General features: G+C 39.5%; 1 protein-coding gene across 1 annotated transcript; it reads right to left on the reverse strand.

Annotated features, from left to right (window-relative positions):
* Positions 1-2,633: 2,633 nt before the first annotated feature.
* Positions 2,634-58,901, reverse strand: igsf9bb (immunoglobulin superfamily, member 9Bb). The gene is made up of 20 exons (XM_008332483.3): positions 58,495-58,901; positions 42,368-42,559; positions 37,581-37,727; positions 33,475-33,626; positions 31,795-31,912; positions 29,562-29,703; positions 26,613-26,758; positions 23,926-24,068; positions 23,630-23,770; positions 23,383-23,499; positions 22,909-23,059; positions 21,553-21,664; positions 19,761-19,936; positions 17,709-17,935; positions 16,136-16,220; positions 15,181-15,345; positions 14,928-14,973; positions 10,719-12,350; positions 4,608-4,735; positions 2,634-4,164 (listed from the first exon to the last, which is right to left on the reverse strand). The coding sequence occupies exons 1-20, from the start codon at positions 58,556-58,558 to the stop codon at positions 3,950-3,952; spliced, it is 4,299 nt and encodes a 1,432-aa protein (XP_008330705.1). The 5' UTR covers positions 58,559-58,901; the 3' UTR covers positions 2,634-3,949.
* Between the last annotated feature and the right edge of the window lie 13,188 nt (positions 58,902-72,089).

Here is a 72,089-nt window from a genome sequence, read left to right on the forward strand (position 1 = left end):
TCTTCTGTAATTTACTCAGGTTCTAGTGATCCCATATTGTGGCATTCAAATGTTCGTACCATGCAAGTAACATCTTTCAATATACATTACGTACAGTATGTACACGGACACATTATTCTGTGGCACATTTAGAGGTATACAGTACAGTTCATCTGAGCCCAAACTGCCCTCAGTTCACACAAGCCTCCGCTGCTCAGTCACGCAAAGCACCTAGTTTGACTCATCGCTGGTTTAAAGGCAGACGCACCGGGTTCTCAAGTCAAAGAAGAATCTCAACGATCCGACCAAGATTCATGACAAAAAAGTAAAGTGATTCCACTGACGCTTGTGTGTTTCATAAGAACTCAGTGACTAGGTTTTTTCATTCACAACGATTCAATGGCAGAGTGTAGTGAAAGTGTGTACTGAAGGAGATTTCACTCACAGTAACCTATATAATAAAACTATGTCCATGCTTAAGTCATTTTTAAATATATGTTTATGTATTTTATCTACTTAATACATTTATTATTTATAAAATATAGTATGCAGATTTAATAATATCTTTACATTTTAATAGAGAATATATTCCGTATTTTATATAATTTATTTATTGAAGTCTATTTTAGATATCTAATAAATTTAAAAAAATCTAATGTACAGCTGGGAAAGTGCATTAGTTGTGAATTTGCAAGTTAAATATAATTGTTTACATTTTATAATATCTTTTTACTCCTAGCTTTTCATTAAATAGTTACTTTCCCTTGGAGCTGAAACGTAAATCCATCACCACAGCTGGGAGAGTGACACCATTTTGTGGTTAATTGATCTGATTCTTAAAAGGAAAGTTGAATCACATGGTTGAGATTTTGGGCCTGATGAGAGCTTGGACCTAAACAATAAAGATCTTAAATCTAGTACAGCTGATTCCGTCTGTTGGCATTGACTTTAAAACACGTCTTCAACAATAACATAGCAGAAAACCATAGATTAATATGTGTATGTGTCACATCTAATCCGAAAATGGAAAAGCCATTAGCACCTTTGGCTGCATGAAGAGCCGGCTTCTAACACAGGTGAGTTCAACTTTCTAACTACATCAACACAGGTGTAAAACCATTCATGCCATTTTTATCATGAGCACTGGAAGTAGGGATTGTGGCTGCACTAAATTTAAAGTTAAAATTCACAATTCACAAGGTTTTACCTTGTAAAAACAGCACATTATGACAAAGAAGCATTAGCTAACACTCCAACCTACCAACAAACTACTCTTGCCACATGTAAAGGCACGACTTTCTACCTTTTCCCTCTGCAAGAAATATACATTTTCTGAGTTAAAATATTTTTTTTAGTGTGATATATTTATTCAGGATTTAGATTATTTTGTATGTAATGTAGATACAAAGAAGCTAATGAAAATGGTATATTTTATATGTCTTATTATTGGCATGTTTTAAAGCTGGGGTAGGTAGGATGTTGCTCATTATTTTACTGTAGGTATAAGTGATGAAGCACCGTCGCCACCTACTGTTCAGAGCTCTGATGAAATCTACACAACTGCCCATAACTTCATTTTTCCAGCATCATAACTGTATAAGTGAAAGGGAACTACTTATCATTGTGACACCACTGCACAAAGTTTCCTCGGCTACAGCTAACCAAGCACGACTCAGACGTTTCACACGTGTCCACATCCACAAAGCTACAATGATGAATAAAAGTTCACTTCATGAAGTGTGTTTGGTTGGTGGGTAACAACTTCTTTTTGCCCATACACTCACTCTGCAAACCAGAGTTGCAGCTTTGTCTGATTTTGCTCAAAACTACAAAACAAAAAACAAACAAACAAACAAAAAAAAACAACACAGGGAAAAATAAACAAATATCAACAAACGAATACATAAATCCTGTAATTCTCCAAGAGTAATACGACTTTAACAGACATAAAAGCTCATGGTTAGATTAGGGAGTCATGAGAGTAGCAGAAATATAACAAAACAAAACTTTGTACAACTCCTTCTTGTCCGTGGCAAGGATAACTTGTTATAGCCCAGTGCTGTAGGTCTGGCACTTCCATGAGTAATTTCTTTTTTTATAACACCAAGAACCTCAGGTACCAATTTAAATTATGCAAATGAATATGTAAAGGAATCACAAAAATATGTAAAAAAAACAAAACAAAACAAAACTAAATATTATTTTGTTATTATTTTACCACTGATTCAATTTAAAATGAAAGAAACCAAGGGACACCAGTGGAACACAGGACCAACCACAAACTTTCATTAAGGCCAAACTATTTTCATTTTGTTCAAAAATACTATGTAATAGTATATAATATGCTATGGCACAAAATCCTATCCTCCAGTCAAATTATTTCTTTTTATTTTGCTATTTATTTGGCATGAATATAATTCTGAATAGGATTTAGAGCCCTCTAATCAAAAACTAAAGGACAAACTATATCGCTAAAAGAAAAGTGACAAGATTTGCTCCAGTGCAAACTGATATAAAGAGCTATGGAGCAGACAAAAAGAAATGACATTAGTTTAAAGCTAACCATGCTATAGTCTTTAAAAATCAAAATCTAATTTTTTTTGTTAGTATGAAGAGCAACTTTAAAGAGAAAATACATTTAAAATCAGCTCACGGTTATATTTTTTTGTGTGTCTGCAGAGAAAATATTAATAAAGCACTATTTTTTTTTCTTTTGTGACAAAACTAGGTGCAAGACAGAGTAACTGTATGTGTGCACACCTAACCAACTAGAAAAAAGCACATAAACTTTGGATTGTAGAAAAAGTCTATAGAAAAAGAAAAGGATATGTGAAGGAGTGGAGAGAAGCTAGTGAGTTCTGCTGGCTGATCCTGGTGGTTGTGTGGTCTCGTGTCCTGTGCTCTGAGGTAAACTTGGTAGGAAGTGAGAATATCCATAGTTTGCGAGGCTAGTTTGTCGGCAGAGTAGAGACTTTGCTGGCGGAACGGATCCGATGTGAGGTTGCTGTAAACAGAGACCGGGGGGAGGGAACGGGAGAGGAGGGGGAGTTGGCTCAGCTCATTGTGACCCAAGACCCAAGCCTGGAGAAATTTTCAATTTTAAATAAAAATGTTGAACGATGGGAGTTAGTAATCAAGTATCACTAATATATTTATACATATATATATAGTTATCAAGTTTATAGTAATGCAGGTTTTTGCACTGGAGTAAAACTTTGAAATTTGTGGTGACACATTTTAATCTAATCTGCTGCTGAATGTTTTAAAGGGCTATATTTCTCAATTCTAACACACACAGAACTGTTATGTGTAGATGGGAATCCCAGTCAAAAAAAAAAGTTTCAAACCTTAGAGAGATAAAGGTTAGAACCATGATTTCCCTCGCAGCATTAAAGCTGGAGTAGGCAGGATAGTTTTGGCATTTTTATCAATGATTCATTAAGTCAAGTAATTAAATAAAGAGAAAGATGATGGTGGACTTTGTTCAGAAAGAAATAAATGATATTTTCTCCTCTAAAATGTCAACTATCCTTTCATTAAAAGTTGCTATTTTCAGCATTGGTAACGCCAAGGGTTTAGATGAACGATTGCCAGAGTGCCTGCTAGTGCTCATGGTGGGGGGAGAGATTTGTGTACAGAACCTCCAATGGCTCAGTATCATGGTAGTCATGTGACTTCAGATTTAAGAAACAAATTCTGCTACTACAGATTTAATCTGTACTTTGGGGACTAATTTTGGACTCTTGTTATTTGGAGTCCTCAGGCGTCCGTCAGTTTCTCAGAACGGTTACTAATACGATTTAAATGACCAAATGAGTTGGAAGAATAGAATGAACGGTCAAATTTAGTGATTCCCCGATACAGATGGTTAGAAAAGTTCTGATAGTTGTTTTTTGTTGATTCTTTTCTTCAAAATTGTTATGTTTAGAACCAGGGCCATATTGTGTTGTGACTTTGTCTTCAAGGACCTTCAGAGGAGAGTAGCATGGTCGAGGTCTATGTTGTCCATGCTCGCCAAAATAGCTTTCTGGTCCTCCCGAGGTTGGCGGCGATACAGCAGAGCAGAAAAGCGAGTGTATGGGTCATGGAGAATGGGCCGTTTCCTCTTCTTGCGGAGGTAGAGCGCTTCCTCTGGCTGAAGTACCTGAGAGGTGTAGGCCTGCTGGGTCTGAGAGGTGGAGACACCTGGAGGAAGGGAGGTGAATGTCACATCAAAACCTTAATAATTCAACAAATCATTATAATCACCCGAAAACAAATGCTTAAAACCTTAAAATCTACTGACACTTCTATCACACCACACAGCCTTTAGTAAATAGTTAATTATTATTATTCTCCAGGTTTCCACAGTGCCAAGGGGCAAGGCCGGCTACCATCTGGGTCTAATTGTCCACTCGTACCAGCTTCAAAGAAACAGGTTCTTGTAGGAAAATAAATGGCTGTGCAATCTATGTGAAATAGTAATATTGTACCAGAATCATTGAATACGTCTAGCACCACCTGCAGGCCAGGGAAGCTGAGCTACGTGTTGTATGTTAACAAACACAAAACTGTAAAGGTCCAACCTGGAGGCTGCATTCATTTTTTTTTAGTAATATTCATTAAGAATCACAAACCAGGGTTCACACCTGCTTTCTTCCTGGACTTGGAATTATTGTTGTTTACTGTCATCTTCTTGGTCTTTTTAATACGTTGGTACCTCAGTGCATCAATCCTCTCAGACCCTGATAGGGCACTCAGCGCACCTCGATGTTTTCTGGATGAAAAGAGAGAGGGGGAAACGGGTAACTCCAGGCCATCGAGACAGTCTACTGTACGGTTGCACTACGGAGGGCAAAAGAACCAGAGACCTGCACAACCTCAGACGAGCACCAGCGGTGCTTAGCCACAAAGTGCAGGACATTGCTGAAGGATCAATGTGAGACACCAAAAAGGACAGTTCTGCTACTGCCAAACATCTGCACATTTTAACCATCAAATACTAATCTTTTAGATAAATTATAACTTTGGTTCTTTTTAATCTTGCGAATATAATATCATGAATTAATAATTAGGAACAGTTAAGACATTTTTGCTCAAATTGATCCAAACAATTTTGACTCAAAGAAAATGAACTTTTATATGAAACCCATCAACTGTCATGGTGTGTATGAGAACACTAATACACTTGTTAGGAAGAAACAACATTTAAAAAAGACTTGCACTGTTGATTTCAGAGGACAAGAGAAAAAAATCCAACAGTATTTTCAATAAGAACAACATTTCAAATCATTGTTAAAGTTTTGTTGTTTTACTTCAAGTCTACACTCTGAAAATAACAGTTGCAAATGTTTCTTTGGTGTGGAAAGGTCACATCTGCCCCTGAATGCAACTTAAGACATCCCTCACTTCCTGCAGGTTCTCACATATTTATGCCACACACACACGCACACGCGCACACACAGCTCTTTCAAGGCACAGAAACAATTCACATTACAGAAAAGCCAACTTCCCACCGTGGCTGCAGAGAGAAACCGGAGTTCATTAGTAGAGGAGAAGAATCACAGCTGAGCAACAAAGCATCATCAATGTGTATTCATAGACATGGATACTGTCTACAATGGGCTTCACCATGCTGACAGGGGGAGAGATGGCGGGAGGGGAAAATGACTACTCGGGAACAGTCACATAATGAAAAATAAGCCAAAGGAAAGCGAAGCACTAGGACAACAAATGTAACAAGAATTTATCCATAGAATTGTTTTTTTTTTTCTTTTTTTTTCGAAACGGAAGAGCAATATTTAGCGATGGCATGCATGGCAGTTTGCACATGGAACACGACTTTAAAGGGGAATACATTGGATTGCAGCAGGTCATTAGTCACTTTACTCATAGATACGGGTGTTCTCACCCTCCACCACATTGCTCCCTCTTGTGTCGCCCCAGCAAGCCCTTGGCAAAACATTTGTTCCTTAGCATAAAAAGGAGAGCATTTGCTATGTTTTTTTTTTCAAGACACTTGCCTGATAGGGTAAGAACTGTTCTGCAGTCCAAACTTGCAAGTGACAGTGCTTAATGAAAGGATATGCTTCCTTCATGCTGCAGATGCTCATTACAATGCCATGTGTCCACAAGGAAGAGTTCTAAATTTTGGGTTAAACAGACGCTCGTGGGCAGAACTAGCCATAGCTTTTTCTTTTGCTTTTTTACCTTGAATGCATGTCTGGTAAAAGCAGATATGTGTAATCATCTTTTGTACGTTACGAACGATGCGTTTGCAACACATGCGTCATCACTGCCAGGAGCATGCAGCAGACTTTATGCTGAACTGTTGATACAAAATAAACAAATTCTAAACAATAGCTTCCAGTGGACACACAGCGACAGCGGAAGGATATTACTCTGATCACAGAAAATATTTCTCGCAGATTGGAGTCAAAAATATTTTCAATTGGTGTGATGTTAGGCATCTGTGAATAACAGCGTGTCACGCTTGAGGAGAATGCTAAGAGTTTTCCAATGGAGTATTCATCTTTTATATAGGCTATTAATCACTAGGAGGGCTGTGTTCATAAAAGACTGACTGCCACACCTTGCTAATTACCCCCAGAGGATTTCATTAGGACGACATGAAAATATATGTTGCTATGTTCTAAGAAAGCATTCTTTTGTTACCTCAATGAAACATTTCTACAATTTTGTGACTACAGGTGACGCCACCTGTTGGACGTCTGGTCAGGTTTCGATATAAAATGCAGGAAAACAGTACTTATGTTGAGCTGTGCAGTGAACATTTGGACATGTACCACTGGTTGAAACTAAATATTTTAATATATTTGATATATATTTTGTTGGCTAAATACAATTTATTTAAAGAAACTGGGAGTCAATCTGACCTGATCTGGTGGAGGATGAAGAAATATATTTATTACATACTCACACTGTGTGTGTAAATGAAACAATTACTACTTTTTTAAATTCCATGGCTGCACCACACTGATGAACTGTTACAAGAACAAGCAAAGTCGTAAAATTTTCTTTTTTAAACCTTTTTTGCAGTAAATGCTTTGAGTGTTTTTCAGTATAAATAAAATAATGAACTGTACAAAATTGTATAAAATTAACCTTTGCCCTAACTTCTTAAAATTAGTGACCACAGATAAAGGGAAGGCCTTCTTTACAGTACAATATCGCAGATACAAAAAGAAATAATAATACATTTTTTGGTGAATTCTATTTAGTCTGAATAGCTTCCAGGAAAGGTTACTAAGGCTTTTCTACGAACTATTGATGTATCACCGACTACATATTTCTAATTATGTCTATTATTATTAATTGGAGGTTTTCAGAAATCTAATCTTTAATATGAGTTTTAATGTAGCAGTAAAACAAAACACTTTTCTCTATCATTTAACTTTTTAGTTATTTTATGAGCCACATTAATTGGACAAAAAAACAGTTAGAGAGAACAGGAGTTATTATTAATACCAATACAGAATAATTTAGCAAATGATTAATTTTATACCAACATCATAAGAAAAATGTAACAGAGAGACTTAAAAGGATTTCTTCTTCTTCCTTCTCCTAATATCAGTCCCAAGCCTCGAGTCTATAGTGAGGGTTGCTTCAGGAAGAGCATCTGGCAAAGAATGTGTACCACAAAAAGACTGCCAGTTTCTGCTAGATCTGTTCCAGCCCATGTATACGATGACTGCCTCCAGTGTACAGAAGTGGAACTTCAGTAGCAAGTGAAAGGAAAAGGCAGAAGAGTAGCGTTACCTGCTAAGACCAAGACCAAGTCCAAGGAAAAGGAAAAAGGAAAAGGTAATGTAGTGTATGGTGACATAAGAAGAGAGTGAATTCAAGAAGTAATCTTCAAATAAATGAAGAATGTAATAATTTACCAGGGGAGAGCAAAGGAAGGAAGTCATTTTCAGATTTTAGTCTTCAATGGACTCAAAATGATTAAATGGTGTAAACCAAAGGAAGCTATGAAAGGTTTTATAAACAGACTCTGGTCAGGTATTTTACTAGATGACCTAGAAAGCTGAGAAAAAAAATGAGAAAAGAGAAGAAATGACTGTGTTGAAACAAGAAAGTATAGGAGCTAAGAAAAAGTGGAATAGACTTTACAAACTAAAAAGGTTTGTAAAGCAAGAAGTTTGGTCCAGTGACAAGGGTAAGAAACAGAGTGAACAGTAAAGAAGAAGAAGAAAAAGACTTGTATTTACTGTCCTGAAAAGAAGAACCAGCAGGAAAGAGATGTATTGGATTAGGCTGATGAGGCGTATTGATGAGAGAGCAGTAAGCAGTATGCTGTTAAAGTGGAAGCTGCAGAAGAGAGATGAAACAATGTAATAAATCAGGAAGTGCAGTGATAAGTAAAAAGATGATAACTGTGACCTTAAAGGAACAAACATGAATGGCTGCTGGTCCAAATGTGGAAGGCTGTCTATGAGACAAGGTGGGTAGAGAAAGCTTCAAGCTCAAGCTTTGATGTTTGTACTTGTGTACACTTAGAGTAACAGTGAAGACATTAAGTCAGTTTTCCACATGTTAAAGATGTTGGAGAGAGTTGTCGGAGCGAGACCTGTCAGTTCTCAAGTTCAGTTCACTTGAAGACCTGAAGTCTTGAAGTGAGTGACAGATGGTTTCAGAGCTGATCAGAGAGACAAGCTGGGCTTCACTTTTGTTTGCCATGCTACTAACATACGGACTGACATATGGGGACATGCAGTGGGCTGTGGGCAGGATAGGATGACGGTAAACACAAAAAAGGACTAGGGAAAATGTGCTATGCCTCATAGAGATGAAGTATGAAAGTCAGTAAATAAATGTGTGTGGATGAGACTACTGGGAGTGGCTATCCCCAACATCCTAGGATATAGGATGAGCAGGAGGAAAAGAAGGAAAGACCCAAGAAAGATTTGTTGACATAGTGAGGTGAGGAATAAGGTTCGATGGAGGCAGATGATTGACTGTGGTGACCATTGAACTTAGAGAAAAGAAGGCGACAGCAGAGGTAGAGTATAGGTTTCTGTTATTTGAGTCGTAGGACCGAGGATCAATAAATAATTTGTCTGTTTGACTTTCATAATCTTGGCAATGTTTATTTAACGACACAGTTGAATGGGATTTCAACAATTGTTTCAGCCTGAAAATATACCAGTCTGTGTACAACTTCTATATTATAGTAGGAGCTATTTTATACATCCAATATTCATCAGATAATGAGGCGATCTTTAGTATAGGAATCAATGTTATTTACATTTTAAACTGATGACTTAAGTCAATTCGATTTAAAACTGGACGGATGCTCATCCGAGATGAATTGTCTTTTCATTTATTTCAAGGCTGCATGTGAGTATGGTTAGTTAGCAAACCACTCAAGCATGAAATATTGTTGGTGATACGTCTCTGACCTAGTTTATTCACTGATAGATGGCATATGCATATCAATCAGAATGCATAGTGTGACGAAGACTGCAGAACTTAAAATGCTTCTGGCAATTTTGAGAAAACAATAAAAAAAAGTGAAACAACTGTCAACTTAAGAAAGGAACAAATTAAGCAAAGACTTAAATTTTGTATTCCCCTTTAAAGGACGAGGTGATCAAAAAAGTCCCACCTGCTAACCCCCCCCTTTCAGACATGGATCCAACCCTTACCTATTGCGGTGTAGAGGACCTGGTCACAACAACGCTGCCCAGATAGCTGAGATCAATCAAAAACAAAGCAGGTAAGACTCCAGGAGCCATCAAGAACCACCACACTGCCCCTAAGTTACAGTGATGGAAACATTGCAGTACATGAGAAGCGGACAGGCCCTGTGACACACTTTGCCCAACAATCTTTCCTTGGTAGTCAGACCTGGGAAAGTCCTGGGGACAATTAAGAGGGATTCAGGTGGAAGGGTTACAGAGAGGGAGGTAGGGTAAGGAAAGATCTGAAGGTGAAGGAAATTGGTCAAGCAGTCAGGTTACTAAGGCGAGGATGGGCCGCAGGGCCTGCCAAGATGAACTCTTCTTAAAGCATCCCTCTGCATGTGAAAAGGCATCTTCAAGGCTTGGAGCTAGACATAATAATGAGTATTTACTAGGGAACTGTTTGAATGGATGTTATGGACTTCCTCCTGTTAGGTGAAAGTGAGGACGGTGAGATAACACATGATACGTATGGCAAAACAGGGACCCAGTGGGGATATCTGCACATTTCCAGGCTTTGAGGGGCTTATGCCAAACAAATTACCGTATACAAGTTACACGGGGAAATCAATAATTGATAGCCAGATTCACTATAGCCCCAAAAGGTCTGAAAAGCCATCTGTGAAGCAAATAATTTGCTGTGTAATAACATCTGTTCAATACATCAGTGTTCACTTGAAAAGACTTTGGAACAATGCTTCACAGATGTAGTGGGTGAACACCTTTTATTGGATGTCTGACATGGAAAGCAGCACTGCCTTGACTGAAACTAAAAGTAAAATGTTTCAGAACCTATGAAACAATAATTATAAATGAAGAGTTTCCTTCAACTATTCATTTGTCATTTTATCTAGAAACAGTTTTTAAACAACTTAATGTAAACCAGTGCTTATAGGCTTAAAAAGAGAAACTTAGTTGCTACACGGATGAATTAAAGAACTGTTGCATTAGACAGTGCGCTAGGAACCAAATGCCAGAGCAAATCCACATATTAAAGCATTATGAGTTGGGGCATATGATATAAATGGTCCCCCTACGTATACCACAATCACCTACCCTGAAGCTGATAACTGGGGTGGAGAAGGCTCAGACGGAAGGATCTCCTCCTCAGTCCTCCTCTGAGATGACATCTGCCCAAATATGATGCTGCTGTCCATAGGAGGTGATGGAGACTGGGAAGCTGGGTAGCTGGTTGCAGATGTGGCAAAGGCCAAGTGGGAACGGTAGCTGGGGCTTGCTCTCCTACTACCCTGGCCTTGGGCAGGTGAGGAGGAAGGGGATGATCTCCTGGAGAAGCTGGCTGTGGAAGGAGGGAGGAGGGTAATCTCAGACATCTCTGGTGGTATAGGTGGTTGGACAATGCTGGGACGCGGCCTGGGGCGCACTACAATCTCTGGGGAGCCCTCGTGGGAACTAAAAGGGCTCTGTGTGAGTGGTGAAAGTCGAGAGGGCTGGAGAACCACCTGATGTATGCCAGAATCCATCCTACGAGCCTGTCTGGGACTAAAACGAGGAGTGGCCTCAAACCACCGCGTGTCCAGGCTACTGAATGTGCTAGGGACAATATGCGCCATTGGATCAGTGTAAGGCAAAACTGGCACACCCATACCGTGGCTTGTGTGTCTTAGCTGCCCTAAATGTGCCTCTTGCATAGTTAAATGCTTGGCTGGAGAGCCATGAGGCTTTGCCTTGCTGGGAGACTTGCTTGAGTAGCTCTTTGGGGCCTCCAGTGGCAGGACGGCTGGGTATGTAGGCATAGGGAGGGTGGAGGTCTGGAAAGCACTAAGGGGAAGAACATGAGGGGGAGGGTAAGGGGAATCATGACGGAGCTGCAAAGGGTGATGAGGTGGAAAAATGAATTGAGGTCCCTCCAAACTTGCAAAAGTGAAATCTACCCCTTGCCAAATTTCCGGGGAACGCGAGGAAGAGGTGAGTGTCAGAGGAAGCGGGAAACCAGAGACAGCATATTGTGGGAAATCACCCTCTCCTATTTCTTCAGGAATCACAGGGTGACCGTAAGGACCTTCAGTAAGGTATGGAGGGGAGGACATGACAGAGCTGAGAGGGCTGGTTTCAGGCATGTAAAAAGGAGGTGGTGCGTCATGATCCCCAGGGGGGCCTAGATAGCCATAGAAAGCCCTGTGGTGGAGTGAACCACGGATCTGCCCTGTGGCCTGGAGCCGACTGCTCTCCATGATGGTCATACCTTCGAAGGGCCTGTGGAAACGAGGGCTGTAGGCTGGAGGTTGAAGATATGATTCTTGACTGGAGATTGGGGAAATTTGATGTGTCCGAAGGGGGGCCATAACTGGTGGCAGAGGTCTTGGATCATCATTTTCTTCATCAGACTGCCGAAATTCTGGGTAGAGATCTGATTCTTCCACAAACGGGAAGCCTTCAATCCGCCGCGGCTTAACGGATATGTCAGCATCATTGGGATCAATGACGAAGCGTCCATCGGGGCCTCGGCTTATGAGTTCAATCGGTGTCGTTGCTTCAGCTTCGTGCTTTGTGCCGTACTTCTTACTTGTTATTGCTCTTTTTGTCTTCTTGTACAAAGATAATTCTTCCCTCTTCCCAGGACTTGGAGGAGGTTTCTTCCCACGATGGTCATAGCCATCCTCAGATGTTTCTGACTGGGATGCCTTGGAACGGATACTCTCAGGGCTCACCTTGCCTGAAGATGACCTACAAAAAAGAAGACATTGTTTTAAAAAAAGCTAAATGACAATTAGACAGGCAGGTTCAGTCCCATCTTAATACAGCTACACCTTACCATTAATTTAAAAGAATTGCTTTAGGCCAATATTTTTTCCCATTACATTCTTTTGCACTTTTTCTACAAAAAAAAAGTAATGAACAAGACATTTCATATTTACATTAACCGTATCTGTTGCAAGAAGTGAACAGACCACAGACTTTTTTAACAGGAGATGTTGTTTGGGCCCCAATTTAGTCGGTGATGGTGCAAAATAGTTTTAGTCAGTTCCCCAGCAAGACACGATCTCTGCTTAAAATAATAAGTGATAGCAACTGCTGGTAATGAAGTTAAGTTGAGGTAAAGGTGTTGATATATAGAAGTGAGGTTTTATTTCTCCCAGGAAAACATTATACAAGCAACTGATGCAACAGTAAATGTCAAAGGAAACACAAATGCAGGTAAGGGTGTAGGAATCATCGTGAGGACGCACACGTGAGACAACACACATTCAAAAAACACAAGGTGAGTATAAAGTGAGGATAGTCACCAAGTGTTGTCTCTTTTTGGTAACAGAGACAGACAATGCTGAAATTATTTTATTGCCAAAAAGACACAACAATAGATTCAACATCAAGGAGCCATGTTGCGTTCAAGAGCTGTAATTTCATATGGCTACAACCTAGTGTCCAAGCAACAAGGACACAAAAGACTTTTTAAAGACAAATTAAAACCCATGTTATCTCCCAGCATGTCCCACATAGACATGTTGACTTGGTTAGGCAAAGCTACGGAGTAGTAACAATTTTTCTAATTACCTTTCAACATTTTTTTAAATGACTAATTTACTGTATGAAATTAATGCTGACTTTGGGTGACTTTTTGTTGTGTTTACCACCTTACCTGATTTGAATGGACATTACAATTAACTCATATGGTCCATTGGCTTCAGACAAGGACTAGTAAGAGTACTAGTCTTAGATATATATACATATATACATATATACACACACACATATATATATATACATAAATATTTATATATATGTAAATATATATATATATATGTATATATGTATACATAGGACAATTATTAGTCCGCCTTTAACTATTATTTAATTTTACTCACTAATCTTTTACCTAAGGGATAAGGAACAGGGGCTCATACAAAGTGCAAAAAGTAGATTTATGCGTGCAAGGCCAGGGGGACAATAATTGGCACTCTCAGAGGGGATAAGGGAGGGGGGTTGGGGCCTGTACCTGCCAGCATCCTGCCCCTCCCAGTATGGCTCAAAGCTGGGAATGTAGCTAAGTGGAGTCCTGTAGAAGTAGGGAGAATATGGAGCAATCAGGAAGTCTGTTTATAAGATGTATATGTAAAAAAGCAAAGGCAACAGAAATAGGACAAAAAAAGCAAGAAGCAACAACAAGCGACAGGTTAAACTGGCTTTAAAAACACAGATATAACACAAAGATGTAATGAGCCTGAAAACAGATAATACGTCATGAAGGAACCAAGAAAATGTAAAGGCAAAGCATTGAAATATATCTTCCAGAAACTGCAAAGATATTTGTGATATTTTAGTAAGACTTTAAAGCTAATACAAAAAAAAAAAACACTAATTAGGAGGTTTTTTTTAGAATCATCTGTGGCAGTGGACAATTTCTGCTCCCTGGGGATCAGTTAGAAAGTCTGCTGTTTAAAAACGAAGTTTCAGTATGTCCAATGTCATTTTAATTAATTATTAAAAAATAGTTAACACATGTAATGGACCTATTTGTGTTTACCTTCAGAAAACGGTAACTTAATTAAACCAGCCGTTCTCTTCATTCCACTAGTGGAGATGGTTAATAGTTGGTCTGGGAAAAATGGTTTCTCACACTCCCAGGAAATTTGGTGAACTTCTCACCTGTGAGTCAATGTGTCACTGGAACCTCTTACATAAACCTTATCACAAAATGTTCTTATGTGACAACAGGATAAATGTAAAAATATGAACCCACTCAATGACCAATGGGGGAAGACTCAGCTAGTTTAAACTGAACGGAAATATTTTGATGATGAGTGTTACACTTACTTGATATATTTCTTTAGATTGACCTCTATATACTGTACTGTACTTTGCTTTGCTTTGAGGAATGCAATCCTATTCATATCAAATCATTGGAACTAACAATATAACCTAAACATTTCTGGCAACATGGTTACATTTTTGCACAATGTAAATATTATTCTCACATCTTGTATATATTTGTGTGTTGTGCTGACTGCTTCTGTAGTTTCTGCTTCTCCACTTGTTTTCATTTTAGGTTTTTTTTATTGTGTTTTAGCTGTATTCTAGTCTAGTCTATTTATTATTCTGGTATTTATTTATTACTATCTGGGTCCTTAAAATAATAATAATATTAATGGTTAGCATGTTTGGTTTGACAATAAAAATCCTCTTGAATTCCTGAAATGTAGCCGGCTTTAGAATAAAAAAAATCAAAAACTGTTTCCTGAAGCCACTTTCTTACGATGTAACTACAATCTAAGAAATGTTTTCAGTCCGATGGAGGCTACTTACGGAGTTTCCACACTTTTTCTGCAGTGAGTTATTGACAGAGGAGGGTCTGAAAGACAGAATGGGAATAAAAGATATATATAAAACAACTAAAGAAAGAGAAGCAATAGGAATATGTAACAGTGAATGCAGCGTTACATGCAGTAACAGTACAGATAGGTAAAATGCATTTAAACAAATGACAATAAAACAAATCAATAAAAACTAAGATCAATAAAAATAGTCCAAGAAAACTTGCTCTGGGATTTCCCCCCACCTTTTTTCCTCTTGAGTTTCCTGCGACGCTGTTTGTTGACAAAGCAGGCAGCCATGGTACTGAAGAGAACTGCTGCTGCTAGAAAACAGATGGTGGCCACAATACCTGCCACCACGGGCCGAGCCAGTCCACGCTCCTCCACCAGCTCTGGAGGAGGGAAGAAGTCTGCAATGACAGGAAGGCACAATCAATAAAAAACAAAACTTAAATGTTCTTTTTTTGGTTATTACAAAGAAACCTGATTATGTGGACATAATTATAAGTCATCTTACTATAAATATATTATTCCCTCATTACATATTAGATATATTATCTTAAAAATAAACATTTTACTCACAAAGTGGTTTTTGCACCGTAATCAATGACAAACTGCCAAAAAGGCAAAAACTTCAAATAAACACTGGTATCACGTAGCCATCCTAATCCCCACTGGGGGGCAGCATAGGCCTGCTGCTCGGCAGATCTCATTAAACGCTTCCAAATGCAGTTCTTACTCCAGGCTGCATACCCGATGACCTCTGCAGTGAGAGGAGCACGTTAGTCTGAAAATCTAATTCCAGATTTTTTTTAAATGGTGGTATAACCCTAGACAGCTTTAATTACCTAAACTTCAATTCTTTAATTACACAAATTATCCAGAGTAAGTGATGTGATGTGAGGAAGACCAGCAGAGGGATGATGTCATACTTCTCAGGAGGCTACAAAGGAGGTTGGAGGCCTAAATTTAATTGTGCTGACTAAGCAAAATGTAAAGTTGAAAATGCTTAGTGTGCAATAAGTCTGCATCGCCCACTTCACGCAGAAACATAAAGACAGCTGGAGTTACAGAGCCAGAGGTTGTCAGTTTGAATCCCAGAAGCTCCTGTATCCAAGCCAGCAACATGGGTTAACAACCCCTGGTGCTTTTTCACACATTCAGGTTTTAACTATTTTAGCAAATACAATTTTAAATTACCTGTGCTAGACACTCCAACTACGTTGCTGGGCTCGCTGATCATGTCGTCCATGACGGCCATGACACGGAACTCATACCAGGCTTCCTAAAAGCAAAGGAACAGAGGCTCACAAACAGAAGGTCAAACCCTAGAGATGTATGTACTGTATAGAGAAATGTCATTCAACTGAACGTGTTTTTTTTTTGGTTTTGTTTTTTTTTTTTCAATTTACCCCCCATGTGGTCTTTACCCTTGTACGGGGTCTAGACAGCTTAATGGCTGCAGAAAAAATGACAGCAGTATACAAATGAAAATTATCAACAGGAGAGAAAATGGTAAGGTAAAGGTTATTAATGTTATTTAAGCTACCAATTTAAGGGTGTATTTTCCCTTTTAGTAATGCGATGGAAAACAGATGTCTGTCATAGTCATGTAAGTTTAACGATCAAATGCCTTTGCTCTTACTACTACCATGCCTTTGTAGACTGGTACATCGCAAAGAAGAACAATAAAGTCGTTTCATTATCTGATATCTGGTACTTTGGCTCTGCATTAGTGTTAAGCTCCACCAGGTGAAAGGCATTACGTGTCTCCCAGGGAACTGAGCCACCAGCAACGTGTCACCTGTGGCTGTGAACGAAGAAGTCGTTTATCATCGCAGCATCCAACTGAGACCCCAATAAAGGTCCAGGTGACAGCCGCAACAAAACACACCTCTGAGTGGAAATGACCCCAACTGGTGCAGTCGGGTTTGTGTGGCATAAAACAGTGTGTGTTTGTGTGTGTGTAGTTTGAGAGCTGGAAAGTAAAGTGTGTGGGTGTTTGCAGTGCAGTGGAGGAAGAGGGAGATAAAAGCATCTGCATACAGCTGAAAGTGGTGGTTAGATTAACATAAGAAGTTCCAACTCAGAATAGTAGGAAAAAAGAGCTAATGAGAGCTGGAAGTAGACACTGAAAAGAAGCAATGTGCAATAAATACCAGATATATATAAGAATAAATATATCATTTTTGGTTTCTGTTGTAAAAACAACTCTTTGACATGAAATGTTAGTAGACTTTTTTTTTCTAGAATCCAATTTTGAACACTTGCTCTGGGCAGTTTGTATCTTTGAGTTTGTAGATTTTAAAAGTTAGAATAAGAAAAATTTCCAGCAGTATAATTACTCAGTCAGGTTGTAGCCACCTGCAACTGTTACTATGACAACCAAGGTGGGACAGCAGCACATTATAAAAATGCTATAAATATAAAGATAAGATTAATCTGACCTGGTATATTTAGATGAACGCATTCAACGTTTACTTCAGTCTCAGGAGTGTAACAACGTTTATATGATGGAACCTTGTTCTGTTTTTTCGGGGGGGTTTTAACCAAGTTTTAATAGATGTGTCCAGATAATGTTACAGAACCATATGTTTTTGTCCTCATTAAACATACAAGAACATCACTGTGTTCAATACAAAGTTTTAGAACTTTAGAATTGGCCTACTGTATTTTGTTAAAGCAGTAGAACCAAGTAGGGTTTGACTCTCTCATCCCCCTGGGCTAACTACGAGCACACAGTGTTAAATCCCTGCTGTGTTCTGTGTTCTACCTGGATGAGGTCTCGGGCCAGCAACTCCGTCTCCCCAGCAGAAATGCTGTCGTCCAAGACCTCCCATCTCTCCCCCAGTCGAAACTCCATGATATAATGCTGGATAGGTGCTGTGTGATTGGCAGGTGGGATCCAAGTGAGCAGGACTCCCTGCTGCGTGCGATTGGCTGTGAGGCACCGTGGTGGGGTAAGCAGCACCAATGGTTCAGGGGTACTTATAGGAAATACTGAAAGAACACGTCAGGGTGGAAAAAGAGTGTGAGGTGCACATGGCTGATACAGATGGAAACACGGCAGTGATATTTCCCGCATTTCTTCAAGTTCAATTAATTTAAATTTAACATGATACATTAGGGGTTCTGATTATTACCAGTTAAAGCAGGAGACAGGACTTGGTGTATTGAGCTCATCACAGCTCATTGATAACAGACAGGGGTGAACAAACAGGCGTCTAACAACCTGCATTACCATAGGTGCTGGGCTGTTGATTTCATGGAGTGGGTTATGACAGTTGTAAGTATATTTTCAGAGATAGGTTTATGTACAGCACTTTAATTGTAAAGGAGCTGAGGGTCATTTGTTTTCCTGTCCAAATGTAGTGGTCGAAATGATGTCCTTGTGCGAGTTTGAGGCCGCTCGTTTACAACTGCCAACCAGCAGTTTTTAGAAAAAAGTACATTACATTTCAAACTATTACTGATGAGTGCAATATGCTGTGTGATCCCTTATGTTTGTTTCATTAAAAAAACATTTGTGGCTGAAAGAGAGACAGTATAATAAAAGACTAAAGAGACAAATCTAACTGTCTGTGTATCTTGTTATCAAGCCTTTGGTTCTAGGACCGTCTGTCTGGCTGCAGAATTTGAGTTCTGTTGGAGCCACTGGACCGTGGAACTAAACCTGCTGACTACAAATGTTGCTGTTACTCACAATAACAGCTGATTTCTACACTTTCCTACCGTATCCTGGACCTGTAGCTGTGGCTCTGGCCTCCTTAAAACTGCTAATGGCTGATGAGGACATTCAATTTGAGAAAGTAGATTCTTGACGGTGCTGGGGATATTTAATCTTTAAAAAGGAGTTTAAGACAGAAATATTGGCAAAAAAAATGCAACTAACAGCAGATATAGGCTGAGCTTTAAACTATTGGAGAACACAGCTGGGTATTTCAAATGTCTCACAAGTTTCTTTAAATGAGTCGAGATTTTTTATTTCTTTTGCAATTTGGATTCATTCATTAATGTAACCGTGACATGAAACCAATGTAATACTCTTCTACTAGGTAGCAGCGTACAGCTATAAACAAGGAAGAAAATCATAGCTGTTGAAGAAGATCTGTCTTTCTTCAATTCCTGTGTGTATATCAGAGTCATGGTCAACTAAACAGGCCAAGGTTTAAGGATCATTATATTCATTACATTTACTTTTTGGTAGGAATTATCCTAATTTAAAATATGGGCCAGAGCTCAAACCAGTTGGGAAACACTGGTTTGTTCTGAATAAATACACAGTTGATTTTCTACAGCTCAAACTTTTTGAGTTTATTTCAAAACGGAGCAGAGAATTTGCAGATAGATTCAGAGCTAAGTTTAGTTCTTCGGCCTGGTGTCATTAGGACTTTCCAGAATTTATTGCATGCAACACTTGTTAGACACCATTTACAACAGAACTTTTCAAAATGACTTTACTTTTATTTAATCACTGAAACACTACAGTAATTTTTTTTCAGATCGTGAAGTTCATGCAGTAAATGTTTGATGAGCTGGTGTTTTATTTAAATAATTGTGGAAATTATGATACTGTAAAACCATGAAAATTCTGCGGTGCCTTTTTTATTCGCAAAACAGAACTCAGTCCTACTAGACTTTCTTGCGGGGCACACAAAGACTTATATAAAACCGTAACCAGTGAAATAATAATGATTTTTTTTTTGTCCTAGTTTTACCAAACTCTCGGCTTTATCCTATTTGTAAGGCTGGCAAAGATCATAAATTACTCTTATTATATTACTCTACATTTCTGTCAAGGTCAAGCCACAGCGACTGCACTCACCTAGTGTGTTCACAGTGACAACCTCGCTGAAGGGTCCTGTGCCAAGCTTGTTTTGGGCCAGTACACTGAACTGGTATGTTGTCTCTGGCTCCAAACCAGGTACCAGCATCCAGTCATGGCCTCCAGGCACGGCTATGGACTGCCAGTCATGTGGACCTAAATGCTCCCTCTTCAGCCTGCACAGACGACAGGAGAACAGGTGAGTGGACACCCGGGGAGTGACAGAGACTAATTAGATGGCCTTGGTCAAAGCTGCCTTCATTTTAACGACATAAAAAAAAAGAAACAAGGTTGTTCCCTTTCCCAGCACCATCGTCACCATTACCACCACAGGTTCGCACATTAGATCAGCTGTACCGTTAGCTGGTGCCACACATTCAGACTGCAACTGAAAAGCCAATGAAGCAGAAACCGTTCACATGCAACAGCTGCCCATGACTTACAGTGACCGTGCAGAGCGGCGCTGTAATAAAGATAGCAATGATTACAAACAATTTATGCTGTACCGTAGTATGTTGGAATACAAAACATTGCTGATGAAGATAATTATGACTGATTTAAATGAATGAAAGAGCTGAGCAACAAGACATGGCCTGATCTCAGGTGACACAGTTTGATCTAACGTTTCCATCCCTCAATGGAAAGAACAGGTAAAATTAAAAATACAAAAGCTAAAAATATTGCCTGTATCAACAATGGTCAAAAATCTCTTTGGCGTTTCACCAAAACTAATAATGAAACAAATTGGCAGTTAGTTAGTCTTCATTTCTCACTCAGTTCAACAAGGTTAACGATCACAGATCTGATATTTTGTACTGTTGCATCACGTGCTGTGATATTATCATCTATCTGTGGTGTAGTGGTCGCCATTTGTGCTACAAACCTTCGTAAAACCCGCTCTGAAATCAGAGACACATAGCAGAGAAATGATAGCTGCAGCCCTGCAGGTTTGTTTTCACAGTGAGTTGGTCGTTCGTAGAAATCTTTCGGAGTTCTTCCAAACACTGTGGGTCTTGTCTCTCAATGTGTCGTCAGCAGCAAACACCGTAGGATTTGCACTTGACAGGACATAACTTCATAGTAGGATTCCTTAGTTCTACAAAACTTAAGTCAATTTTGCTGGCGAAGGAGCGAAGAGCAGTGGGGGCTAAAATTGCAAAAAAAATTCTGCAAATTGACAAACACAGAAACTGAAAGGCTCCCTCATTTATCATTTGTTTGAGGAATAAAAGTGTTCACATGTTTCCTCATACAATTGATATGTTGAGAATGTGGAGATTGATAGAATATTATGGCACTTGAAACACTAAAAAGTATGGCTGCAAAATTTCTTACACAAAAATATCAGTATAGAAATGCATGCATTTGGCAACTATGAAACGGCACCTATGGCTAATGTACTTTATTTGTGGTTCATTATATTAACGTTTCATTTCAGAGCTTGTTAGAATTTTTGAATATCTGCTTTTCACCAAACTAGGGTCACATTAACAGGAAGATTTCATAGTAAAATCAAAGATTTTAAAATATTACAGACTCAGCCAAGCAACAGCAAAGCAGCAGCAGCAGCAGCAGCAGCAGCAGCAGCAGCAGCAGGACAAAATGCTCTGGGGTCATGTTCAGTTCTGTTGGGTTCTTTTCTTTAGCCATCAGTGGTGAAACGTCACTCTTATCCACAACTGTTCTGAACACAACCCTGAAAAAGAGGTCTTTACGAAACAACAGAGGTAGATTTGGAAGAAGAAAAAAGCAGAAAGCAAAGCATGCTGAGATGACTCACACATGGCCATACCAGACTGAGAATGTCTGTTGGAATCCTCCATCGTAGCCCACCACCCAGGACACGTTGGCCCAGATGGAGGAAGCCGCCACACGGATGCCAGTGGGGGCGTGGGGGCTTGTGCCTATGGGGAGGAACAGATGTGGACTGGTCACTGCTGATCACTGTTGGAAGATACACACACGTATACACACACTTCTCTGCATCTCTGAACTGTTTTTGATATCTTATAACTTTCTTAAAACAATTTCTGTTCAGTTAGAAGTGCTTGATAATTGACTTAGTTAAAAGTTGAAGAACTGCTGAGAGGATTTTCATTTTGATCACCAAGTACTATCCAATGCAAAAATACAGTTTTACAACTTCCATCCATATTTGTTACTTATTCACAAAATACATAAACCCCAGACAGAGCAGAGACTGGTGCACCAGTATCAATTCTGTGAATGGGAGAGTTCTCCACAGGGTTCGGAGTGGACTGAAGTGGGATACACTGTTGTAATGGAACAGGAAACAGTCTCACACTCTCAGCTCTGCACTGTCTCCATAACTCACCTGAAAAGCGGGTCAGCATTTTTGTTCACTGCTGGCCTTGATTCCAACACGATATCTCTTCTGTCTTGTTTTCTTTCAAACCTCTGTCCATGTAATTACTATTTACAGACAATACCCTAGTCCTGTATGTACAGGCTTGTTTCTTTCCATTCAGAGTATTTACTCAGCTAAGCTGTTGCTCAAGTTCAAACCCTTTGGCTTTATTGGCAGGATGAATTCCAGTTTTTAATTCCAACACAGTTCACAGTTAAGTGCTTAACACCATTATTGTGCACTTAACAATATTTGGAAAAAAACTGAAACTAAGTAATTGCTCTAGGAGGGTGTAAAGTTTCTTCTTTTGGAGACAACTGAATTATTGTTTCCCTAATTACTGAGAACAGGCAGCTAGCTTGAAAGGGTAAAGTCGAGCCACTGATCAATACCTGCATTTGTTTAACAAAGAGAGGCCTAGAAGTCATTTGTTTGGCCACTTTGTGCTCTGTGGCTAAACCCAATTTTACATTTTGTCCCACATACTTATCCCATTCCTCCTACTTTGCTTCTTGGAAAAGAGTTACAAGGGACAGTGAAACAAATCTGTCCCTAAAACTGTGAAATAATGCAATAATCTCTTAAATGTATTTAAGGCAATTTAGCAGTGCATTTTCATTGGTACAGCAGTAAAATATTATAACAATGCAATTGAGCTAAAGTGAAGCATTTGAGTGTGAGGACACATGGGTGTCCTTTTTTGAATTTAGGGTTAGGGTCCACCTTAGTAAATGGATCAAATGTATGCCGTTTGTTTGCAGTGAAGTACATGTAACATACCTATGACTTGAACGTGCGTGCTGGCAGTGATGCTCGTAGCGACATTGGTGGCGACACACTCCCACTCCCCGTGGTCCTCCTTGGTGAGTGATTTGAACTGTAAGCTGCCACGGGGCAGAACATTGTGCTTGCTTTTGCTGGGCTTCCCCACCTGCGGGCCATCAAATACACAGTCAGCCGATGTGAGAGGGTTTTCAATATTCAATTTGCAGCTGCAGCAGTAAAACTCACACCTGTGAAAGAGTCCACTACGAGCCTATTACAATAGCTCTCACTTGTACAACAACAACCATCAACGCATCTAATTACACAGAAAGGTGGGCAATAACATTTGAATAAAATCCCCAAGAGAGTGAAATAGAAAAGGTTCATCATATTGTTTTTTAAAAATGCACTCATTAGAATATGTAACGTTCTCTTATGTACAGAAGACTGGAAGACTGGCACAAGAAATGAGGCATTTTTAAAGCATACCTTCCGCCATGTGATGTTAGGGAAAGGGTCTCCCTCCGCCTCACAGGGGATAACAAGTTCTCTCCCAACCTCCTGCCTGTACTCCCCTCCAGGAACCACTGAAAATTTGGGAGGGTCCTGTCCAGTTTCAAAGAAAACATTAGTTACGGCGCAAGATGCCGAGCTGCACCTGGGAACTGTTTCTAACTGGTTAAAACAAGAGCTTTTTTATTATTATTCAGCATAAAAAAGTATTTGGGATACAAACCTTTAGCACCAGGGGAGCAGGAGGGGACCATCCCATGGAACCCAAGGCATTGTAAGGCATGCAGGAATAGGTGCCGAGAGAGTCCTCTGTCACCTCTGCCACACGGATGCTTCCGTCATCCATTTGGCTCCAACCAGGGTACTTTGGAGGAGGAATTGTTTAAGAAATGTTAATACAGGCCATCAAAGACAAAAGCTGTGTTAATGACATAAGATACACGTTAATACATTTTTAGAGCAGTGCTATTTTTCATCTCAATACAAAAAAAAAGAGCACTCTGTCAGAGCGCGGCTGACCTTTTCTATCCGTAGAGGGAGGCCATCCTTCTTCCATTTAACCAGAGTTACAGAGGGGTTGGCATCGACAGGACAGCGGATGAAGCCAGGCAAACCAATGGCCACGTAGATGACAGATGGCATGTTCACCACACGGGCAGGATCTGGTTAGGAGCCCGGAGAGAAAAGTTAGTGGTAAACCCTGTCTCTGCAGCAGGGGGGAGTCTGGGGCTCTCAGGTTAGAATAACGGTTTACTAAAGTCTGGGAATGCACATAGTTTATGGAGAGAGGGCTCATCATAAAATGATGAATGAATCTTTGTGCAGCACAGCTGGTCTCACAGCAGCATTTGTGTGCGTGTTTGCAGAAGCAGAGTACACACCACCACATCAGGTGTGCTTTTCCACTGAAACTAAGTGATCAGCAGTGTGTAACTGACAGCATACTGAGGATTTTCAAAAGATCAAGTGACAATACGGCCAGATTTAATGACTGTGTGCGGTGACAGTACAGTCCCATCTACTGTATACTGTATCACAATTCTTCACAAGATAATAACAAACTCCATAAAATACTATAGCAGTCAGTAGGTAAAGGGGCAGTGGTGGCTTAGTTAAGGAAGCAGACTTGGGTCCGGAAGGTTGCAGGTTTGAATCCACACTCATCACTTTGGTGATGGGTTAAATGCAGAGGTCACATTTGGTTGTGTACAATGTCACTTTCCTTCCTAAACTGCAGGACGACTGACCTCACTTGATATCAGGGCATGACCAAACGGACCTTCAATATTAGACTCTGTAGCATGGAGTTAAGTTTCCAATTGCACAACATTTTTCACAAAATCTGGTCCAAAATTGAGGATTTGTCCTAATTATATGTATGTATCTCAAAACCATTAAGTTGAACTTCCTTATGTCATTTTCATTGACAGTGTGAAAAACCACAAGTGACATCCTGTCACCCCCGCCCCTCCCCACATTGTGTCCTACATTAAAACAAATGCAGTACAGTGAAGCTGCAAACACAGGAACATGAACGTCACTCTATGCTTCTGATAGATTCAGTTAAGCTGTGCCACGAAAAAAAAAAAACCTAAACATCACAAGTTTAAATTTCTCAGTATGGAGCTTAAACAAGGTCATGGAGGAGAGCTGAGAGTGATAAGGAGGAGAAAGGGGGATGAAAATGAAGAGAGCTCTATCAGTGGAACGGGAGGACGGGCAAGGCTGAGCACGAGTGTGAGAAAAAGACAGGTGACAGAGTGGGATGGGGAGAGAGAGAGAGAGGGAGAGAGAGAGGGAGAGAGGGAGAAGAGAAGATGTGACTAGATGACGTAAGGCAGAGAGAGGCTGCTGCTGCTGCTGCTGCTGCTGCTGCTGGAAGAGAGAGAGAGGATGAGCTAGTGTGACTGTGAAGTTAGTGACACACGCCAGCGCCGTTCATTTGACATTAAAATGGAGTGATAAGAGAAAGACTGCGAGAGAGAGAATGAGAGAGGGGAAGAGTGAGAGAGGGAGAGTGACTGTGTGACATGGTGAGAATGAGTGTCAGAGACAGAAATATCGATTGACCTCAGTGTTGCCAGAACACCTTAAAACTACAACTGCTGTCCTAACCACCAGGCTGCCGGCGCTCTGCCACAAAGAGCCCAGAGGAGCACCGCACTAGCATTACAGACCAAAGTATCAGCCAAGTTTCTAAAAATAGCCCTCAGACAATGCTATCGCTCACAACACTCTGGTTTCCCCTGCAAAATGCTTCAGGGAACTTATTAACTGGCAAGCACTTTGAGGGGCGGGGGGGGGGAGACAGAGGGAGGACAGAGTGAAATAAAAGTATGGAGTAGGGGGGATGCAGATTGTAGAAAACGGGTGTGAAACAATAGAAGCAGAGCCGATTTTGAGGATGGTTAGGGAAGGTTGACGAGGGGAAGGAGGAACAAAGGGGGTGCGGGAGGAATAAGACAGAAGAATAGAGCAGAGTGAGAGAGCCCTCTGCAGCCTGACAGAAAAGTCCCCACTCCAACAGCAATGATGTAATCCCTCCACTCACTTCTCCCTCCCCCTCACCACTGGTGTTGCCTTCCTTTGCACGTCACGCACACACAAACACACCCGCACACACAGCCTAATGTACAGCTGTCGAAGGAGGCAGGAGAGCGAGGGAATGCAAAATGTCTGTTGCCTTGACTACTGCCGCTGGCCGGTCACCAGTTGATGAGGCTGGAATCAGAACCGGTCCAGCTCCTGCATGTCATGAGTGTGACAGATTCACTAAGCCTCATCTGTCCACAGCTGTGACTGATGCTGAAAGCATACGTATGAAAAATTTAAACAAAGAGGGATGGGTATCAGAGAGGAGGTCCCGAGCAATCGCACGAGGCAGAAGGAAGATTTAACGTCTCCAGCTTCAACTGCTTACGATCAACAGTAATGTCAGACCTAACATAAGACGCCCTTAAAGAAAGCTTGTTTCAGATGTAACTTCATACTAATAAATGTTTTTTGGGAAAATATGGCCATATCTGACTCAATGATGACATTAGTGAATAGAACTACAACCACTACCACAACCAAACACTACAACACAGTCGAGTGCAGACATCCTTGGTGTGGACACAGAAAACAGAAAATTATTCACAAGGAACAAAAAAATTGAAAACTATTCCCAGTTAACAGAACAAAATAACAAAAAGCAGGACACTCACATTGCACTATCAGGTAGGCAGAGGCAGTCGGTGGTTGGCCCAGGCTGTTGCTAGGTGCACAGGTGTATTTCCCAGCATCCTCCGGCTTAACTTGGGCAATGATAAGGGAACCGTCGATGAGAATACTGACTCTGCGCTTGAGGTCACTGTGAAGATGAACGCAAGTTAAATTTAAAACCTGATTTGTTGTAATCACAACATGGGAAAACACTGTTTCATCTATAAACTGTATCTGGTCTGTAGGTTGAAACTAGTTAAGTTGTAACGTGTGAAGACATGTCTCTCAGGTGTCTCTTACAGCTTTGACAAGTTTTGTTGACATATTTGTAGCGTGTTGAACTGTGTTACATTTATCTGAGCTTTTTTTTTAACCCACCCGGTGATCTTGGCGCCATACTACGAATAGTTAGGAATCACTACTCTATAAAGACCGATATTGAATTTAAAAGTAGTTTATCTCAAAAGAAGTTACATTTTTCTTTAAACTTAAACAAAAAATAACTGAGGTGTTTTTATATGAAGCTAAGAACAAGTCTTCAAGTAGGCATATCTTATAAACTCTCAATATCTATGTCTCACAGATGTAAGAGTGTGGACAAGCTAAAAAAAAAACAAAAAAACAGGCCAAGCAGATTTAGTCTTTAAATCAACATGGGGAGGACACAGATAAAACGTAAGTGAACACAGAGTCCACATTTATGAACCATGTCTTTTACTGCAGAGAGCACAGTAAAATTATACACACTGTGTCATCGGCATGCACTGATCACAAATAAAATGCCTTTTATGGAGTGACAGATGCCATCTGCTGGGCCACAGTGTCTGGGCTGAGTAAAACTATCAAGACGGAAATGGTACGGTTTGGAAACATGTAGCAGCAGAAGAAATGTGTGTGGCGTTATTTTTAATGGCCGTCTTGTTTACTCTCTCTGTGGGTGATGAAATATGTAATAAAAAATGATGACAAAATTTGTGCAGATCTCACTTTTAAAACTGCGTTTGGGTGAGAAAAAAACTTGATCCAATAAGTACAACAGAAGCTTCTTGCAGTATAAAAGGTTTCAGGCAACTCACTGCAACATGTACAACACGGTTAATCCACAGACTACAGACTACAACACAATCTACTAGTATGGTACTTAGCTAATGCTACTGTTCTGTTTTCCTTTCAAATAACAACTTGATTTATCTGTGTTTGGTAAGTGAAATGCAACTTTAGTGCACATCACAAACTGATGCTGATCTCTTGACAACATCTGTATGTTTTGATTTGCAATGAGAGAATTGGGAATGATTGTCAGGCAGGCTCTGAAATTCAGATTTGCTGATTGGTGAAGGCCACTTGTAGTAGTCAAGGCAACTGATATTTTGCATTCCACTGCCCACTCCATATCAGAATATGAACAACGAAAAATATGTTTTTTTTAAGACAAAGATCATCATTGTTCCCAATTGAAATGCAGGTTCAATCTGTGTAATGCCTAAGAAGAGTGGAGGAAATGCATCTGGAATAAAAAGGATTCTCAGATGTTGCAGCTAACAGAGAGTGAAGGTCTTTGCTTCAGGTCAGAGGAAAGTGACTAGTGTACTGTGTAGTGCAGTTGCACTAAAGACAATGGTTTAAGTGTATGGGTATGATATTTCCTGACAGACTGGCACAAACAAATTTTATGACTAACATTCACACAAAGAGAATTAAAGAATAAAGAATAATAATTTAAATAACTTTTTAAGCTGAGGTTTCTTGAGGCGCATCTGATTTTATCATTAGCCATAATGAAGGCTTTCAGCCATGTTCTTTTTTTGTAATTGAGAGCCTACATTTTAACACTAATTACCTTTAAAATGCTTGTCTTCAGTTAAATAACTAACACAGTATGACTAATACACTGCAGATAAGCAGCAAGAATTAATTACACGGTTTAAAGATAATACATCTGGTGGATCTCAGCATAGAATATGGGCACCGACGGGAGCCATAAAGAACAACGTTTATTGTCCATCAACCTGCCCACTGTGGCTTCAAGGGACAACGTGCATGATCAGAGTTTCAGTAGAACAAATACAAATATAAGAGTGTTTTTACTAGTGTTTGAATGAGGCTAGATTGCCAGTAACTACAAATAACTGGTTTGATCAGATTTTTGATGTCTTCACATCAGGAGCTTTGTTGACGACAAAAGCTGTTGTGTTACTAATTTTAGATGATGTCAGATGTTAATAAATCCCGACAGACATTAAAGACTAAAACAGATATAAAGGGTAGAAATCGGACATTAGAGGCTAAACTAAAACAGATATAAAGGGTAGAAATCCTAACATCTTGGTTTGTCCATTGTGAAACTATGGCTGGTGTGGATGTAACCTAATGCAACATGAACTCAGAGCTTTAGGCAAAACTCTTGCTAAAGAATAAAAAATCGACAAGTGGATTTCATCTGTCCCAACGGCTTCAGAGCATCAGCAGTGAAACGACATGACTGTTGGCAACACGGGGGGATGTCAGTGAGATGTGCCTAGTGACTATGATTTCTGCACATCACCAGCACTGTACATCATGTCTGATATGCTTCGTCTGCTCGCAGGGAGCTTTTTTGTGCACTGAGGACTGTAACAAGAGGGTCATGAGTTCAAACCAAGGCCGAACTGTGGACTCTGCCTCCGAGTGACCGGATGACCCTGAATCTTTGTCTGTCTCAATAGACAAGAGACATGACCATGATGGGGTTTTTTTGCCTCGAAAAATATAGATTAGCTCCACATCAACAAAGGATGAATGGTACATATATAAAGGGTGAAAGGTAGGGGGTATTTACAGTAGGCCATATGGTCTGTGGAATATCTTAACTGTGTCCTGGATGTTTTGATAGAATGTTCAGTACAAATATAGATAGCAAATTCTAGATGTGATCAGATGGCAGGCGATAATGAACCCGATCATAACTTTACTTCTTGAAGAAGACATTGTCCTCCTCCCAGAACCAGGTGTAGGTCAGGTTGCGGGGGTAGGCCTCCGCCTGGCAAGTGAAGAAGGCGTCTTGCGAGATGTTCACTGTGATGTTCACTGGCGGTGCCACGATGAATGGCGGGCCTGTGGGAAATACGCAACAATTTAATATAAGTGGTAAGTGTACAGAACCATGGTCTGTATATTATAGTGCAGAGCACCCACTGCTGTGTGGAACTGTGACTCTCTAATAACAGTCACTTAGATTAGATTAGATTTTATTGATCCATCATTGGGGAGCATTGACAGCAGCAAACCCAGAATCTTTGTGGTCATCAAACTCATACTTCATACATACTTTGCACTCAATAAAGGATTAGGTGATTTAATTGAATTTGATCCTTGCCGTGCCAGATGGATAATCCCTCTGGCTTACAAGGAAACATTTACACCAGGATCCCTGATTTGTAGTCGTTCCATATCGCTGACCACGACAGTAGCAGTAACACTGCTGTTTGGTCTGGAAGTTGAAAACAGCTTTTTTTTTTTTATCTTAATCTGCTTTAAGACACTTACCACACATATAGTATTTGCCTGGATTTATTTGAGAGCAGCACTTAATGTATATGGTTCAAAGTGTATAAAAATAACACTTTAAAAAGCACATATTGAAAATGGATGACACAAATGACACAGAGGAGACTGGGCACGGGTGTCTAAAACTACGGCTTTATACGAGCAACACCGTCATTCTACACACACAAAAATAAACTTGATACATTTTTCATCTTACTTTGAACTGATATCAGCATTCAAATACAGAGATGGAACCAAACTGTTCAGACTGTCAGATCAGAACACAGACACTTTCCACTGACACCCAGCTGTGAGTTAGAAGAGGCTGGTACTTATGGAGACAAACTGATGTAAAACAGTCAGAAACACACAAACGTCTACACTTAGACACGGGCATGGACGACGTAAGCTGCTAAAGCAAACACAACCTGTTTGTTGCATATGTTTTCCCTGGTTTAATCCTGATATATGGCCCACAGTCTGATCCCTAAACTGAGTATTTCCATCTGCCAGCACTTTAACAGGACAGCCATGTCTAGGCCCGTGTTGGATGACTGTGTCATTGATGTGTGTGTGTTTGCGTCTGACTGTGTATGTCTGTGTGCCAACCTCTCCTATTTGGGACAAGCTGAGTGCTGGAGCTTTGTTGGCACACTGGTCTCTGAGCTGATCTGCTGCTCAGCGGAGGGCCTTTATTAATTTGCCTCAGCCGTAAATTATACAGGACGGGTCAAACAGGCACTCTGGCTCGGCACTGCTTTAGTGCAGTGCCAATGAATGAGAAATGTGATCTCAGTCAGCATGGTCAAAGTCTGCTTCGTGATTTATGCAACCATTTGTTTAAGTGAAACATTTCCATGTAGCATAAAGCTAATGAGAGCAAGTTTAAAAATAATTTAAAAAAAAAGTATTTACACATTCATAACATTGTGGGCTTGGGGACTGCTTTTGCAAACAGGCTCGACAGCTTAGAGCGAATATTTCAACCAAGCACCAAAACTGGCTACTTTGTCAGTGCATGTTCTGTCACATTCCAGACAACAACAATCTCGATACAGAGCAGTCGTGTTGTTTACAGAAACAAACATTTCATCAGGCATTTTAACTAATGCACTGTGTTTGCAGCACTATGATTGTTGAGCTCCAGATAGTTTTAAATGTCCCTGCTAAACGCAGTTTTAATGGTCCCCAAATGATTACCCTGCTGCATCACACATCTCTTATATAGTAGAACACACACTGATGTGATGGCTCACTGGGGGGATCTTTTTTTACTGCGGCTGTTTCACACTAACGGGGAGATACATTGTCTTTTGAATAACGCTAAACCTTCATTGTTTCCTTCAAAGTTATGGTAGAATAATCACACGAGTGAATTAAGGGAACTGTTCCAGGGTTTTAGAAGCTCTTTGTCTTGAGGTTCACCCACTGACATTGACTGTGCTCTTCAGATATTAGGACAATTGTTTTAGTTCTTCAATGCTAAATCACTATTGGGACACAATATGTCGTAGTCCATAATATTTATTTTATTTTCGTTTTCTGGGGTAGCCAGTTTTTGCCAATGTTACCAGCTGCTCCATGGACAAGAACAGACAGCTCCAGCCATCTATGTGAACTGAGGTTAGTCAGACCTGGAGTTTAAAATAAGGGACCCACCTTGTACTAGCAGCCGTGTGGTGTGAATGGCCTCTCCCTGAGGACTGAAGGCTCTACATGAGTAAGCCCCTCGATCCTCCCGTGTAATGGATAGCACCGTCAAACTCCCATCAGACACCTGAACAAAAATGGCATTGTTTAAAGACACTGACATTAAAATGAATTGGTGAAAAAAAAACATGACTGTATATATTGCATATCTGGGGTCTCAAACTCAAATAGGCTGAAAGCCACTACCACGTCAGTCGAGAGAAACGTTAGTGTTCGATGATTTAAAACAAACAAATAAAAAAAAAACCCAGATGTTTTATTAATATATTTTGCATAATGTTGCATAATACCACAGTGCAAAAAGCTGGTCCAAATGTTTATTTTCTCATTCCTATATGAGAAAGATAAATTGAAAGACTTGAAAATTAAAAAATAATTAAATACATTTTAAAAAGTCCAAAGGCAAGATTAAATTGTTATTAACATCTGGTCATGGGCCAGATGTGGGGGTTCATAGTCCTGGGAATGGGCCCTGAGCCAGATGTCTGAGACACCTGCTGAATATGGGGTGTGTATACATGTAATGTTATAAGTGACAAACACTAAATTTTACTGCTATCATTACTTTTAAATATTTAAAAAAATTGTAGTACATGTTTTTGTACAAGTTATTTTTATTTCTTAGCCTTTAAAAAACGCTTTATTTGTTATCTTTTTTTAAAGCTTCTTCAGACTGAGTTTTTCTCGGCACCATTGAGATCACTTAGTTAACATTCCCATCAAATTTATAATTTTGACTTAAGGCTGTTTTGGGACTGTTTTAGCTACAATTTAACTTCAAGTTGGAATAAAACCGTCCTGTGACATTTTGAAGAAAATAAAAAAAGTAGTTACTTTTGGTTCTTGTTTGTAGTAATGAGAGGAGGCGGTGGGGTAAAACACTTAACAATTAATGCCATTAGTGCAAGTTGTAGGTGTTTAAAATAAACCATAATACAGCCAAAGGCTTAAACCTGTAAGAACTAACACTTTGCCAAAACCCTGTAAAAATCTTCATGTATTAGGCCGTGTCATGGTAGTTGTACTGTAACACAGATTCAAGTGTTACTACAACTACATGTGCATATTTATACTTATTTTTTAGCACTGCCACTGAGTACATACAGCTTGACAGAACCAAGCCTTTCCTTTGCAGCGAGGCTAATTATTATATACTGTACAAAAGAAGAAAACAATGTAGAAATAGTTCTTTCACCACAGCTGTACTTCAGTCACAGTTGTTGCTCCCATCATTACAGTGCACTGCTGGCTGCACTCAGCCTCTCCTGCTGCAGGGCTTCCCCATTGACTGCTGTGTTGACAAAACTGCTTCTATTCGCTGAGACGTCTGATTTTGTTGTTTGTTTGGTTTTTTACCTCTTGTGTTCGCCTCATTAGAAGTTGTTTTCTAGTTCTCTGTTGTTGTTTTCCCTTGTTCATCATTCCTCTGTATATGTGGTGCCTCAGCTATTTGCCTCACACACCAGCATAAGGAAAGGAGGTTTTATTTAAAAGCTGCAGTAAACACCAGTGTAAGGCTCAGATGAGTTAAAGCAGCAACACGGCGCTTTACAGGACCACCATATATTATAACGAGAAGGTATAATTAAGAGTTTTAATTACGGTCATTACCACTTACAGTCAGCCTACCTTATACTTGGCACTGCTGACCATGACAGTGCCTTCCCGCAGCCAGCTGACAGAGGGTTTGGGGTTGCCAAAAGCTGTACAGGTCAGTGTGATGCTCCCCGTCTCCTTGGCCTCCACATACAGAGGTGGCGTTTCCTTGAAGGACGGAGGAGCTGAAGGATCAGAGTAGACAGTGGCCGTTAGAGAGAAAGAAATTGAACAAGACTGTAGCAGATTTAGTATTGAACAAGGAAAGTCAATATAAAAAAAGGGCTGATTTGGTTTAAAAGGTGAGATTAAAACATGCTTTTTCTCCAAAATAGGCCAAAGTACATTGAAGTCATCTGCTAACCTGACATTCTGGCTCCTTTTATTAAATAAAGAAATAATAGATTAAGGAATTGGGAAAGATATTTTCAGGTCAAAATTAGGCAACAGGCAGGTTTGTCCAGAGTGGCAAAGAACCTCAGAGACTGAGAGACTGTCCCGTAACAGTGCTTAAGAAACAAATGTATCTGTCAATGCTCAGCTGATGAGAGGAGCTAAAGACAGACAGCTGGGATCCCCAAGATCAATATTTCTGATTGCAGCTCTAACGGTTTAAATCATTTTTACAATAGTCAGTTGTTCGACGTGGAGGAAGAACCATGGTGCCCCACAAGTGGGCAGGTACAGAGAGATAAAACAAAGAGGAAGAACTGTGTGACCACAGATGTGTTACAAATACATACACTTTCTCTGCTCCTTTTTCACTTGATGTTCCAGCAAAGAATAAAATTATATAGGATTTAGCACAAGTTTAATGTCAGATTTTGTGACACTCGACAAACTCCCTTCAGACTCATCTTCAGAAATAGTGTTGCAAATTTACAGTACTCTGTTTTAAGGCACGTTCATTATGTTATTAAGTTGTCGTGAGCCGCTAACACTTTGTTGTTGTGCTTTAGCGCCTGCATGCACATTCAGCAGTAGTTTCTGCCTTAGTCCTTTATGTGTAGTATTTTTATGTCTGTATATTTTAGTACATGTATTTGTTTATTATATTTACTATGAATCAATTAACTCCAGATTAGTAAAAGCCATTTAACTAATATATCTACTACTGAAAAGAAATCTGTTGCATGAAGCGACATTAGGAATAATTCAGTGGATAAGAAGGCAAAACTAAACTGCACAATAAAATTAAAAAGTGCCCTCATTACACTCGCAATCATCAAATCGATGTATTTAGGCAATGTGTCAAAATGACACATTACCTGGATGTCTGTGGATCCAGCCCTGGGCTTGAAATAGAACAAAGCTGTGTACAACAGTTGGTGTTTCACATGATAATGATAGCTTTTAAAAAAATATTTTTATGACATTCCGAGTAATGATGATGTGTTTGCTCTGTTGTTGAAAGCTGAAGGTCAAAACACAACAACATTGCAGAAAACACAGAAACTTTCAGGGTTCTGAGGGACATGTTAATGTCATGATGGTTTGAAAGAACATCAAGAAAAACATGTATGTCCTCAAAATATACCTCTATTATTGCCATTCCGTCCTCCATTCTTTCCAACACAGCTAAGTACATCTGACAAGATTTCAAAGCGAACATTAAAATCCTGTGACAACTCTACTGTTGCAATGCTGTGAGTTTGATATTCTACTGTATGTGGACTCGTAGTACAGCATTCAAGCTATTTCCTGCATGTTTAAATTGATATGTTCACATAATAATATTCAGTGTTGTACCATATCATGCCTTGAAAAATTAATGGGTAGTTGCTTTAACTTAATTGCGTGTGGAAAGTGGAGGCCGGTGGTTACGCATACTTTACTTTTTTGGGTGTATGAGAGAAAAAGAAAAAGTGGGGCTGTTGTGCAACACACCGTCACTGCAGAGTTCTGCAGCAGAATACAGAGACGGTGAGCAGGAAGCCTTGAAGCTATTTTTGGGGTAGTGGTTGAAGACCTTGCATCTTTGACATCAGCTCACACTGCATGGGGGACTGCATAGTGGGGGAGTCTGGGGTAAGACTAGGAGCAAAGGAATAAACTGACTACCCTGAAGCAGAGCCTCCTTAATCTTAACTTTACTTACTGGACATTTTCTGGACTGATTAGCAACAAAGAATTACAAATTTAACACATTGAAGGTGTTTCACCAGTTACAGTTCCTATGACAAAACATCAGGAACCAAGGAAAATAGGACTTCCTATTTACAGAAAAGTTCTATCTGAACATTCATTTACAGATTTAGTTTAAAATAGACTGTCTGTTTCTCACTGGGTTGAAACTTGGTGTGTGGCTTAACCTGACCTAATTTAACGCTATGGCATACTTATATCTCCCATGCACCTACATTATAATAAAGATAATGTGGACCTTTAGGCTTTTTTTCTTGATATAACATTTTTTTTCTAACTGAAGGAAAACCCATGTATTTTTTTTTTCTCTTTTGCTGCTAAAAATGAGTCCATTGTCAATAACTTTTGGTCAATAATGTGTTAATTTTCTTGGATGGAAAATGAATTGTGTTCTTCATGCACCATAGCCCAGTTATTAGCATATAGGCTAATACAAACAGCTAACCACAGCTAAGACAACGGTTCTCCGTGCATCAGGTTGTTTGTTACTTTGTTGGAGGACAAGTCATTGCAATATGTGCTTGGTTGTTGAAAACTGTGTTCAACAACATTCACATGAGCTGTAGTGGCTGAGAGTGAATCAGCTGTCGCCTCAGCAGCTGCAGCAGCTGTTAGCACATAAGCTAAAAATAAAATAATAATAAATAATAATAAATAATAAAATAATAAAAAATAATAAAAAATAAAATCAAAGCATGAATGAAAATGATAAAATCAGAGTTTACTGCCTTCGACGACCTGCCTGTCAACGACCTGTCGACAGAAAACGACAGGTCGTCAAGTCGTGAGCTGACGATCTGTCCAACTAATGCAGCAGTGATGACTGAACTAAATGTTTTCTGTCATATTTTAAATTCCCTTCACCCCACATGCAGCTGAATAACCACTGAGAACAGTTAACATCAACTATGCAGTCAGCTGTTTCTTATAAAATGCCGCTCTATGATTTACAACCTATTAAAATGCTGCGGGTCATTTCCACCGTGGCAAAGAGACAATAAAGGATGGTGGAGGAGCGACAGACATTAAAATCCGAACCATCCTCTGGTCCTCTGGGAGTCAGGAGGCAGAGGAGCAGCAGAGTCAAACAGAACCGGAGCAACGCCAGTGAAACTGAGCTAATGTGCCGTGACCACTGGGAGGACGTGGGGTTTGGAGGTGTGGCTGTTGCCACAGTAACCTGTGTTATTTCATACTGCCTAATTAACAAAGTTGATAAATGCTCAAACTACGTTAGACTGTGATACAGACATTGTGTGGGTTACAGAGACTGGGTCACCTTTGTGACCAACTTTAACTCATATCTTTATGATATAGATTAGAAGCATAACATGAAATGACCAAACCAGATTTCCTAAACCAGAGATCGTTGCATTTGTATTTAACCCAGCTATACTAATGATTTGACTTATTTATCTGTATGAACATCCAATTTATTATTATAATAATATATTACTATGATTTACAGTAGGACAACAGCAAGATGTTCAACATTTCTAGACCAATGAATTGCTGTATGAAAATAATAATATACAATGTAGAATTGATCTGTGATCTGTTAAAGGCTTAAACTTCCACCAGCATTTTAAGTCATTAAAGATGTTTTTCACATTATCCTGCAACCCACTGTAACTAAAGGCCAAGGCGTTAGGGACAAAGGATGGGGTAACTTGAGAAATTAGATTGGCCCTATTTTCATTTTTAAGGACCTTTAACGGATGAGTTTTAACATTTTATTAAATATATCCTTTAGCCTAGTTGTTAAAATTACTACATAGCAAAAAAGATCTTTGCAGTTAACGGTAACATGCCACTGCTAATGACAGTTTTTCACTCTTATTTTGGCCTTTTTTCTGGTAGTATGACAGTCAATTTCAAGTATAAAAATATTTACTACTATTAACAGTATCCACAGTCACACAAGCACACAACCAGCACAGGCATACACCCAGCATGCATTGTAGTACACATACAGTTCTATAAAGGTTTCTTACCATTGACAGTCAGATGCACCCAGCTACCGTTGTGGAAGCTGTCGTAGTGCTGCTCCAGCATCAGCACCTTACACTCATACCAGCCCTGGTCGTCCGAACGCACGTTCTCTATCCGCAGGGAGGACTTGCCGTACAGAGTGGCGCGGCCTGGTGGTGGAGTCAGCAGGACAGGGACGAGGAGGTGAGAAGGACAGAAGGATAGAATTTAATGAAGGGAATGAGGTGGAGAAGGACACAGGTGAGAGGTGAATGAGCAAAGGGTGAAAGATGGGAGAAAAGGAGGTGAATGTAAAGAGAGAAGAAGGAGTGCAGACACAAACATCCAGGGATCAGAGAGAACTGTGGAAACATCACAACCTCCATTTCTGTACTGATGCACTGCAGCGCTACTGAGTGCAACTTCAAATGAGAACATCAAAAACAGACGTATCTGTGCGGTTAAATCTGTCACCTACACCGTACGGTGTATGACATGTCACTGTCTCTCTGTGTGACTTTGGCGATTGTTGAGCTTCACTGAGGCAGAGACAGGTCATCACTTTTACTCCTAGGAGTAAAAAAAAAAGTTGGTCGACACGACAAGATGTCAGCGGTGACTGTTCACAGCAGCACAGTCGCCGTCACCTTTGTCAGCTTTGAAGTTCTGACATAGAGGGAACACAGTCAGAGAGGTGCGCTCTACTGCAGGATCAGAACCTGAAGAATAGAAATTGATTTCAGGGACCCAGGCAATTTGGCAGGTAGATGACAACAGATGGCGATAAGGGCTAAACAAAGTGCTTTGTGGGAACACTGGCTAAATATCAACATTATCAAAGCTTGGCTGCCCCTCATCCACCTCGACCCAGTCCCCCACCCACAGCCCCTCTCTACTTGAGGATTCTGATTAGCCCTTATAAACATACTCTTTATCAGGTAAACATAAACACGTTCACAAACACATCCAGCAGTGATTGGTGTTTGCCTGTGTGCATCCTAGCAATGAAAGACAAATGAAAGCTGAATTAATTTCTCAATGAGATTTGAAATGTGTGAATTGTACAAGTCAGTGATAATGAACTAGTGGCCAAACTATTCAATACTTAAACAATAAATCAATGAATATGTGCAAAATTAGTTAGTGAGCTAGCTAGCTATGCTCCCTTTCTGTTTTATTACAAACTAAATGCAACAGTATGATTAAAGAATCTAAGCCTTGAAGGCCATTGAAAGACACCAAAATGAAGAAAAATGAAGAAAAAAAACCCAATAACAATGTAGTCAGCTTGTAATTTAGCTACGCCACCCTCAGATTCATACAGAACAGATTCACACTGCCCAATGACCTGTTTACAGGCTCGAGTTCTGAAAATTCAACAAAGGTGAAAACAGACATTCTACAGATATTTCTGGAATCAGCTGCTTAATAAAAAGACCTTTATTCTACATTTAGAATCTGGAAAGGCAAACAGGGAAAATGCTGCTATTAATATTCTGTCTACTCTTGATATTTGTAGTTTAAAAACAGTACACACTGCTTTGTCAAAGATAGCAATTAACTGCAGCAGCGGTTTTACTGCCAGATGCTGATCTGACCTTCACGCTCTCATCTCTGAGGTCACATCCTTTTCACTTATTACAGAAAATCCACACTTAGAGAAATAGAAAATGACTGTTGTGATACTTTTGTAACTGGTAATGTGCAACATGTCTGGCTGCGTGATAAGGCAATGAAAATAATTACCGCAATATTATATTTTTAGCAGCAAGACAGATGTTGAGAACCGTGAAGCGTAACTTGGTGTAACAAATAAAACCATTATAAACAGACAACTGACAACAGACAACTCCGGGAGGAGCTCGCAGTAGAGCTGCTGCCGCTTCACATCGAGAGGAGTCCACTGAGGGGGCTTGGGCATTTACATTGTATGCCCATCAGACGCCTCCCTCTGGAGGTGCTCGGGACATGTCCAACTGGGAGGAGACCAAGAGGAAGACCCAGGACACACTGAAGCGACTATGTCACTCGGCTGGCCTGGAAACGCCTCGGGAACCCCCTAGAAGTTGGAAGTGTCTGGGGGGAAGGAAGTCTGGGTGTGCCTGCTCAGACTGTTGCCCCCGCGACCCGGCCTTGCGACCCAGAACCTCAAATTTTGGTGAAAGGCAAGATTTCCTACCAGTCCTTCCTCTGTGTGGTCTGTTTGTAACTTTGTATTAAGAAGAATTAAAGCTGAGGAAGGAGGTTTGTAGAGAGTAAAGCTGTTCCACTGTTCAAATTAAATTACAGACCATCTATTAGCTAATTTTATTTGAACTGCTAGTTAATAACTCTTCAACTTTACTAATGAGGAGGCCTGGTCATTAACTTGGCAGTGCAGAAATGAACACTGGAGAGGATTAATGTAACATGACATAAAGTAACCTTTGATCCTTGAGCGGGGCTGTAAAATGCCTTTCTTTTGAGTCAGTCGTTTGGAAATGAAGCACGGATGATGCCATCATCATGTAATCCAGCTCTGGCTGAGATTTTGCAACCACAGCAAGGAGTGGAAAGCTGACATGTAGTTTTAATCACATGTATGCCCCTAAAAACCAACTTGATTTCACAAACTGTTTCAAATGAAATGTGATCCCAAACTAGGTCACATATTCCTCAGGCAGCTAAAGTAAAACTCGACAGGACTTTGGCTCATAATGCGTCTATTTGTGTCCTGTTTGGACAGTCCACACTGATGCCTTGTCCTAGCGCCCACCGTGTGGTTGTCTGTCACTTAGCTGGACTGTTGGTCCTCCAAACTGGCATTGCATTGATTGAGAGATTGATCATGAGAGGATGCATTGCTTCTGCTGTGAGCTAAAAAAGCTGTGACTGTGATGGTGCATTTCTGAGAGACTACAACGACCCAGTGTAGTACTTTGTACTTTGGCTTTTGTACTATTGTTAGCTCTGTTGGAAACAGTTCTTAGGTTGTGTCACTTTCATTTTACCCTCAATGTTTTTTGCTTCTTTTGCAAGTGTGATAGTTTTTGTAAATCAATTGCCCTGTCTTGGTGCCAGGTGTACAGTTAAGAGATTTCACTTGGTGAAATAATGGAATTCAAAACATACTCTGTAGGACCTAAAAGTACACTTAATTATGTAATCAGCTTTACCAAGTACTTTTATATTGAATCTCCAGTCTTGGCACAGACCCATAAACAAGAGTATGCTAAAATATGGTGTAATTTATTTTAAAGTTCACCTATCATCACGCATACTCATTTTCTTAACAACAAATTCCATTTGTCCAGTCTCCAGTCCAACATGTTTCACTTCCTGTATTCTGCCATTGTATTTCTTATCGCTTCTGTTTGACATAATCTAATGTGAATTACATATGATTGGTCTTCCTCTCTGAGATACAGTACGGGACAATGCCTGGTTTGTGACCAAGCATGAAGGATCTCAGTGCATCTGTGTCTCATGGCTTCAAGCCTTAACCCCTAACATTCAAAAGAGGTCACAAAATAAAGTAATTCTCTATGTATTTCAGAAACTCTGACCCTTGAATGTGACCTTTCCAGTGATGGAATGCTGTGTTCACAGTGGGATGTTGTTGTCCCACTGCATCTGAAGGCGTACTGGCTCACAGTGTCTTCGAGAATCGCTTTCAGGTTCTTTTTTTTTCCCAAACTTTTACACAGAACTAATCTGCAAAGAGATCCTTCTGACATGAGCGTCGCCATAATTATAAGACTCTATAGGCGACTCCATCATGGAAAGAACAGTATGGCTGGCAGGTTTCACCACTGCACAACTGACACTTTTTAATTTCTTTAAACTGCAGTGTGGCGATAGTTATTTATACTGTATTTAAACTTAAGTTGTTGGGGTTTTTTTTTTTACACTGTGCAATACACATTTATTTGAACTACAGCTGTAGTAAAACATTTCTTTAAACCATAGGAATCAAGCCGGAGGAATCCAAAGCAGACAGAAACAGAAAAATCCCTCTTACCTCCAAAACCATTAGGCTGCACATGCAGATAAGCTCAGGGACAGAGGAGCCCTCGCCACCGAAGAAAATGTCACATCATTAAAACTGTCAACATTCATTAGGCGACATATTTATAAGTCTGCATTAGAAAGCAAACACTAATCAGAGATGATACCTTTGAGAAGACGGTGGTGATGAAGATGATGACATTACTCTGCTTTGATTCTTTTGGCAACATATAAGCAAAACGGGAAAACATTCTGTTTCTTTCTTTCTCTGACTGCAAAATAACAGTTGTTGAATTGCCAACAACAACTTTGAAAAGGATTTCACTGTTGTTGATTAATATGTTGTTACAATGCCTGTTTTTAATGTGCAAGGATGTTATGGTTAAAACCCAGTTTGCATTCTGTAAATCACAAACAATATTTTTTTCACTTTAGTTCAGGGAATAGTTATAGTGTTAAGTCAGTCAGTTCATTAGATACAGAGCATCGATCTCTAAGAGCTAAATTCATAATGCACAAAAAAGATGAACGTCTTATTAAACAACAACAATCAGCAGCACAGTGTGTCACATTGAAAATACAGACACAGAACCATTCTAATGGAATTTAATTATCTGGATTTGTTTTGTTTATTTGTCAGAGAAGTAAAGCTTTGCTAATTATTTAGTGAAATAAACTCAGTAATTGATTGCTGCTCATTGTCCTACTGGGAGTGAGATGAACCCACAGTTCTGTGTTGTTGTTATCATCATCATCATCATCATCATCATCACTCAAATGTCCTTTTCTGACCTCTGCCACTTCTTCCTTCTGATTTCCTTACCAGCATATTCTGGGTCCACGTGAGGAGGGTAGAAGCGAAAGTTGATGAAGAAGGGGATGGGCATTCCATACTTGAACCACTCCACCACGTAGGGCTGGCCGTTCAGGGGGTGGGACACGTCGCATCCCAGGATGACGTTCTCTCCTGCACGTGCTGTCACAAACTGGGGCTCCTCTCGCACTCCGTGGGCACCTGCGACGGAGGAGCAGGTGTGTGCAGTCAAAAACAGGCCATCACAATGCTTTATTCACAGTGTTGATTCACAAATATAGTTTACCATAAACTGAGGCCAGCATTTTTTTAAATCATGCAGCACTCACAAATTTTAAAGGCAAAGACCATTTCTTCAGGCTCAAAGAAGGAATGTAACAGAATATATACTGTATATATATATATATTATTCTGTTTGTATGTAGAGTTTAGGTTTTTGTAAATAAAAAAACTAAACTACAAATGTTGGATTTAACTCTTTAGAAGTGACTGAAATATAAAGATCCGTACCAACATACTGAAAGAACGTGAAACAGAAAACAATCAAGTAGGTGAAATAGTAAAAGAAAAGGAATTCCCTGATGAGGTGGAATAGGTGGAATAGTAAAAGAAAAGGAATTCCCTGATCTTAACCTCTTTCCTTTTTTTTCTTTTTTTTTTTTTTTAACGACTGTGTGTCTGAGCCATACACAGGACAGCTACATCGATCTCAGACTAATTACTATGTAGCTTGGCTTTATGAGCGGAAACCTGGTGTAGCAGCCTTTTACCAGTCGATAGAGCTAATCAGATGCACTGACTGCCTACGAGGGAGCCAGGTGGGCACACAAATGACAACTGTGTGTGTGTGTGTGTGTGCAGCTCTTTTCAAATAGTAAAAGTTGTGTGCTGCAGGAATAACTCAATTTCACATGCAATATTCTACTTTTCTGTTGATATTCTGCTTAGAAATACAACAAAAATTGTTGATGTACGAGTTTGCAAACCCGTAGCTTTGTTTAGAATTAAATACAAATCATTGCTTAATAGTAGCCAGTCCAAACCTATAATCGAATAAATTGATTTAGTCCCACAAATTAAGTAGTAGAATGGCTGGAAAGATCTCTGTTCAGCAATTTATTTCCAGGTATTTTTTATTTCTATAGAGCAAAAAGATTTAAATGTTTCCAACTGAAATGTCACTGTTTGTACACAGTTTGTTTTTTTTTTCATGTCAGTTGGATCGCTCTTCTTGTGTTATTCTAATATCCTGTTTAACTTAGTGGCACTGTAGAGGAGGAAATTGACTTGGGGCCATTCATATTCTAAAGGTAGTGTCATATAGTGGATGAATACAATTGATATTTTGCTAGATATGTTTTCATTTTTCTATTTCATATGTGAAAGCCAGTATAATTAAATGAAAAGTCAGCAGCTGTGAGGCGTTTCTTCTGTTACACATATTAATGTGTGACAGGTCATTGACATTAATACTATGTTTAGATTTTTCTCCTTATTTTAGCCTTTATTCTGTATACATTTCCATTTTTATGTTACAAAAAAAATCACACTTTGTAGAACCATAGAAATTTGTAATGAAATATAACTTTCTATTCCTCTATATATTTACTCACAATTGACTGACTCGGTATAAAACCATTACCCATTTAGTTGAATACAACAGGAATTGAAGAAAAACACCAAGATATTCTTCAACACTACTGAGTCTCTTTTTGTTTTTTTTAGTTTGCATTGCCATCTGCTGCCACCTAGTGAAAGAGAAAATAAATAACTGTTTTTCAAAACAAATAAGTATAATGTTATAATTTGATGATCTCTCACCATACACTGGTGTGCTACGGCACAATTGTTGGCAAAGACTGCATTGTGACTGAAATTTAAAGGGTTACACGCAGTATTATTACTATTACATTATGACTTTATATACAGTGTGATTTTAAAACCTAAATAACTGTCTATAGTGTCTGTGGACTATGTCCATAGTGAAACACGCTTTCTGGTATATAATACTGTACAGATGCTCCCTCACACTTGCAAAGAGGAATTTGAAGGGGATAATAAGGTGGGTATGTATATAAAGCCCAAGAAGCCTGAGGAGAAAACCAGAAAAGAAAAGTTTACTTCTAAGAGCAGACAGAGAGTGATTTAGAGCTTTTTGTTACAGAAGCGAGAGTGAGGTACATCGAAACAAATACGAGCAAAGAAAACGATCTGGTCCGTAGCCGTACGTGAAGCGGGAGAAGCAGAGAGAAAAAGAGAGAGGCTGTGCCTATGACAGGAAGCCTGTGGAGTCATCAGCTGCTGTACATGCGTGCACAGCAGCAGAACCAGATAAATGAGCAAGTGTGCTTTTCCCAGTGGTGCACCTCCCGCCCCTTCACACACGCATAAGCTCTACCTCCAGCAACACTACATGTTGATTGGCTACTGGTGACATCATCGCAGATACACACACACACACACATACATATATATATATATATACATGAAAAAAGACACAGCCCCTTTGGAAGGTATGACTTCACTGTTTCTAACTGATGACAGAAAACACAGAGGAAAAACAGATTACAGATTGTCTCTCTCTTTTCTCCATCACACACGCGCACACACACACACACACCACCTACTCCATATGGGTTTACCTCATTGACAATCTAACACCCTGGGGATGGAAGAACCACTGAGGATGTGAGGATGCAAGGACAGGCTTATGCACAAACACACACACAAACCTGCATGTACATACATGTAGTCCCACAGACTGACATATCAAGTAACTTTGTTAGTTTACAATGCAGTGAGTCAATTCTTCTCCATTTGGTTTTTCATTGGGTCCCAGAGGTTACACTGTGCTGTGGCTGTGCAATGACATCACAATAATAATAATAATAATGCACCTTTAAAAAACAATTATCAAGACATTTTAGGTCATTTTGGCTTGAATCGTGTTTAGGATGCTTTCAAGTATTCACACCATATAATTTAAGAATTTTAAAGATGTTCACTCTTTGCATCAGCTCATCCATGCTCTGGATCTCTTTCAGGGACTTGATGGTATTGGCCATGGGACAGTGATGGAGCAGAAAGGCATACAGTATATCACGGTGACGGCAGAGACATAAAAGCTAAGGCTGGATGCTTTGAGAAGCTCTCAGGAAGAATGATGAGCTTTGGTTTATTCAAGTAGATCACTGGATAAACCAGACGGGGCTGTTCAGAGGTAATGACAGCAGTAACACATTTATATATTTTTTTTCAATCCTGAAGTATTCAAGTATAATTGTGGTAATCCTGGCCTTTTTCCCACTTATTTATTGTTTGTTTGCTTTCCTGAAGAACAGAACGTGGTGTTCTTGTTCTGTTTCTCCATGTTCTCGTTCAATGTTTTCAATAATCCGGAGTGATTTTTTAATGACCTCTTCCTCTCTTTTCTTATGGGTGTTACAATTTATTTTTTTTTGGTTATCAATTGTTTACCCCTCAAAAAAAGAAGTCTGTGTTGAAAGTTAAACAGATTGTTGTGGTTCTTTGCTTCCATCTGTTTTGTTTAAAGTAGAAAAATAGAAATTCAACCAGTGTTCAATGGAAAACTTTGGCATTCTAATAGATGGGGTTTTTTCCTTCCAATATAAAGTGCACGGAGGCATTCAGGCAGCTAAGTGTCAGTCAAAAATAAAAAAAGATGAGATTTTACATCAATTATTGACCATTATCACAAGGTCTATGCATTATCATGAAGCCATTCATGGCTGCACCTCAACTAAATCTTCATCCACGTTACACTGATGTTGAACTCCAGTTGTGGAGATAATCAATAAAATGTCAGGTCGTGGAAATGAATGGTGGTGATCACGTGACAAGCTTTGATTAAGAAGAGTTGTATTATAGGGGACAAAAGACAGTGATGACAAAGTCAGTGACCTGATCTGACATTTGTAATATGGATTTTGTCATCTGGCTATTTACCACATCAATAAGTAGACTGGTCATACTCTCAGGCAGTTGTAGGACAATTAAAGAAACCATTTGAGCCATTTGTCATTCTGTGCTAAAGTCATGACATCACGACATCACATCATGTGGTTACTATCTTGATGTTCTTGACAATGGCAGATTCCTTCTATGGGGCTGTGTCGTATTTTCAGCTACTCTGCAACTTCAAATCAACTTCAAACTTACAGTAACCTACCATACAACTTTCTCTGAACAACTAAAAAGTAGGTTACTCAATAAATGAATGAAAACTTTTTTATGGGGGGGGGATTAGCTGTCACCAAGTCATCATGGCCAGACTTTTTCAATTTCACTGTAAAAAGATTTAATTTCTATTTTATTTAATTCCCTTCCCCCGATCCCTATTTAGCCTCAATTCTCTGTCCTGCTTCCTGGTCTGCTGACTAGTTAGTGCATCAGCTTTAAACTTCCACATGCAACATCAGTCTCCGTCCTTATCACACGCAGAATTTGTTAAATCTACTCCAAAGATTTGACATACTGGATATACAGAGCAAAATGAATGGGATTAAACCAGCCATCTTCAATGGGTTGTTATTGCAGCTGAACCTGGGGGAGAGACATATGGAAGCAATCACACTTGTATAAATTAATATATAATCAGATACAACACGTACTATTCTTAGTCCTGGTACATAGGTAGGTTCCGTTTTTTTCTTCTCACAGTGACTGTCAACAGCATAGCAGCAACAGCACGTGAAGCAACAACTAAATAAAACCGAATGTTCCGTGTTTAAACTAACAGCAGACTCTGATGAACATATTTTTAACCGTAACTTGTGAGATGACGGCGTACACCAAAAATATCTCCCTTTTTCACCTAAACAAGCAGCATGAAAATAGCTTCTTTAACAAAAGACAATAACAGATTGAACCTATAAAGAGACTTTTCTGCTGTGTGTGGGATCAAAGGGAACTACACTACACTTTTAGATCAATATGCAAAATGTGCAAAGCAAGCAGCATATAATATATTCACTGTGCAAAAGTCTCTTCACGGCAGTAGAAACCCATTCGGATCACTGCAGTGTCTAAGAACACCCCGGACGGTCGTGTGTTTAAAGAAACTTTCTTTCAATGGGCAGCATCAACAATGTTGTTTTTTGGGGGAGGGGGGCAGGAGGGGAGCGGGCTTTCAAACACATTAGTTTTAATGGTGAGATTCCTGGATCCACAAAGGTGACTTAAAATGCAGAGCCAGGGGCTGAGGGACTTGACCTAATTCTGGTTTCTACACTGAAGTATGAAGAAAATTTCAGCTTCATAGAGAGAACTAAACTCAGCTTTGGACTTTGGAAAAAATAAAGAAAACAACTGTGGTGCAAGTCTTCACACTACGTCTGGGTAAATTCTGGCAGACACAGGCGTGTTAGACTGACACTCCATTGGAGGAGCATGGCCATGTGTGACCTCTGGTCACTAACATCCTCACAGTAACCACACCTTTATGCTAAAGGTAAATCAACTATAAAAATATTCCTGGACACACCAATGCTATTTCTCCAAATACACGCTATATTTACAACTATTAACCTCTTGTCAAAATACAGGTATTATCAGAGATTTAATGCACTCTTTTCTAGAATTTCTTTTGCATCCATCTCTGATTCTTTGCCTCATCCAAAGACTGAGGACGTTTTTTGAACTGATCTTTCCATTTTGGGGGGCAGAAGAATACTAATCAGAATGAAATGGACCTAGGTTATAACTTTGAAAAGCTTAATTAGAGCTCAGTGCCTTTCAAAAGATATGTCACTTACCAAAGCCCTCAGCGGTTGAGTCATTTTTTTAATTTTTGGTTGTCATATATACATACTTACATAATGCCAATTTTCATTTAAGACATTTGAATATAACAAAATAACAGCCCAAACAAGCACTGTTTTATCACATTGAAATCAGAGCAACAAAAACTACTCAAATTGGGCTAGTTGAATATTCATTAAGCCTTAGATGATCTGTTTTTTAATTAGTATTTTATAATAGTAATAATGAATAATATAATAAGTTGCACAAATGAGAGCTAAAAATGAGAACATGCAATCACAATAGCAGGAATCACAACAGAAAAGAAAGCAATAAAAACTCCACTGTGAGCACTTCACTGTTTGGTGCATCTCAAAAGTTTGGTTTTTTTTACGTCATTACGTAACCGCTAACCCAGCTTTGACAGATTTTACTTTGCCGACCATCTGCCGTCCTGCAGTTTCATTAAAAACCTCTGGCTGTTTTTGGCTCCTTACATCTGCTTTGATTAAATCCACCAAAAGGATTCAAACGTACCGCAGGTCCTAGTGAGAGCTATTTACCATAAACTAGGTCGAATGTCAGCAGATTCAGTGTCAGGCAATGGCAGAGTTCTATACATTTGGTATGTTACTTTAAATAGTACATTAATGTATTTACATATATCCATACATTTATATGCATTTTTCGTCTACAATACAACTTAGTTTAACATATGTTGCCTTCCAGCAGATAATGTTTCTCCAAACTCATGCCATTACTAACACAGATCTGCTGAAAAACAATTCACTTATTTACAGTACCTTTGTGACATGACTATTTTGAGTATTTGGTGGCATTGTATATTTAGTAGTTATACTTGTTTTTATTATTGATTACAACTGCTAACCACAGTTGTCACGTGCCGTCATCTGTGCCGTTTACCTCGAACGTTTACATCAAACTGTTTTGTTTTTTGGGTTTTTTTTTTTTTGTTGAACTGTCAGGAAGGAATCATCCATCAAGGACTTCCATCAAGAAAATGCCCAAAACTTAACCAATTTGTCTATTGCACTTATTATGTCCGTCGTCCCTGTAGGCAGCCATATCTTCAGAATGTGTCTGGGGTTGAAGTATCAGGGTTGGAGAGCCAAACCAAGATTAAGAGATGAATTTAAACTGGCTCAGGCGCGGCTATAGTGGAGGAATCATATGACTTTATCCAATGAATGTTTAATGGGCCTGGAGAAGTCGGTGTCTAGAACGCTGACTGTGCTGCATGAGTAGCCAGGCTGTAAAATGAGACAGACAGGAAGCCAGTCACCTCAGGATAGCTGGTCAGAGGAGGAGGGATCATGATGGAGTACAATACTCCAGAGTACACAGTGTGTACAAGAGCCGTTAGCCTCACAGTAAAGCTAAACCATTCCAATGAACAGGCTGAAACAACCAAGATGGTTTTTTTCCTGTGGTCAGAATGTCACACACAGATGTAGACCAGGTAGATACAATATGAATCTATACGACAGCTGTTTGCTTTTACATAGTTGCTAAGGGGTTGATGTCGCCAACCTGCACTAAAAGCAACTAGATTCTAACCCCTAATGTAGAAATACATTCATTTCTATTCATTCAGTAAACATTAATTCAAGATTTGATTTCACCGTTTAAGGAAAAACATAAAAAAATAAACTCATTTCACAGGGTGGACACTTGTCCACATGGTAAACCAACAGATCCACTCCTGTCCACAGACCACCATGTTAACCACTGTGGTCTAACATGAGGCTCCTGTCACAGTGTCAGGAGACTTTGCCGTGTAATTTGTCATTTGATATTACTCCTACATGGAATCACGTTTCAACAGCGTGTAGATAAAAAATAGAAATTGCCTATTGCCGTATTATATGTTTTATTATTTAGCAGCCCCACATGTGAGCTTCTGTTATACACTTCTGATTACAAAGAAGTCTTTGAACTCTGAGTTTGATATGACCAGACACTGACATGGCATATTGTACAAAGCATTACCAGTCATGAAGTATAACTGTTCTCACTCTTTATGCGGCGACAAAATTTAACAAAGCATTACCAGTCATGAAGTATAATAAATATCAACTTGTTCATCACACAGAGGTCAGTAAGAACGGTGGGCTAATAAACATGATAGCCAGAGGGCAAAATAAGACAAGAATAATTTGTCTTTTACACATCTGTAAATCAACATGTGAAGAACGAAAGTAAAACATAAGTTCCAGTGTCAGTCCTTTATAAGACCATGTATAAAGACAAAAAACATTTACACTCACATTCAGACTTGGTGTCAATTAAGAGGATCAAATTAACTTAATTATGTGTGTTAATTGACAGTGGCAGGAGAAACTGACACAATAACTCGCTAAACAGGAAAACATATATTAAAAAACAAGAAAGAAACAAGTTTCTACCAGAATGCAACTTTCTGAAATTTTGAAAACCACAATACTGCTTTGGTTGGTGGAAGAAAAAATAAAACTGAACCTTTACAGGAAGCAAAGCTGCACTTGATGAGGAATATAGCAGCAGCCACTGTGGATTCAGGGAGCTGCTGCAAATGTGTAGAAAAGAAGAGTTCCTACTCCTAATTTTTTTTTTTTTTAAAGACTCAAGAGATCCTGTGTTCATTCATTCTGAGGTACACCTGTGGATTTGAACCTTTTTATCTACTAGCATTCTGCTCCCTTCTCAGGTGATGAATGACTCCAGTGAATAATACAGGGAGGCAACAAAAGAGCGAATGAAAAGTCATTAACAGAAAACACCGTTCTTGAGTTACTGCATCTTGCATTATTTATGGTTCCTATTCTGCTATGGGTAAGTCAGTTAAAAGACCGGGATAAAAAATTGACTTGTCAAAAATGTCAACAGTCTCCCAAACACGCACCATGTTGTAAACAACAGTGATCCATGTCAATAAAATACTTCATCAAGCCAAAACCTTTGGCCAAAACCTTCACAAAAACACAATTAAGTGTAGCCAACAGACGTGTTCATTCAGTCACACGACTGCTGTCAACTAGGTGGCCCAAATACTGGGCTGATTGACATCTAAAAGGTTGGTGGCTTGATTTAAGTGTGTCATAAGCCCTAGGCAACATGGGTGCTATCATAGTAACATAGTATCAAGTCATTCCTCAGTCCATGTAGTTTCAGATTTCTTTAAGTAGCAGCAGTGGGTCATTCCAGCCTCCCCTCAGCCTCCATAGTCCCGCTTCCCTCACCTCTGCTGCTCCTGTCGATTATGGTTGCCAAACTAACTTTTCTACAGCTGTATACTATGTTAGCTGCACATCTGTAACCACATCACCACCAAATGTTGTTTTCAACAATGGTAGCTGAAGAGTACAGCAACTACAACATGTTAACCTTTTGGGCAGTAATGGTACCATATGTTGTGTATTAAAAATACGAGAACTGTCCAGAGTGCTGTTGAGACACTTCCTGATGCTAAATGTACGGTAACACTAACCATTATTGTGCGTTTGCACCATTTCTAGAGCAGCAGGGGCAATAACAAGGTGTGGCTGTTAAATGTACGGAGTGGCAACCCTGTTAGGTCAAGAGAGTAAATTACACTGTAAATGGACCACAGACCATTTACTTTGACTGAACACCTCAGAGTTTCAACTGCCTCAATAAACTCTAAGGGTCTCAAAGGAACCTTTTTTAAAAGTCTTCTGTAGAGTGAAGACATTTTAAACATTGTCTAATTCATGGATATGAAACAGACTTGTAGCCATAGAGAATCTCTATGGTCATCCAGCAAAGATGCTAAAAAGAACCCACAGCAGAAACCTCAAAATACATAAACTGATACAAGAACATATGGTGAAAAAATAAATTGTAAAAGACGCCCTCTTCGTGTGTTACGGTAGACGTGTTTCATTTTTTACAGATTAGCTTTCACTTTGGGAATGTGGGGATAGAAGTATCCCTGGGTAACTTGACTGCAAAATGACAGGAACAGACTGTTCTGTACTTTCACATTAGAGAGGATCATGCAGATTTGAATATTGTCACATTCTAATGAGATGGAGCTTGTTGGGAGCTTACAAGTGTTCAGACCGACCCTGTTGTGTATTTCTGAAAAGTAAGAAAAATGTACTTGTGCAGCTTCACTTTAGAAAATTAATCACGTTCAGTTTTGGTTTGCTTTTCAAAAGTGTTATTTGTCCAAATGCTTGGTGCAGAATAGTTGATTTTTCAAGGTTGTTAAAATGACATTCAATACTTTGGAAACACCGTGGCGTGGATTCCTACAAAGAAGCCTAACAGCAAAATACCCTGTAAACAGTAGTTTAACTTTTTCATAAAATGATTCTGATTGTTTAAGAGTGACTAGGTTCTGAAAGTGAAAGAAAGTGTCCTTTAACTTTTAATTATATAACATTATAACAATTTGTCACAATACCAGGATTTCAATAGTTGATACCAATACCTGTGAATTTTTGTGAATCCTTAACACTGTCATTCTATCATTTAGGTGTAAATTTATCTGACCAATCGTTAAGATACCAGACAAACATAGTTATACGACTGCTACAAAACAAAATATATAAAAATTACTCTATGTGTTTTTAAGCAACACTACTTAACTACTAACTACTACATAAAAAATGTAGGACTGACTAAAGAAGGGCAGTGATCAGCAGCAGATCAATAAAGGTATTAATGAAACAATCACAGCGGGGCCAACACACAGGTTATTCTGAGGGAAAAAGCTGAACACCCATGATTTAGATCCGTGCTGTTAATAAGACTAGAGTCTCCCTTTTCTTGGTCAGCAGCTTTGTTTTTGCCAGGCAGCCACCCACTTTCAGAGAGCACTCATTACAAGATCGTACTGTTGGGATCATCAAAAAAAAAAAAAGATGCAAGGAAAGTTTCTGGGAATAGAATTAATTAGACAGCAGTGCTCCTTGGCAGCTTCATTTACACACACAGTTCACCCAAAAATACACACGCTCTGACTCGAGCGTCGACAGCATGGAATCACACAAGTGCACCATAGAGCTCCATATTAATCTAATCTTCAGTGGCGTCAACAGCATGGAATCACACAAGTAGAAAAGTTTCCTGGAGCCCCAGAGCTCCATATTAATCTAATCTTCAGTCAGACAGGAAAGCTTAGTGGTGTGTGTGTGTTATAGAATCTGACTGTACTGACTGAGCAGAAACACAGAAATATATCAATGCACTGTATCAAGAAACACTTGAAAGTAAGAATTCAGATCTTATGTAATCACTCACCTGAAAGTTTAAGGAAGAATAAACTTTTGAAAAAAATGTCTCCAGCCCTACTTGCCTAGACCTGAAGTTAGACAGAGTTAGATAAATTAACAACTGAGGACTTACTGTATGAAGCAAACACAGTTTGTGTTTAGAGAGAGAGTCCATAAGACGTGGCCACCAGTAGCACATTCATTCAGTTTTGCTAATACAATGAATAATTAATGTGGATCAGGTCTGATATTACATTCAAATGCATTCAAATGCCTCTATATTCTCTATATGAACCAACACAGATAACAGTATCAGGTCTGATATTACATTCAAATGCCTCTATATTCTCTATATTTAATTAAAATCATTTTTTCATTCAAGTTGTTATTTTACAAATAATATCCATAGGTTTGTATTCATTCTTATGGATTCCTATTAATGTGGCAACTCAAGTGGTGTTTATACTGTGCTGTACCTGAAGTCCTGCAGATCCTTGTTGGCCTTTAAGTGACTGAAGCACACATTGACTAATTCATCAATGACCTGGCTACATTTACACATCATATCTGCACTGCTGCGTGTTGTGTTTGAATGCAGGTCTGATGAACAGACGTTCTGCTGTTGCTGAAAATGGTTCAATGGATATTGGCACATATGTGAAACTATGCACCGATCCAATACTACATTTTAAAGTATGCATCTACACCCAGATAATGTTAATACTACACTAGCATTATTTTTATACAGTCATTTCATCCTATCCCACTCAAGAACTGCAGTTATAGCAACTGATGCAACTCCACTTTGTCGTGTCAGTTCAGCTGAGCAGCTGCTACACATTCATACACACACACACACACACACACACACAAATGCAATCCTTTTGTTCAGTACCTGTAGCTGTGTAAAAGAAGATCTTTGTCAAAGCTCGGTTATGACACCCTAGTACACAGTGAAGCGTCTCTCGTGCCGGGATGCTGACATGGCTGTCAGCATCGGACACCGGAGCTGAGAGTCAGTGCAGGTGCCAACACCGTCATGTCTTACTGCTCTGTCTGAGGCTGTCTTCCATTGTTCTGCCCTCTGCTTTCATCACATGTTAACTACACTTCTGCTTAGAAGATTTTTTTTTTTTTTAAATTTTGGTGAAGCCCTTGGTCTGAACATTATGAATCAGTCTGCCCTGAGCTCGCCAAAGTTAGTTTGGGGGGAGCCTGACCTGAAAATGAAGAAGTGCAATTAATAATATGAAGATGTATGTAGACATACATACATATATACAGTCCATATATACATGAACACATGTATAAACATATGTAATAAAATATGTATACACATATGTATATAGATATACAAATGTATATGCACATATGTAGAAAAGTATATATGCATATATATATATACATAGATAAACACATAAATTAATCAGCCTTCAACATGCATCTAACTGTGGAAGAAGAACCAGGTTTGTCAACAAGCTGTTAGCTGAATGGCTCAAACTTCACCACTGTGAACACTTACAACAGAGTTGGAGTTGGTCCAGTTGATTTTTCTTTTTTTTTTTAATATTGTTTTACAATCCATTTCAGACATATTAATCAAGAAGACCAGCCAGACGTACATCCGTGTTCGACCAAAAACAAGTTACATATGAATGGAGCCGGAGACCATAAGTGTTTCTTCCCATCATATGATTTTCAGTCCAACACTGCAGTCAGCACCATTATTTGGCGCCTGCTGAGCAGTTTCCAGTCAGCCTGAACTCTCTAAAGATGACATTCAAGAGGCTGCCAAACACCTCCTTGTTGCATTTTTCACTTGATCTGATTTCCAGCCCAATTGAAATTTGATCAGAGTCTTGAGTCTCCGACACAGACATCTTAGCCCAACGGAAGTAATGATTTGGTGATAACAGCTGAAACCCAAACAGACATGCCACAATGGTACCAAAGAATGAAAAGAAAGAAAATAATAGTTACAGAGCTGAAACGAGCTGCAGAGACTGAATCAGTTTCTTCTGATATCAGATCATTTCCAGTGTTTTCCCAGAAGCCCTGTGTAAAGACAGCAGGGGGCTCTGTACAGTTCTTATGTACAAGGTCAGGTCAATGTTCTGAAGATATTCCACTTCCACACGTCTTGATAAGACTTGATAATTAAGGCATGTTCAGACACGTCTAAAACAGCTTCAAGAGGTGTGATCATCATGTCTTCGTCAAGCTCTACACTTGCATTTGGAGCAAGCATCAGAAATTTGATTTGTTGTGACCTGGTGCTGGAAAGATCTCAGAGAAATTCTACGAAGAAGAAATTCTCCAGTGGAAGTCCTCAGACCTAAGTAAAGGCTATTTGGAGGAAAAAAAGCTTTATTTTCTTCATACTGTAAACATTACCAAAACCTGTACTGTAAAACCTCAAACTTCTTGTCATACCTCCTTTAGACAGTTTAGCCATGGATGATTTATAGTTATCTCGCAGCAAGGTCGTAATTAGTGCGATTCATTCTATGGCAGACGGCAGTTTCTTTGGTAAATGCTCACCTCCGGGTTAAAGCGACACTGGTCCCAGAGGGATTGGCTGTGTGTTGACATGTGTATGTATATGTTGTGTGTGCACACATGTGAATGGGTAACAAGTGTGTCTGCATATGGCAACAGACGGTTGCCGTGGAAGGCGCCCTGAGCTTCCACTAGCACAACCCACTGTGCTCCCGCTCCTCTGCTACCCAGTCATGCTGGAGGCGGGTTCATCCAAGAGGGTGGAAAAGGAAGTCGACAGGACAGACTGGGAAAGGAGAGATGAGGGTTCATCAGGACTTGACTTGGATCGAAAAAGAAACGGGGAACGGGACACGAGGGAGAGCCGAAGAGAGAGATCAGAAGAAAGAAAAAAATAGGCAGTCTGGACCGGAGTCGTCACTGCTAAGATTTAAGACATTTGTCAGCTGCTAGTTTGAGACGGCAGCACTCAGGCAGAAGGATGTCCTGTCTCAGGACTTCTCAAGTCCTAAGACAGGACATCCTTCAGTGCCAGTCCAAGTAACTACGAGCCGAGACACGAAGCAAAATTCACCAGTATTAACAATTACAATTACTGTGTGTCGGTGGAGGGCAAAAAAAATTCTGCACCGCCACACAGAAGCACTTGATAGTTTTCTAAACCAGTAGAGACAAAGCTCAGAGGGGACACTGTTCCAGATACAGCTCAGCTCTCTTCTCAGCAGAAACATCATTGTTCATTACTCTCACCACACCATCCTGCATGTAATTACTGTACATGAGAAAAGCACCCACGACTACAGAGGTCAAGCTGCATTACAGGTATATTTTATCTAGCCTTAAAATGCTTTGTCTCTACTCTAAGAAAAAGAAAGAAACAAAGTGAAACAAATGGACAGATAAATGTCTACTTTTAAAATATATGTCAAAACTGTCAAAATAAAATGCACCTATAAAGACCTTAAAAATAGCTTTTTTTGATATTTTGGAAATACATTGCTCTATTTTTGCCTTAATTTAAATAAATTACTTCTAAACCACTACTAATTTAATAAATATTAATTTATTTTTGATAAATTAGATAGCTTTTTGGCCTTTAGAAATATTATTTTAATCTAATTAAAAAACTAAATGCTGTGCTGTTATTGAAAAGTGAAAATAAAATGGTAAGACGGGGGCATCCTGGTACTTCACTCATACAATTTAAAAACGATATCTGCAGCAATGTTGTACCTAAATGATTCAGAAAACTGGGAAAAAGAGAGCCAATGCTGCTGAATGTGCTTTTTTTTTTTTTTTTGCTGTGAGGCAACACAGTTAAACAGTGAGTGCACAGAAACTTTATTTTTCAAAGTTGAGATGATCTTCAGTTCAGCACATAATGTCCAATGAACATCCATATGCCAAAGATGGTATGCAGAAAAAGACAATTTGCTTTCATAAAAAACAAATACTGTGGGTATATGAATATATATAGCAGGACAACTGCAATTAAACTTACAAGTCTGCAACAAGTAAATTCCCAAACTAAAACTTCATTATAAAGATAACATATTTTATGGTGAGGGCAACTTCTTGTACTTGTCATGTACTATCATTTTACCATTAACAAAGCAATTCACAAAATGACAGTCTAGTCTTATTATTACTATTACAGTTGACATTTTCTTGAAATGGAGTTTATAATCAGCCATATTATCACTGCCTTTTCTGCTAACCTCTGCACATGAAGGTCAGAAGACAGAAACACTTGGGTTCTGATTCCATCCAGTCACAAAGATCAGTGTCTGGTAAAATAGCTCCAAGCTTACACGGACAAAGTGGCACCATCACACTTGTCTGATGAAAAGACCAGGAAAATCAGGTCTACTTTCCCTCACATGTACCTTATAACAGAGCCGGCTTATGAACTGCTCCCTCTAGCGGATAGAGCTGCTGTGAGCACAGCTTCAGCACGGACAGCTCCACAGGAAGAGGTTAATTTTAATGACATCTACACCAACGCACCACCACACTCAATCACATCTGCCCCTCACATTTTACCCAAGGCTGACGGCCGGCGTAAGGCTCAGTGATAGCGGCCGCCGCAGTCCAAATCCTCAGCTGTTCACCACCACCACCACCACCTCCTCCTCCTCCTTCCTTCCACATCCACCATCACCGCAAAATGTCCTGGAGCTCCAGGACAGCAGACTCACATCCTGTGGAGCCGGTAATGTGAACCTGACACAGCCTTAAATCTGACAGTGGAGCCTTTTAAAACGGTCCTGATCTCCATTATCTACCGCACACTGGAAACAACCAGCTCAGCTTGTTTTTAAACATTTTAACAGCAGCTCCCAACATCATGACTGACTTCTTTCCTGCAGCCTGTTAAAGCTCAGCGGAGCGTTGATGTCATCATCAGCCGGGCCGGCTCCACTCAGGTGCGGTGATTAACACATACACACTCACATATACACACACATGAACTTCACCACGCAAAGCCGGGCGTTATTTTTAAACACCGCAGCGACATATTCAAAGTAAAGCAAAGACATGCAAAGAAAATGTTTTAAAATTATTGTCGATAAAAATTCAGGAAAGGAAAGTTGAGCAAAAGGCGCCTGAGGATAGAGACACTGCACTTCGACTCACCTTGAGCGGCCGTTCCTCGGCTGCTGAATACACTTGCTATCAAAGTGGCCACATACCAAATCATAGTACTATCGCCGACCAGAGATAAACCTCATCATATCTCAAAGTGCCCCTTTCGGTCAAGCTCTCATCGCCGAGTGGCCCGAGGACAAGCGGAAGCGGCCCGAACTCCTGTTCTCTTCCTAACCGAGCCCTGGATACTTTTCCATCGGCGCTTTCCCCTCTCTCTTCCCCTCTCCTCCGCTCTCCACTCGCATCCTGAGACGGATCACCTGCGCCAATGGGACGAGAGCAGACGCCGCTGTGAAACCAAGTGCCAGCCTTTACAGGACCGCAGCTCCCGCCTCTGCACGACTCTCATTGGTGAAGGTAAGAAAATTGCCGCCGTTGATTCGATAACTATGCTATCATTTACCCGGCGACGATGATGCATTTAAGCCATGCGGTAATGTTCGGAAATTTTAGAATTACCCACTTCTGAGCCTGGGATTCCCTCTGGTGAGAATCTGCAGATTTTAAAACGAAATATAAGAAATTAGACAAACCATTGGTTTGAAACAAATAACATTTACAATTATGAGATCAAAGATTATAAACTTTGACTGTGTATGAAATGTACAGTTTTTAAAATTGTACCACTATAACAGTTAAATTAGGACATATGTTATCTTATTAAATAATTAAATAATTTTTATTTAACCGTTTTCTTTTCATTTGCGTTTATATTTTTTATTTTTGGTTTTGATCAATTGATTAATTGTTTAATAAAACCTCATTTAAGAATGTTGTTGGTGTGCAGCAAATTTTTATTGTTAAATAAATTGTTTTAAATTGTGTGTGCGTGCGTGTGTTATTGTTAAGTCTAAAACTGCGTCAAATATCTAACAAATTATATCATTAGGCATAATGAACTAAATCAATAAAAACATTTTTATGTGTTTAATTGGTCGGATGACGCAATACATTGTTGCCAATTATTGTGTAAGTCTCAAAATATGAAATAGGTTGAAACTTAAAAAATATGAAACTTATTTAACAAACAGAAAATCCCTATAAGTAATAGGTTTCCTCAGAGTACATGAACGCATCACTGGGGGCACCGTTTCAAGGTGGGTTGGAGTGTGAGACCGTAGCGGAGCTGCAGTATCATCCTGCGCAATGAGACGAGAGGAATCCTCCAGCATCACAGTGTCGCCGTCCGTCCATCCCTCCATCCACCCAGATCCATGCGTGAGAGGCGTGGGGCTGTGTTTGTGAGGACCGTCACTATGACTAGTTACAGAAAACCACGTTATTTGACTATAAAAACGGATTATTATTCAGTGTTCATTCAGCACGATTCACCCTAACTGATGCAGTGATTCAGACATTGAGTGTCGAAGACCATATGACTCAGTCTGATTCACATTAAATATCCAACAACCCTCCACCTCCAGGAGTTGTGGAGACTGTTACACAGATCTGGAACCACGCTGCTCCATCAATAGGAGGCGTAGTCTTCAACCACTATCTCTCTCTCACACACACATACAAATTAACTTGAGATTATGTGGCATGATCCCATGAACTTTTTTTTTGAAGAAGAAGAAGTGAGCAGAAGACAAATCTCAATCCAAAAATTCAATCATAATAAGAATTTTTAGTTTGACTCCCCCAACTGGTCAGAGAACCACAATGTTCCTATTTTTGTTTTTGAAAAGGAGCATCTGAAACCAAAAAGTACTGAGTTAAACTGATCCTGGTTGTTTGGAGGCTGTGAGAAAAACTACCAAACTCCTCTTATAAAACAATCCCACTACCAAACTCCTCTTATAAACCAAACTCCTCTTATAAAACAATCCCATCACTCAGCAATAGAACAGAGAGAACAGAGACCTACAGTTGCTGCTACAACATCAGCACTTTCCATGGGGGTCTCAACCTCCACCCTCTCCTTCTCTCTTCTGTCCCGTAAAATCTGTGGGCTCTGAGTCACTTCACTTGTCAGCCAGCAGTGTGGCCCGTCACGCTTGTTTGGCCCTGGACAGGTCTGACAGAACCATCAGAGTCTTCAGACGCCGCTAAAGGCTGTAGCGCTGCTTCCGTACAACTGATGGACGGTTCTCTGTTCTCATGTGGAACAGAGAACCGTGTGAAGTGCAAATGGTTCATTCAGATGATCAGGCCCTGTGATCTTTACCAGCACACCTTTAAATCAAAGGTTTGGTCTCTTTTGGTCCACAGTTACATTATGTTTTTGTTTCATAGAATGTAAACTGCAAATACTGTTTGACGGAATAAATTCCTGTCAAATCCAATGCTAATGCGAATGTGTTAATGTAGAGTACTATGTGACTATTTCGTATTTTTGACACTTCTCTAATTCATTTAAAAAGTAATACAAAACATTTTTTATTTTCATTCTCACCACCAGATGGCCTGGTGTAACGGCACACTGGGCTGTGGACTAACCTGTATACGGTAGCCTGTGAGGCTAAGAACTAACACGTTAATAATGATGATGGATAACATCTGCCACGGCGGCGTGTAGGCATGATTAAACTGCTCCTCAGCCTAAAACAGAGACTAACTGAGGCCAATGGGAATGACATTAACGTTCTCACATGTGACCACAGAAAGAAATGAACTTTATAATGACACTAGATAAAAAGGAAGTGAACCAGATTCATTCCACCTTAGCCTCAGGCAAATATAATATGTATCAGATTTCACCACCGTCCCTTTCATATGCATCAGGACTTTTTTAAACCAACCTTGCTGTGACATTAAAGAAGGACATTTAGTAGAGGTATAACTAAAGTCAACAGGAAAACATGTATGTGCTTTAACATTTTCTCTACGTTTAAGGTGGTCATTTTGAATTTTAGATATTAGAAAGATTATTTTTATCTGCATTATCAGTCACAACTACAGACACATTAATCAACATGAAATCAAATTTGAGCTGTTTAAACCGACTTTATTTTTATTGCACATTGTAGTTTTATTTAATAACTAAAATATCTACAGTACAGTACAATTCATGGGTTTTTCTTGGAGAAGAAACATTTGTTAGTCAGTTTACATTGCCCTGGGGAAAAAAATCACCCTGAAATCACTGTGATAACCAACGGTGATAACCTTTAACACACTGTGTGGCTCTTCTAGCAGATGGAGAAGCTGCAATTTGTAGCTGCAGTTAAATCATTGAGCAAAAAGCATTTTTTCACAACAGACATTCCCATTCATTGTGTAGGAAAAGGACAGGCTTTTACATTATTAATGGTAAATTTGTTCTACTAAACTGGCCCAGTAATCTATAACAGAGGCCAGAACTGGAGCAGCAGCTAAATGGAGTTTAGCCCACATTATTTAATTACTTACACCTGTGCTTTTCTTAATGTGTGCATGCATACAATATACTCTCTCCCTTTCTGTCTCCCACCCTCTCTCCTTTGTATAAAAGCATTTTTCTTTCAGCAGATGTGTTTTTAAGTCATTCCCAGTGCGTGCGGAACCACAGTTATAAACACTGTTGAACTGAAACCTCTAAAATCATAGTAACCACTTCATCTCTTAATTTTGTTGATTATAAAATCTTATAAGTTGCTGTTAATATTACTTTGGATGACACAGATTAACACAGGGGAAAAAGACAAGAACATAAACCTTTGTCTTCACATCATCTTCAAATCTTCCTATCAATAAGTGGGAAGTTAACTCTGTGACTAACTTGGTAACAGATATTGTAATGACTTAAAGTGACATCATTACCACCACTAACATGACTGACTTTACCTGTTGTATCAATACTGTTCCCTGTGGGCCCTCAGGGTTCCTTTACCCCCGGTCCTCACTGTACCTTGACACCACCCTGTCTGTCGCAGTGGGTTGACTCCGTCCCATCAACTTAATGTCTCACTTTATGGCAGTGCAGCGATATTGTGTCTAACACAGCATAGTTTCAGCTCTGCTACCACCACGTACATACCTTATATTTCACTCATAACACAGACCATTTGGTCAGTGGTAATTATTCGGACGGTGCCTGTGTCCCTTCAGTTCTGCAGAGACTACAGATCCAGGCCGTGGGGGATCAATTCAGGTTATCCGCTGGCCACACTTATCTGCTGCACACACGTACACATATTGTGCATCCTCATCAAAACTTTCCCAGAAGAGCTGAGGGACCAGCTGGCATGCAGCCCAGGCCAATGGGGCTGCCCTCCCTCACCCCCACCCCTCCCCCCTCAGCCCACCTCCATGGACAGTGGAACAACACCATATCCAGGTCAGCACACGACTGAGGTCAGCTGTGACCGTAGAACAGCGAAGAGCAGACGTCAGTTACTAACCACGGTGACTCGAAGATAGTTTTGAGGTGAAATGTGTGGGGTTTTTTTAACAGGAGCCTGGATGTGAGGTTCTGGAAATTACTTCATTCCGAATAAAAATTCAAAAATAGCTGGTGGAGGTGAGAAATTACTGAATCTATGAAATGTAATTAATATCCAAATGTAAATGCAGTTTTTATTTTTACAGATCACAAAAAAAAAGTTTCAAACACACACTGAAGCCCTGTGTATGTAGAAACCTCAGTGGCGTGAAGGTGTGTGTCGAACCTAACCCACTGACCTTTACAGTAATTCTCCTTCAGCATCTTGAAGGAAATGCTCTACCTGCGTGTTCTGACACTGCGACTCAATGTCACGTATTCATGAAAGTCTTTTTATTTTTTTATAAACTCATTTATTTATTAGGCAGAAAAGCCATACTGCACTCAGCATTTATGTACCAGAGAACAACCATCGTTCATATCCTTCAAACTACTCATGGTACCGAGTACCATGTATTATTTATCAGCTGTCACAGTCCATTTTAATCCTGTTTCATTAAGGACTTGGTAGGACTACGGCCCATCAATTGTGCCTTCAATCATCAAGGACAGCGGTTACCAAACTTTTTCGGCCACGCAGAAAGAACATTTCAGACAACCACACTACTATGAAACATTTGTCTCACTTTACAACATATTTACATTTATTTTTATTTACCTCTTTTGTTGTAATACTTTAGCTACAAAATAGAACAGCGACAGTAGACATACAGTATATTGCCATGTACCTCGTTTGAATCCCTCTTCAGAACCCAGTGGAGCGCCTAAACAACAGCAGACAGACAGGGTCGGAGAGAAGCTGATGAACTTAGTGGAACATTTAGCTGCTAAAGAGTCTCACATTTCCCTCAGGAGTCTGTGCAGATCAAACACACTCCAGGAGAGACAGCAGTAATGGACTCTCGTGCATCAGGTGGACCTACAGTGTAAACATTTGGAATGCAGGCTGAGACGTTCAGGGTGTTAAATGATCCACTCTAACAAGTAAATGTTGCTGTGTGTCAAAGTTGTGGTGACGTTTCAGCCCAGCCAGGTGGCCAAACAGCTACTGGTTATTAGCTGTTTAACGAGGGTGAAATCACCTGTGCGTTCTCCTTCTGACAGGTCGTCAGGATCAGCTGTGTGAGGTGAAAACTAACAGTTTAGTTGCTGAGCAAAAAAAAAGTTCATATTCTGAATTATCATCATTTATAAATATCTCTCTTGTGTGGTGGAAGCTAATAGGGAAAGCCCACGCTGCTATATTCTAATGTTGGTCATCATGGTGGTTCTCAGAGAGCTCAGTGTTTTCTCAGGTGGTACAGAGTAGAAAAGGTTTGAGAACCTGTTTTGTGATTTTTAATGTCTTATTAAGTCAATAGGTCTGAGGGCAGTGTAATGTGTTTTATTAATTGTATGAACATTGTCTAACATTCATCTCACATACAAGTAGTGAAAACTAAAATGATACAGAAAAACATGAAAAACAGAAATGGATTCATAAATATTAACAAAGTTAACAGTCAAACGTAAAAAACTCTCTGTTTTGCGTTTTCCAAAAAAAAAAAAAATCCACCTATTAAGTATAACAACGGGAACCTGGTAATAATAAGAATTTTCAATTCCGAACCATCAGGTCGCCAATAATGACATGATGATGAGAAACAGTGTTGAACTTCTCTGTAAAGTTATCAATTATCACAACTCCTTTGCATTTCGTAAATATAAATATTTACATGGGAGGAAGAAAGAAGAAACATCATTCCTGATCCCGTCTTGATACGAGGAAACGTCTTAGCAGCCAAAGTATTAAGTACGTATGGGATTATATCTTCATTAGATTAGATCTTCATCTACTATCACTTTGAATTGTAGCATTATGGAATGAGTATTTCCAGTATTTCCAAGATGAATAGTGGTGAAAGTAATCATCCATCTTGGTAGAGTAATCCTTTAAATCCATAGGGACTACACGGTCGCCACGGCAGTTTGAACTTTGATATGGCTTAACACGCAACCACCTGGATGCATTAAAAGCTAGAGCTACAAATATCCAACATAATTTTACTTCATATTGAATAACTCAACTATAAATCTATAAGTCTAGGCAAGTTTGTCTGTCTGAGTAGTCTGAGACGTGTACTGTTACACTGTCAAATTACACAGAGCACTTAGACTTTACGTCAATAAACAAGAACATCAATAAGAACACTAGGGAGGATTAATAACATCAGGAAAGAAACACCGGAAATGTTAAATGCATTTCTAACCTATTGTTAAAAAAAAAAATGTTATCAGGCTTTTCAACCTCTAACAATGAACATGTAATAAGCAGAGCAAACGTAGCAAACGTGTTTAATATGTACATATATGCAATATAAATAAACATGTCGGCTAAATTTATTTGTTAAAATTGAATTAAAATTTGAAAAAAAAAATCATACTGTATATCCAGTAATTCCACCATCCATTCCCAACCACTCTGCTGTGGCACACTGGTAATGTGAGAGATCGTCAGGTATGGAAAATTTTGTATTTATTCTTATTTAATTGGTCCAAAAACTATTAATTAAATGCCTTTTCAGAAGGAGGGCAGTATCTGTATGCACACATTGTATGGCGTCGGCCTCATTTACATTGATATGAGTCTCACATTGGTGTCACGCTGTCTTAGAGATGATGGAACACAGCGCTGTTCTGTGCTAGGACAGGCATGATGTAGCAGTGTTTTTGTTCCTCCTTAATTGCCTTTAAAAATTTCATGCAAAGTGCAAGCATTCATCACATTTCTGTGAGCAATTGTTTATCGATTTCCTCTGAGGCAGTTAATGCACATGGACAAGTTCAAGGACGTGGAGCAGAAAATGTATTAATTACCAGAAAAGCAGAGATGCGTCGTAGGGAATCGAACAAATGACAGTGCTGTTTAGGCTAAATTGATCTGCCTGATCTGCAATAACAGAACTGTTTGAAGCGATTCGTCCATTTGTATTACTATGCATCTGGGTTGATCTACACCTATAGGACAAGATGGAGCAATAATACACACAGCACTTATATGTACGTAGAGCCAAACATTTACATGACATGTGCCGGACCTTTCAAAACAAAGTTCTCATGGCTATTTTTCAGTACAGATGTTTATTATAAATTACAATGACTTCACAGTAGTAGCTACATACTCCATAGCATGTCTTTTCCAGGGGTTATGCGACCCCGTGGGATCAGTAAAAGTACTGCAGGAGGGTTATAATTTTTTATAGGGTGATAACAAAAAGTCAATTTTAACTTTTTTGTATAATTATCATGTAATTGACAGGCAATGTTGACAAGGTATGATTATAAATGACGGCGGCGGCACAGCCACCCACTCACTGCTCCTTATACTGTACATGTTTGCAATAAAACATATACAAAGTAGGGGGTCCCTGTTTCATCTCTCCATCAGTTGGGGGAAACTTTGCCTGAAAATCAATAAATAGCCGAACTCTCTCTCTTTCTCTCTGTCTCTCTCTCTCTCTCTCTGTCTCTCTCTCTCTCTGTTAGCTGTTCTTTGTGTGATGATGGCCTTTCCCATCTGCCACTGCACTCTGACAGCACACATGCTTTTGCAGCTGCTACTTCTCTGCTGTCAAGAGAATTAAGACGCTCAGAAATGTATGTTTCATTTTTCCGCATGCCAACATAGCTACTAGAATGTTCTTAGCAGGTTCCCTCAGGGGGACAGAGGAAACACATTAAACAGCACAACTTAAATCTTGATATTTAAAAAGAAGCGAAATTTAAACCGTTGGATTTTACAGCATGTACTCGGACTTGGTTCAGGTTATGAACATGACAATCAAAACAAATATCATTTAATGCTACATTTCAACAATTTTATGGTTTTAATAATTCAATTTTGGGTATCATCCGGGTGCTTAACTTTCCTCCCGCACTGCAAAAACATGGTAATTGCAGTTAAGGTTCACTAAACATCCCAATTACCCATTGGTTTGATGGTGAAGATAATGGGTTGTTTGTATAGGAGTTTTATTTGAAAACAGCACAGTTCTCGCAAAAGCCTTGAAAATCTTCTTTCAGTGTAAAGGCCTCATCTACACTATATATATATATATATATATATCTGGGAAAATATATTTATATATATAGTATAAGAATACCTGAAATTATAGACATGTCTCCATTAACACTTTTTTATTATTATATTGGAGAGAAAAAGGTGAAATAGAACAAAAACAACAGTCATTTTCTAGCCTTTCTCTGCTCTAACTAGAAGTCTTAACCACATCCATAAACAGGAAATGGTTTCATTACTGTTGTTTTCTCCAAAAGCACCACCAGCAGTTACTGTGCAATGTTTTCCTCCCAAGACGAGCATTGAAAGATAACTTAACAAATGAAAACATACACTAATAACGACTAGTCCTACATTTGTATGTAACCAAATAACCAAATATTGATACATGTGGATTTTAGGAGATTCTAAAATGACAGGTCCTTACATCATACCTCTTATGAGCAAAACAAGGGTTGCCATCCACCTGTTGAAAGCCTCTACAGTAGACTACTTCACATTATCCCTCTACAATACACTATACTTTTCACAAAACCTCAGGCAGAGTGAAGGCTGATTGCTAACGACAGCCACTGATTATTTTAGTGAATACTTCACCCAACACAGTGTAATTATTTACTTGGCAGCTTTTGCAATGTGTCAATTGGGAAACCAAACTCTGCAGAAATGAATTCCCAATCTCGTCTGGACTCATTAAAGCTGACTTTCACAGTACTAATACTAAGTTGTAGGCAGCTCCATGACAGCTAACAGTGACCAACGATCTAAATATATACAACATAATGACATCAAGTGGTTAATTTACATTAATAACACCTCGTACAGACAGAAGGTTTAATCTTCCCACTCCACAGTCGGCACTTATTTCCAATGATTAAAGGTGGTTTTGTTGACATTTGTGCTGTGGTGTGTTGTACACTGCACCTCAAATATTTAAACATCGAAATGCATACTGAGCAAATGCATTACTTGCTGAAAAAAATGTATAATAATGTGATGGTTGGGTAAAGTACTGTGTGTACACACCCACACAGTCCTCTTCTAAACTTCTCATCATGCAGTGTCAGTGTAAATACCTGTGGGGGTGGAACAAGGCTGTGCATCAGCACCAACCTGACAGCGGCTGCTGAAACAGTTCAAATTAGGTCAAACTGAGCGAAGACGTTAAAGATACGTTTACGTATCTTTTACGTTAAGGATGATACACGAGATTCAGCCGTAATATTGGTGCACATTTAAACAAATGTCATAAAAGTATCTGCAGCACCTAACTGCAGCATCGAATTACTATTGTGAACATAAGTATTATAGTTGACTCAAAGTATACTACACTCAAAATATATAAATATCTATATATATATGCAGTATTCATAATGACAGTTATAAAACTGCTCAGACAGGCTGTATCAATTAATGAAACCTGAAATGTAGTGACTCCTGATCAAGTTAAAGTGATAATAATAATAATAATAATAATAATAATAATAATAATAATTTCGTAGTTGTTGAATATAAGTCGCACTTTGTTCACCCTTTGACTGGGTTTGCGACTTATACTCAGGTGTTTCTTGTACGGTATATTAAAATAAATAATTTCACGTTTCAATTGCACATGTTCGTTTACGCTGTTCACACTAACAGCCGCTAGAGGGCACTCTAGGCCTGAGTACCAGTATCTGCTAACTCCTGTACCACTGAAAAATGTTCATTATTCTCACACTGACAGCCACTAGAGGGCACTGGTGCAACTTGTACTCCAGACCGATTACTATTACTTATAGTCCGGAAAATACGGTAATAAGGTGGTTAGTTAACCTTCATTTTGCAGTACCCCAAAAGACAGCAACTGTGTAACTGCATAGAGTAGACGGACATGTATTAGGCCACTTTACTCACTCATGTCCACAGTGAGGCGTCACATGACTCAGTGTTTCATACTTCATGGATAAGTTCAAACTGTGACTAATCATGACTAACGTTAATGACCTTTCCTGTCCAACCAGCAGCACGTACGATAGTCCCTCTGACATCATCTGTTCACCAGCCGCCCACCAACACCTGAAGCCAGCGACATGTCACAGTTGTCCTTCAGACACTACCATCAAAACACGGGGCTGGAGGGGGACACAGGGATGACTCACCCACCTCTGCTGGCCCAAACCCGCTCCTACGTGTTGCTCTTTCTCATTCCAACAACAGGAGTGATGTGAGTGATTTTGTTTTTTCCTCTTAGGCTGAGTCACTGATCTGATACGCCAGGTTCAGGTTCCCACTGGGACTCCAAGTGAGCAGGCAGCAACACAGGCAGCCAACGTTTCTGCCCATGAAATAAGGTTCAGTCAAGTTTACTGAAGGCTGATTTCCCAACAGAATAACAACACATCGATTGAATTCCTCGAGACAGACAAAGATATTTTGTGAAACAAACATTCATCTCTATATTTGGGCATTCTAAAAAAAACATTTAGTTAAATGTGTTCTGTTTTATATTTATCAGAGGAAAACAGATCTGGTAGGTTGACTGTGTCTGTGATGTCATTCAAACATAACAGCCACAGTTATAGGGTGGGAGTAGCTGTGGGGTCCATACAGGCTCCCTGATATAAATGTATACATATCTAAATATTTGATTTCACAGAATGGATTTAGAAATGATGATCGAACATAATTATTATGTGCTATCTGTAATGAAACCAACATGAGTCCAGTTCTGGTGCAACATGTGCTGCTCCACACAGCAGCAGGCACTGACAGCTGTCGTAACCATGAACCAGTCTTGTGCCTGGTCTGCTGTGATTGGCGCAGACACGTCTGACATCACGGTTAGTCTCCAAGATCCATGGGCGTATGAATGTCTCTATAAGTGACCTTGTGGTTGACCCCATGACTGCTAGGCTGGGCCACCGCTAGTCAAGCAGGGCCCAAAAAGAAAGATGGAGCCCCCGATCAACCAAACCAACCCAACATCGTGCCCCATCCCTGGTAAAAATCCATCACAGCAGAGTTGATATTGTCTTAATGCTACTATACAGAATTAAATTAATGAAAAAAACTATCCTTAAAAACATGCAACTATCTAAAATCAAAAAGGATTATTATTATTATTATTATTATTATTATTATTATTATTATTATTATCCTCGTTGATCAAACTCCTCTTGTACCTAAGTTCTAGTTCTTTATCAGACATCCTGCTGACTTTTGTTTCTCATCATATTTTCAGACATTTTGATTCCATTCTATATTCAAAACAGAAATGTTAAAATGCAGTGCAGTCCTTTAGTCACACTGACACATTAACTTTGATATTTCATCATAACTTAATCCCCTGATATAAAAGTATGGTCACACGAAACACCCACTGCAGTCCAACTGTGCATCACAAATTCTCACTGATGCGAAATGACATTAGCAATCAGGGACCTTCTACGCAGACCAAAACAAAGATGAAGTTGCAGCGTATTTGTCCTTGGCTCAGCGGAGGAGCAAACACACGCTAGTGCAATGTGGTGCAAATTAATGAGTGAATCACCCTGGGTTTAACCTCTGTTCATTATCATCTCTGAATGAATAAATTTACAATTGATTCACTCACACAATTTACTGCTTCATAATTGGGTGGTGAAGCATAATTTAGTGGTGTATTAGTGTTCAGAACAAAGCCAGCTGAGCTTGGACTGACCCTCATGATCGTACGCACCATCAGAGAACTCACAGCAGAGAGGCTGAGGGTTATTTTCAACCCTCGCTGCAGGAACGGGGACGCTGCCATCACACTGTCACCAGTTGGCGCTGGTCAGAGTGATGACACCGAGGTAAAAGTTGAACCAGTGTGAGTTCACAGCTTCACTACCTACGTGCTGTTGGATCGTGTGAGGTGAGAAATGATGCAGAAGGTTCTCAGTTCTCCGCTCGTCACATGTCCTTTCAGAGTGTGATAACTTCATGTCAGAAGCGTCAGTGTTTTTTTTTTTACCTTTACTGTGTTGTGTGTAGTTAATGATGCATTTTATGGTATTCAATCTTAAGTTGTGATTTTGCAACAGTAATATCTTAATTTAATTAATGCTACTACTGATATCAATACTGATTCTAGTACTACAGTAGTACTACTACTACTATATGTTTTTAACACAATATGCAGCAGTTTCTTATATAATAAAATCATGTTCAAATCCATCTCTAATATATAGTAGCTAAAAATCACACAACGTACACAAACAACAACAATAAAAGAGAAGTCAGTGAAGGGGAGCACCACAGGATGGCTGAGTGAGGTGATTGTCTACAAACAATATCCAATTAAAGTAAACCCAAGGAGTAAACAGAGCAGCAGTGTCAGTCTGTCTAATAAAAGGAGAAAGACAACAGATTAAAGCCACATTTCTGCAAAACAAATCCTGAAGAAAGAAAACTGTCTTTACCTCAGTTCACACACTAGGCCTTAGCAGCGTGGCTCCAGGCAAAACATGGTGTTTCTCCACCTCTAAATGTATGGCCACATGGTCCTAATCATGATAGCAAGCAGGTTTGCAAGGTGCCCTCCAGTGGAAGGGAGGGCAATGACCTGTCACGTGGCATACTTTATTTACTTAGTCACATAAGGAAATTATTGTTTTTTACTATTTAATAACACATTGTATCAGTGTATCAACCAGTGTCACGACACACTGGATTATCAGTTGTGTCTTTCTTCAATTCCTGCACATATTTCAGGGTTGTGGGTCAGGTCAGGCTTTAATAATGAGTGAGTGAATTGTAAATAAATTGACTGGATTATATTCTATTAAGAAGCGGAATAAGTTTTCCGTTCCAAATGCTGAGGATGTTTTTCAGTATTCATCTTTATCTTTGTAGGAATACTGAAAATGACTGTAACGAGCCAAATGTTCACTGGTCACTGTCCAGACCAGTCCTGTCATAATTCCAGCAGGAAGTTCAGTAACGTCAGTCTCAGGTGATTCTGCTTTAGGGGCAGTGGTGGCTTAGTGGTTCAGGAAGCCGACTTGGGTCGGTTTATAAGCTGCCCACTGTTCACTCTGGTGATGGGTTAAAAACAGAGGTCACATTTTGTTGTGTGTGCAGTATGCTGTGTCACAATGACAAATAATTTTTACTTTCACTTTCTAGATCTGATCGCTTTCATCTTAATTGCCTGCACAT

Source organism: Cynoglossus semilaevis, chromosome 19 (assembly GCF_000523025.1).
Source record: "Cynoglossus semilaevis isolate Cse_v1.0 chromosome 19, Cse_v1.0, whole genome shotgun sequence".
NCBI lineage: Eukaryota > Metazoa > Chordata > Actinopteri > Pleuronectiformes > Cynoglossidae > Cynoglossus > Cynoglossus semilaevis.

Coding starts and splice junctions, on each gene's coding strand:
- igsf9bb (XM_008332483.3), bottom strand. CDS start 58,558: ATGATTTGGTATGTGGCCACTTTGATAGCAAGTGTATTCAGCAGCCGA. Junction 23,060..23,382: donor CTAACATCACATGGCGGAAG/GTATGCTTTAAA, acceptor GATGGCCCGCAG/GTGGGGAAGCCCAGCAAAAG. Junction 4,736..10,718: donor CCCCAGTTATCAGCTTCAGG/GTAGGTGATTGT, acceptor CTTTTCATCCAG/AAAACATCGAGGTGCGCTGA.